The sequence below is a fragment of the Echiichthys vipera genome (genome assembly GCF_963691815.1).
Source record: "Echiichthys vipera genome assembly, chromosome: 4".
In the NCBI taxonomy this organism is placed as follows: Eukaryota; Metazoa; Chordata; class Actinopteri; order Perciformes; family Trachinidae; genus Echiichthys; species Echiichthys vipera.
Window position 1 is genome coordinate 1,630,662 of NC_139829.1, and position 60,948 is coordinate 1,691,609.

A 60,948-nucleotide genomic window follows, 5' to 3' on the forward strand; every position below is an offset into this window, starting at 1 on the left:
GAATCTGGGTGTTATTTTTGATCAGGATATGTCCTTCGATTCTCACATAAAACTAACAACAAGGACTGCACATTTTCACCTGCGTAATATTGCGAACAAACTCCCAAATGTTATTCGGGAGGCAGACACTGTCCCCTTATTTAAAAGTAAACTTAAAACTTTCCTTTTTGATAAAGCTTACAGCTAGGGCTTACGATGAGACTTTATTCTGCTTAATTGTGCTGCTATAGGCCTAGTCTGCCGGGGGATAATACTTTTCCTGATACTCTGAGCTTCTCTCCTCTCTGTCTGTATCATTCATGTCTCATCAATGCATGTTACTAATTCAGCTTCTTCCCCGGAGCTGTTTGTGCTTTGTCGTCTCGCAGGTCTCTGCTGATCGTGGTGGTGCCTGCTGCCGTGGTCCTACATGATACTTCCTGCTGCTATTATCACTGTTACTCATATATACTATCACTAGTTTAATAAACTATAAAATTTGTAGCTGTATCGTAGCTGCTATTGCCACTACTCATCATTGATCATGTTTGCCACCATAATTATTATCATTTTCATATTCTGTCACCTTAGCTGTGCTTGTTTCAACTATTCTGTTGTATTAACTGTCTTAACATATACGTTATATTCACATTACTATAAATATTATAGTTACTGTTAGGCTTTGCTTGCATCTCTGGAAGTGTGTCTGTCTGTCTCTCTCCGTCCATTTGTGTGTCTTTTCTCTCTTTCTCTCTCCTTTTCTTCCTCCCCAACCGGTCAAGACAGATGGCCGTCCTCCACAGAGCTGGGTCTGTCTGACGTTCCCGCCTGTTATAGGGAAGGTTTTCGTTGCCACCGTACTCTACAGAGGAATTGTTGGGTCTATGTAAATCATAAATAAGTCATTGAGTGTGGTCTTTACCTACTCTGTAAAGTGTCCTGAGATAACTTTTGTTATGATTCGACACTATAAATAAAATTGAAATGAAATTGAATTGAATTGTTCCCAGGTGAATGGATGGCGTGGTGTGGCACTTAGCTGTGGCTCCTTTGTTCTCGGACTAGTCGAGGCGTGATGACTTGGTTCTTTTTTGTTGACAAGATGTTGCGGCTTCCTTGACAAAACCCTTTGGCCGCTGAGAGTACGAGGTTGGGTACTCAGGTTCGCGGATTTGTGACGCGCTACGAGGCTATGATTACATATACGCTGAAATCCAAATATGCTTTTGTTGCATTTATTATGAAAGAACAGCACAGAGCTATTACAGCGCAATAAAGATGGATGAATGGAATAAGGAAAACCAGCGGATTAAACAGACAAAAAAGTGATAAATGAATGAGTGGATAGCGGTCAACAAAAATTACGGCTACTACCCAACCCTGTCTCTCTCATCATCTGTGTCACAGGTAAGTGCACACCTTTACACATACACTTCCGGACGTGCACACGCCCACTCCCACGTGAAACACCGCCTCTGCAACACACACTCTCAAGCACACCATGCTCCTCATCTCTAACCTGTATGTCTCCTACATATATATATATATTGAAAACTCACTGTGTTTTTTTTTGTACAAGATCCTCAACTAGCATAAGTCAACAGCTATGGCATTAACTCACCGACAAACTGGGTCTGAACAGCCTTCGCAACAGAACATGGCACGTCGAAAGTGATGTCATGGACTTATGGCTCAACCTTGTTAGATCAGTTTTTTTCTGTTTATCTGCATGTTTTAACTCAGAATCACGTGACAGGAAGTGAAGGCAGAGGAAGGGCGGAGTTAACTACAGGTAACTGAACGGGGGGCGGGGGAGGGGTTAACCACAGGTGACAATTACCTGTGGGCAGGGGGCGGGTTATCTACAGGTGACAGTTACCCTTTGGGCAGGGGGAGGGGTTAACTTGGTGAGCTTTGGTGAGTGAGTTCAGATACTTGGGAGTTATCCTGGACTCGACACTCTCATTTAGGAAACACATCAAAAAAGTGTCTAACTCTGTCAAATACAACCTGGCAAATTTCAAACAGATTAGGAATTCATTACCCACCAGTGCAGCTTTGATGTTTTTACACTGTATGATCCTCTCACATATAGACTACTGCTTCACAAGCTGGTCACTGGCATGTACGACAGCACTTAAACCAATAGACACTCTCTATAAAAGAGCCCTAAAAACTCTGAATAAAAAACCCTTCTCCTACCACATCTGCAAGACTCTTGAAAAACACAATTTTTTAAGTTTCCATAATTTTAAAACATTTAGATTTGCGTGTTGTGTATATAAAAGTCTCCATGGTCTCGCTCCACCACCACTGACTGAATTCATTAAGAAAAGGACTCTGGAAGGTATGAGCACCAGGGCTTGTGTTAGAGGAGACTGTGAGATCCCCCACAGGCGCACTGCATTTGGGAAGAATGTGTTGTCTGTTGTAGGGGGGGATCTGGAATAGTCTTCCCTCCGCAATAAGGGAATGCCCCGCATATTCATCTTTTAAAGGTTAACTCAAAAAGTGGCTTAAATCAAATCAAAAGTGTGACCCCTGACTCGTCTGTATCATATTGCACATGACATTTTATTTCATTGTTTTATCCTGTGTGGGTCTGGTGTCCTCCTGAGTATGTAATGTATTGTGCGGTGTGTCTTGTCTCTTCTATTTGTATTTTATTTATTTATTTAGTAGTATTTGTATTTTTTCTAAAAAAAATTTAGCAGGGACTACGGATGTAAATTAGCATCTTTGCTATAATCCGCCACTTTTACAGTGATATGTTATTGTTGTTCATTAATGTGCACTGTCCCTAACAAATAAAGTATTGATTGATTGATTGATTAATAATATTGCGCATATAACTTTTTCTTTCATATTCTTTACAAAATAAAATTCCCTCAGCAAAATCAAAATTACAGGTGACCGTTACCCTTTGGGCAGGGGGCGGGGTTAACTACAGGTGACAGTTACCCTTGGGCAGGGGGCGGGGTTAACTACAGGTGACAGTTACCCTTGGGCAGGGGGAGGGGTTAACTACAGGTGACAGTTACCTGTGGGCATGGGGCGGGGTTAACCACAGGTGACTGAACAGTATAGTAATGCTTTACAGGACTGTAATTTCCCATTAATTGTCAAGAAGTAACCTGGAAAGAACAACAAAGGGAAAAGGTCACAGTGTTTAGTTGGTAATAAATTCATTTCAGTTACTTGATGATGAATCGTGGGTTTAGACTACTGTACTCTATGGGAAATACTCTCCTCCAATACTAAGAATGCCTTCATCTACTGAAATTTTCATGAACGAAACTGGCAAATCAGGATGTGCCTGCCTAAATATGTGCGGACCCCACAACACATAAGGCAGTATATAAAACTGTGTACTATCTTTCTGTTCAGCAAACAGCCTTTTTCCTACTCATTACTTTCTCCAAGGATGGAGTCGCTGCTTCAGGAACCTTATCAGTGGTGCTGTGTCTCGTCCTCATTGCCAACCGTAGACTGTATAATGAATGGACGGAGCTGCGGTGAAGTCACTCATAGATTTGCGAACCTCCAAAAAGAAACCTACCCGTACGCTGCCATCTTCTTTTTTCTATATATATATATATATATAGAATAAATATATATATATAAGGTAGTATAATAATAAGAAACAACATAAGCAGATACTAGTAACTAATACAATATCATTCTGTCATCCCATAAATATATGTAATAATTTTTGCAGTCATAAATTTCACTAAATGCCAGAAGGTATATCAAATATCTTTTCATAGTTATCTAAAAATTGTATATTATTTTTTATTTTTAACCAGGGCTAGGGATTTATAGAGTAAGTTAAATTCAATCAAAAAATGAGGAAAGGTTGGCTTGGAGGCTGAAAACTTTTGCTTGTGAATAAAATATTTACCTAACAAAATGAAAAGGTTAACCAAATATTGTAGACACTTGTTCTTCTTATTTTCATAATAACATTTAACATCTTTTAAGGAAAAACAATACAACATGTTAACATGGGTGAAAACATGAGAACTCAATTCTGACCAAAATTGCATTGTGACATTACATTCAAAGAACAAATGGATTAAAGTTTCATCAGCATGCCCACAAAAAAAATACAAGCTGTCCACATCCATGAATTTCGAAATGAAGGAGTTAACAGGATATATTTTATGAAGAATTTTGAAATGGGTTTCTTTTACTTTGTTATGAATACAGTATTTGTAAGGTAAAAGCCATGCTTTTTCCCAGTTTATGTCCTCTAAATGAGAGCGCCAATACAGTTTTCCTCTTGGAGAAAACCTCTTTTTATCTTGAAAAATCCTCCTTATATGTTTATTGTTACATTTTTTTCTTGTATATTAATACCATTCAAAAGCAAAACAGATGTGCTCTCTGGTCCAATTCTATCACAGAAGGATAAGTGACTTCTCATCAAAATAATTAAGCCAGAGGGGATGGCTTTCATCACTGAGTTGTAGTCCTTGAAAGGTAATGTATTACTTATAGTTATACACTTGTTATTCCATATAAGAGTTTTGTGAGGAGAAAAATTGTGCACAAAGCATAATTTCCAGGCGAGAAGTGATTGCTGATGAAATTTGGACAGTGTGACAGGAAGCTTGTTGGGTGAGTAGTTGCAGGATAAAATGAAAGCCAGCCCACCAATTTTGTCAAAAATATGATTGGGGATGAAGAACCATAATGATTTTTTATGTGCCAAACATCTTTTTAACCAATTGATTTTAAAAGTATTTATAATATCAATGAAATTAAGCACTTCAAGACCACCGCTCTGCTGTTAGATAGAACTGCATTTTTAAGTTTGTACATTTTATTTCTCCAGATGAAATCCAGAAATAGTTTGTTAATTTCTTTAGCAGTGGCATCGTTCATAAAGAGGGAAAGAGACGGGTAAACAAAGTGAGAGACGCCTTCAGCTTTTGACAAAAGGACCCTGCCGTATAATGTTAAGTCTCTCTGAAGCTAAAGATTAAAAATATCTCTAGTTTTTTTAATTCTTCCAGAAGAGTTTAGTTGCTGCCTTGCTATTAAATTTTTTGTTATATTAATGCCCAAATACTTGACTGTGGTTTTCCCTGGGATATTATCTATGACTGTATCAACACAATTGTGTATGGGCAATAATTCACATTTTTTCACATACATTGGGCGTCATATTTAAATTTTGCGTGAAAACGGGTGCAGATCTGAGCGCAGAATTGGTCGTAGGAAAGGACCCACGTGTGATTTATGAAACATTCGTATCTGACCAATCTCAGCGTACGAATGAGCGGGCCTTGATAAATGCAGCGGCTGAATTCGATCGTCTTTAACATGTTACGCACCTAAATATTCCTGTTTCGGAGGCCTCGCCCACTGAGGTCTAACACGGAGAGGAACGCAGGTTAGAAAAGAAACTTTTCCGACACACAGATCGGCATCCTTTTTGTCAGTCTTAAGAGTGGAATAAAAGGGGCCCATAAAAACGCTGTATGGAAAAGAATAACGGAGGCAGTCAACCCGAAGCAGCACTCCACTGAGTCCCGTGTGCGTGTGTGTGCGCACTGTTGGACAGGTCTTGTGCCGTATTCAGCACCCCTGCCGTGAAATGCACCCCCTCGCATTATAGTTGATATTCTGGATCAGAAGGCTGTTGTTTCCACCTAGAGGAGTAGTTTATATACAGGGAACCCAATTAAAAGCACACACCTTTGAACATATGAATTGCAAGAAAAACTGGGATTATGTTTAGGAAACGCTCAGTCAAATACATTCAACTTGCTCAAAAGATCCATTTCATTCATTTAGTAATTATGGCTGCAGTATATTTCCACAAGGTGTTGTTTTTAGGGATGCTCGATATTGGCTTTTCTGCCGATATCCAACATTCCGATATTGTCCAACCCTTAATTTCCAATACCGATATCACCCGATACCGATATATGCAGCCTTTTTACACCAAAATTCATCACATATCACCTATTATGGAATTAACACATTATGCCTAATTTTATTGTGATGCCCCACTGGACGCATACATTAATGCAACATGGCTTTTCAAATGTAAACACAGTCTGTACAAAATAAGTTGTTGAAAAAAGTGCAAAAAAAGTGCCATTCATTTATTTGTTTGTGTTTTTAGAGAGAATATTTTGCCTCAAACAACACTACAGACATTATCAAAACAAGGAAGATGCATATCTTCAGTCCAGAGTAGTAAACAAACATAGTCCTCTTTTTCCAGACTGAGTAACCGGCCGTAACTTGGCAGATAATACAATCAATAAATCAGTAGTCAAGCTCAACATGCTAACCTGTATTGGATCTAATGGATACAGCACGGGAAATTAGCTTCTCGACGTGACTGTAAACAATGCTATACAATTCGGGTAAGCACTGGTCTGAGAAATACTTGCGACTGGGCATGACATAAAGTGGCTCGAGGAACTCCACAAGTTTGGTGAATCCGGCATCTTGAACGATAGAAAAAGTTTGTTTCTCGGTGTCGGCTGTTGCTTCTTTTCATCACTTTGCTGCAGAGATGTAGCGTATAACTCCGCATGATTCTTCTTGAGGTGGGTAATCAAATTTGATGTATTAAAGGAAGACGCCTTGTTTCCTCCTCTCATAAGTAACGCCTTGCAGTCATTGCAAATCGCAAATTCACTGTTAGTAGGTGACACTTGGAAATACTTCCAAACCACGGACATCTCATGCACCTGGCGAGCAAGCTTGTTAGCCACGGTTAGCAACCTACGAGTCTAGCGTGTTGTTGTTGTTATACGTCATCAAGCACGCGCCTGTAAACATCCCATGTTGCATTCATGTAGACTCGGAAATGCTGAAGCCTACAGAACTAACATCGGTTGTAAAAACCCGATACCGATAATTCCCGATATTACATTTTTAAAAATATTATCGGACATCCCTAGTTGTTTTGTGTTCGCTATTATGCAAGTTTGTGATTTTAAACTCTTTAAAATAGTTGAAAGACTAAGTAACCAATGTTCTGACCGTTGTGGGTTAGCTGTATATAAACTACTCCCATAGATGGAAACAACAGCCTTCTGATCCAGAATATCACCTATAATGCGAGGGGGTGCATTTCACGGCAGGGGTGCTGAATACGGCACAACACCGGCGCTCTTGCTCTGTAGCGGGGTTTGCCAGCGGGGTTATTAGGTATTCCGTAAGAGAATACTTTGTCAACTAGAACCATACCAAGATGTTAATCATCTGATACCTTGTTTGCTTTAATGTAATTTATCGAGGGTAGCCACCAACCGAGGAGATGACTTTGGCTCTGCAGTGCGTCTTGCTGAAGCCGCGCGCCAACACATTCATTCATTAATTCAATGTCGGGGTTGCGGGGGGCTGGAGCCGAGCTATTTTGAAATATAAAAGAATCGTGTGTCCCCACCTGGCCACCACGTTTAAAAGCGATAGCTTGGCATCACAAATCACCTGTACATTTATCGAGTGGTAGTTTTTGCGATTGATGAATGCGTAATCATTCATGGATGGTGCCTTCAGACACACATGAGTTTGACACAATTTTTTTTATCCGTTTTAAGAATCCGTTTTGATCTGTTCTTAATATGTGAACATACAATGACAGCTGAGGTTTGTTCATTATTTTCAGCCAGATTTTTCTGTGCTGCACCACAAATACACAGGCTCAAATGTGCGTACACGATCTCAGACCAGACTTGAGATTTGATCGTAGCTCCCGCTCACGTCAAAATTGATGAATGCCGACGTTTGCCAGGAAATGGTCGTACGCACGTTTTTCTGCCGTACGTTCGTTTGATAAATGAGGGCCATTGAGTTTCAAGCCTGATGCTAGTAAGAACTGTTTCACTAGATCAATAGCTTTGACCAACTGTTCTTTATCTTTCAGGAAAAGAGTTGTGTCGTCTGCCAGTTGAGAAATTCTTATTTCTCTATTAAATATAGAGATGCCTTTGAAATCTGTATCATGTACTATATTTAATGACAGTAATTCAGCAACTAAAATAAATAGAAAAGGTGAAATTGGACATCCTTGCCTAACACCGCGATTTATATCAAATCTATGAGAGGTGCTGTGGTTGATGATCACTGAGCTATTAATTCCTTTATAAAACATTTCGATAGTATCTATAAATTTGTTTCCAAAACCAAACAATTTAAGACATTTTGTAAGAAACTTATGTTCAATGGTGTCGAAAGCTTTGTAAAAGTCTAGAAAGAGAATGAACGCTTCTGAGTGTACTGAATCTGCATAGTCTAATAAATCCAAAATAAGTCTGATGTCATTACTTATGTGTCTATCTTTAATGAAACCTGATTGTGTTTTGGCAACAATATGAGGTAGACCCATTTTTAATCTAGTTGCGTAAACTGATGCTAGAATTTTGTAATCAATTGTAAGGAGAGTGATAGGTCTCCAGTTTTCTATCAATAAGTTGTCTTTATCTGGTATCGGAATTAGCGATGTAACGCCTTGTTTCATAGTTGTAATCATCTCTTCCCGACTCACAAATTCACAATACATACAGATTAAAGGTTCCTGAATTATGTCCCAAAAATGAATATAAAATTCAACTGAAAGCCCATCTATACCTGGGGATTTACCACTTTTCATTGAGAACAGAGCAGTCTTGATTTCCTCTCTGGTCAGGCCAGAGTCACAAGTTTTTTCCAAGTCCTTATCAATTTTCACTGTGTTTTTTAACCTTACCAATAAACATTTCACAAGAGGGATTGTTGAATTCTGATTTGTACAAGTTGCTATAAAAGGAGAAAACAGAATCAGAAATTAATTTTTGATCCATACATTTACTACCATTAATATTAAGCATACTTAGTGATTTTCTTTGACTGTTTCTCTTCTCCAAAGCAAAAAAATAGTTGGAGTTTGTTTCCCCCTCCTCCAACCACTTGGCTCTAGATCTCACAAATGCACCTTTGGCTAACTCAATGTAAATCTGATCGATTTTTAACTGTATCTCCTTTACTTCCAACTCCTCTTCAGAAGACAAGTTGGATTTAGATAAGAGAAAACCAATTCTGCTCAGCAATTCAGCTTCTGTTTTATCTTTGAGGGCTTTTAACTCTTTACTTCTTTTTACAGCAATACTCCTTATCATAAACATGAAGTATTCCCATTTTTGTTTATATTTGTTGTCAGCAATTTCATTAAAACATTTCATTGAATAGACCTTTTATACTATCATTAAAGCAATTGTCTTTAAGAAGGGCATTATTGAGTTTCCAGTATCCTCGTAATTTAGACGTATTCCGTGAACCCTCTATTCTGTGACTTCAGAGTGATTTTCTTATGATCTGACAATGGAGAAAACGAATGGGAGATATCTTTTACATGCTGAAGCGCAGAGGAAGAGACCAAAAAAAGATCAATCCTGGATCTAGATGAAAGGTTATTCTTGGACCATGTAAAATCCTGTATGTCTGGATTAAAAAAACGCCATGTGTCGGTCAGGGAGAGATCTGAGCAAAGTTTCGAAACAAGATTGTTGTTCAAAGAAGATTGACACAGTTTTAGAGGAAATCTATCTATTGCATCATCAGGACACACATTAAAGTCGCCACCTAAAATAACATAAGGGTTAGGATATTTGTGTGATAGATCATTTATCTTTGATGTTATCTAATTAAAGAGTATCTTATTAGATGAATGCATAATATGCCCATAAATATTACATACTATGAAATTTGAATTATCATGCTTGAAAATTATGAGAATCCATCTACCATCATGTGAAGACACCACGTCTGAGATTTCCCCTTTAAATTTATGCAATAAAATAGAGACTCCAGCAGAGCGGTTAGTACCATGACTACAGTAAATCTTATTTCCCCACTGCCCTTTCCAGAATTGTACATCTGACTCACTTGAATGTGTTTCTTGTAAAAATATTAAGTCAGCCCCACTATTTTTACAGAATACAAAGGTTGCTTTTCTTTTCAACAGATCGTGTATACCTCTGACATTCAATGACATAACAGTTAGAGAGTTAAATTGAAAATCCATCCGAAATAAAAGGATAAACTTGTTCTCACAAGTAGATAACAAGAACTTTGAAGTGTGTTTTAGGTCCCTTAAACGAGGAAGTGATAGACAGTCAAAATAATTTGTGACTATACAAAAACATAGTATTGGTACCATACACCGATAGTTTAAATTGATTTAAACAATAACTATCAAGCACATTGGGTTAAACCCAGAATATTGCAGATCAAACAGAACACATTTGCTTTCCGTTTGTAATTGTGCATTTTATAAACTGAATATGATGAATATTTCATTGCTCAAAAATACTGTTGCTCTAATAATTAAGCAACTTGCAATACAAGTCATGAGAGAATAATGAATGAATATAAAGAGAAACCAGAAAGAAGAATACATGAAATCATTTATCTTCTTTATCCCTTGGAACAACTAATATTTGTATAAGGGTGTGGGATTAATCCAAATAATGTGACTAATGGAGTTTTTAACAACGATTTTCCCCAAAATACCAGTTGTCTGTTAATGTAAACAGTTTGGAGGCATAGCAATCCCCACCAGCTACCTCCAGAAGGTAGTAGTTCTTAGGTCTATGAGTATATGTATATTATATCCTCCCTGGAGATATGAACTGTTTTGAGACAGCTTTCTTCATCCGTCATCACCGAAAGGTAGTAGTTCAAAGTCAATAAGCTTATGCATAGTTCTCTATAAGCACCCTCTTAAGTTCAACCGGTTAAACTGAAAACAAACTGCGACCCCTGAAGAACAACATCATGGATGTAGGTTTCCATGGCTGATGTAACGTTAGCTGTGAGAGTAAAGATCTCAGACCTATCAATCACAAATAAGTCACGCCCCCAATGCATCTCCTGCTTTATCATCTATTTCACTCAAACTGGGACCGAATTTGAAAAAAATGAACACCAGTGAGTATTGTAAAAGGCATCAAACTAATGATAGAGACAATCAAGTCAAAAGAGGAATATTACGCCTAGGTTTCACATACACAGGACTGCAAATTGCCACCTTTGCCTGGCCGCCAATGTGAAAGCTTTTATTTCTAAAAACACCAAGTGAACCAGTGAGTGGTGTCGTGTTCTTCTCAAGGAAAACCAGACTACTTCTTAAAGTTCCTTCCATCCATCCTGAAGCTGATACCAGCTGACATCGGGCATGAGGCGGGGTCCACCCTGGACAGGACGCCAGTCTATCACAGGGCACATAGAGACAAACGGAGACAGACAACCATTTATATTCACACTCACACCTACGGGCAATTTAGAGTCATCAATGAACCTAACACATGCATGTTTTTGGACTGTGGGAGGAAGCTGGAGAACCCAGAGAGAACCCACGCAGACACAGGGAGAACATGCAAACTCCACACAGAAGGGCCCCTGCCGGGATTCAAACCAGAACCCTCTTGCTGTGAGGAGACAGTGCTAACCACCACACCACCATGCTCTCAATTCTATATTTGCACAACAAACAATAGTGAACTTTAATCATGTTGTGACAAAAACACACTGGGCCTCATTTATCAATCTTGTGTGAAAACGGGCGCAGATCTGAGCGCAGAATTGGTCGTATGACAGGACCCACGTGTGATTTATGAAACATTCGTATCTGACCAATCTCAGCGTACGAATGAGCGGGCCTTGATAAATGCGGCCACTGAATTCGATCGTCATAAACATGCTACGCCCTTAAATATTCCTGGTTCGGAGGCCTTCCGGCTCGGCTCTCTTTCCGTCACAACAGTGCGGTAGAGCGACTGCAACACCGCCCCCGTTGCTCCAATTCTCTGGCCAAACTCACGCTCCATCGTCCCCTCACTCGTGAACATGATCCCGAGGTACTTGAACTCCTTCACTTGGGGTAAGGACTCATTCCCTACCTGGAGTAAGCAATCAACTGGTTTCCTGCTGAGAGCCATGGCCTCAGATTTAGAGGTGCTGATCCTCATTCCAGCCGTTTCACACTCGGCTGTGAACCGATCCAGTGAGTGCTGAAGGTCACTGACTGTCCTATCAGGACCACATCATCTGCAAAAAGCAGAGACGAGATCCTCAGCCCATCGAACTGCAACCCCTCCCCACCACGACTACGCCACGATATCCTTTCCAAATGACCATTTAGCACACCCTTTTGGAGGTTGAGCAGGTCCGCCCTCTTATTGTCAGGTCAAAACTCTTTCTGTGAAATGTTTGTTTTAGCTCAGGGAACTGCAATCAACTGTGCATGAATATGATAGATACAATTCTGAATGACAGTTATATGTATCATATATATATATACCATAGATGTACACATATACATATACAATATGGCGCGTCGCTAGCTAGTGAAAACATTCAGGGCTGTAGCCCATTTGTCAGAGTCCTTTTCAGACGGGGGTTTGAGTGTTTCTCCCCCGAGAAGGCCTACTGAGTAGGTTAATGTTTCTGTTAAGGAAGGTCAGTACAGCACCAGCAGCAGAATGAGAGAGAAAAGAACAGCCTACAGCCTCAGACACACTGACACGCACCGACCCGATGTCAAGTGGACCGGGTTGAATCCACTGCAGGTCCTGAAACTGTGCAGACTACAAGACATCACTGCTCCGACGGACGTTTTCTCTCCTGACCGGTGTCTGCGGTTGCCATAGTGAAGGCAGATGTTGGTTAATAACAAAAAAATGGTAGTTGTCCTTGTGAATGCCTCTGTGTTTAGTTTTTCATAACAATTTTAAACATAAGGTGACCTCCCTGATCAGCCTTTATAGTTTGGTTTGAGTAAATGTGTCATTGGAGTTCTGTTTGTTGCTTGTTGTTGCAGTAAACAGAAAGAGAGTGAGTTCTTCCTAATAATATCTATCTCTAAGTCATTTTCATACAGTCTATGAGTATCTCTCTTAAAAACACAAAATTCTGTTTTCATCATCTGCAGTCACTACGGCAAGCGCAGAGGCACTCAACTGAAAGTCACCAGGTAACCGGTGGAGTTTGTTAAACCGAAACACCGAGTCAGTATACTCTAAGTTTGATTCTGAAGTTATCAAGTCAGTCTGCTTTAAGTTTGATTTAGAAGATATCACGTCAGTCTGCTTTCAGTGTGATTTAAAGTTATCGAGTCAGTCTGCTTTAAGTTTGACTTAAAGTTATCAAGTCAGTCTGCTTTAAGTTTGACTTAAAGTTATCAAGTCAGTGTGCTTTAAGTTTGATTCTGATCTCTCGTCAGTGTGGACACGTCAGAATTTTGCGGTTTTCACTATTACAATGTTGCATCTGTGGCTGCTGCTAATGCAACCACATAAAAGTCTACTGTACTGGGCTGTTTTCATCATCATTATGGTTTTGTTTTCAGAAATAAGGAGACTTTTAGTAGCAACCGGGCTAGCTTTAATGCAGCTCACATCAACAGTCAATGCATGTCTCTCATCTCTGCTAGAATACCTACATTACTTCCTGAATCACTACAGTGCTTGCCTGGCCTCTAGTGCCATCTGCTGGCTGGATGGAATCGTAACAACTGTGTTTTTCTTTATCAGACGGCACAGAGGTCCGGAGCTATTCCCAAGAGATCCAGGGCTATAGCCCTGAATATCCAGGTCTAACGACACGCCTTTTTAAAACCTCTACACATCCATACTTACAGGAAACTTAGCTGGCTGACTTTGTTATAGTTGTGCTAATTAACCTTGTTACAGTTACTGTAACAAGGTGTTACAATTAGAACCTTGTTACAGTTACTGTAACAAGGTTCTAATCATCGAACTGACTGTGCCCTGGGAGGAGGGAATACCAGCAGCACATGAGTTCAAGCGGGCGAAGTACAGCGACCTGGCGGAGGAGTGCAGAGGTGGAGGCTGGTCTGCGACCATTCACCCGGTGGAGGTCGGATGCAGGGGCTTCATCAGGGGGGTCTGCGATCCGTCTCCTCCGTGCTGCGGGAATGACCGGATGCAGCCTGAAAGAGGCTCAATAAAGGAGTTGGTGGAGGAGGCCGAGAAGGCAAGTTCCTGGATGTCGTTACGGAGGAGGGACAGTACTTGGGGCTCAACACCCCACTGAGGTCAGTTGCAGGGAGTGGCGTGGGGAGACGTCCCCACAGTGCTACTGCCCCCCTACCGCGAGGTGTCCTGGCTTTGGGGGCGAAACATCAGTGAACGGTGGCACCAGCTGACGACCCTGCAGCTGACCTCAAAGTGCACTGGAGGAGGTGCGACAGGCAGAGATGCCAAGCAGCTTAGCTGTATTATCTAATTAAATACGATGTGTAACCAGTAGTTAACGACGGAACTGCAGCCACTCCGTGCAGGCCTCAATGAGGCTCCAGGATTCAGGACCACCGGCAGCCTGTCTGCGATGGTGAGGGCAGAAGACTAGAGAATGGAGTATGAAGAGTAGGATTAAGATAAGGAACAATGAGGATTTTTTGACCTGGGATTAACATCTGTCCGGCAGGTGATCTGATCACAAGTGTTCAGCTCTCAGTTTTTTCTCACCTGGCAGCAGCCTGCCTATCCTCATGCGTCATCAGTGACCATTGATTTGATTCCACTTCCCTGCTCTGTACCAACACATACATGATTTCCGTTTAGGATTTAGATAACCTATATATTTGAATGGATGGATTGTTTTTGTAAATGTTGTGTTGTCTGTGAATTTCAGTTGTTATTCTTATCTGACATAAATCATTATTACAGAAACATGAATAGAATAGAATAGAATAGCCTTTATTGTCATTGCATTTGCATATAACGAAATTGGAGTGCTACTCCCCCTTGGTACATTTTTAGAAAATAATATATAATAAAACAATAAGCAAAGTATAATATAAGCAATAAACTCACAAGATAGTATAAACAATAGAATAATGTGAACGGTATAAACAGATGGGGAACAGGATAAACAGATGGGTGGAGAACAGAAACTATACTAAAATATGTATATCTAGGGTGGAGCATGTTATTATTGCACAAGAATTTTAAAGTGGCTTTTTTTCAGTTTAAAGTGGCTTTGTTTAAGGTTATTTAGATTCTAATTTTTAAATCTGATCAATGTGATCAATACATGTAACATTGAGGTAGTTTGTTTCGTTGTTTTATTTTTTGATATTGACAGCAGTGATAGCTCTAGAAAAGAAGCTATCTCTGAGTCTGTTTGTCCGTGATTTTTGTGACCTGTAGCGACGGCCTGAGGGTAACAGGTCAAACAGGTGGTTGCTGGGGTGAAAGGAGTCCTTGATAATGTTTTCAGCTCTGCTGAGGTAGCGAGAGCTGGCAATGTCCTCCAGGCTGGGCAGAGGGCACCCGGTGATTTTCTGGGCTGTGTTGATGTCCCTCTGCAGCGCCTTCCTGTCTGCGGCTGAGCACCCTGCATACCACACTGTGATGCAGTACGTCAGGATGCTCTCTTTGGCGGCTCTGTAGAACATCACCAGAAGCTTCTCCTCCAGGTTATTTCTCCTGAGCACCCTCAGGAAGTGGAGACACTGCTGGGCTTTCTTAACCACCGCCGTGGTGTTTGCAGTCCAGGAGAGGTCATCGGCCATCTGCACACCCAGGAACCTGATGGAGTGGACCTTTTCCACACAGTCCCCGTGGATGTAAAGGGGGGCTGGGTCCGCTCTGCCCTTTCTGAAGTCCAGTACCAGTTCTTTTGTTTTTGTGGTGTTCAGTTGGAGGTTGTTTACTGAACACCACGTCGTCAGTCTGTTTATCTCGTCCCTGTAGTCGGACTCGTCTCCCCCTGAGATGAGCCCGCCCACTGTGGTGTCGTCGGCAAACTTGATGAAGGTGTTTGAGCGATGGGTCGGGGAGCAGTCGTGTGTGTATAGGGTGAATAGAAGGGGACTTAATACGCATCCCTGTGGAGAGCCTGTGCTGAGGGTGATCGCGGTGGAGATGTGAGGGCCAAGTCTAACAGACTGTGGTCGGTTTGTCAGGAAGTCTTTAATCCAGTGGCAGATGGGGGTGGAGAGGCCCAGGTGAGAGAGTTTCTGCAACAGGATCTCTGGTATGATGTGGTTGAATGCTGAGCTGAAGTCCAGGAAGAGCATCCTCACGTAGCTCCCCCTGTGCTCCAGGTGGCTCAGCGCGGTGTGGAGTGCTGTGGTGATGGCGTCCTTGGTGCATCTGTTTGCCCTGTAGGCAAACTGATGGGCATCCAGAGTGGGAGGCAGACAGGCCCTGATGTGCTGAGAGACCAGTCTTTCAAAGCACTTCATGACTACAGGCGTGAGTGCAATGGGTCTGTAGTCATTGGGGCTGTCCACTGCTGTCTTCTTGGGGACGGGGATGATTGTGGAGGCTTTGCGGCAGGGTGGTATGGTGGCCTGTGCCAGGGACTGGTTAAAAATCCTTGTGAAAACTCCAGTCAGTTGGTCAGCGCACACTCCAGTACTCCGTCGGGGCCGGCCGCCTTCCTGGGGTTCACTGTACTCAGCACTCGTCCCACTTCATGTTCCTGAAATGACAGTGTGGTGGTGCTGGAGGGAGGTGGGAGTGGTGTGGTTGCTGAGGACCTGTCTGTCTCGAAGCGGGCAAAGAAGCGATTGAGCTCCTCTGCCAGCGAGGCGTCAGTCCTAGCAGTCCCCTGGTTGTTGCTTCTGTAATTGGTTATGTGATTTATTCCCTGCCACATCTTTCTGGGGTCATTTACAGCGAAGTGGTCCTCAATCCTCCTCTTAAAAGCCGCCTTGGCCTCCCTGATGCCTCTTTTCAGGTCTGACCTGGCCGCACTGTACAGGGCCCCGTCCCCTTACTTGAAGGCGGTGTTGCGGTTTTTTAGGAGGGACTGGACTTCACTGTTCATCCAGGGCTTCTGGTTCGGAAAGACCCTGACCCTTTTTTCGACGGTGACGTTGTCGACACAGTTTTTGATGTAGGAGAGCACAGTGTCAGTGTGCTCCTGGAGGTTATGGCTATAGAATAAATCCCATACTGTCCTTGAGAAACAGTCCTGCAGCTGAGAGAGGGCTCCCTCAGGCCACGTTTTTATTGTCTTTGTTAGTGGCTTTGTATTCCTCAGCAGGGTGGTGTAGGTGAGGGACATGCTGAGATGGTCAGATCCAGCAAGGTGGGGGAGGGGTGTCGCTCTGTAGGCATGTTTGATGTTAGAGTAAACATGGTCCAAAGTATTTTCCCCTCTGGTGGCAAAATTCACGTATTGTACGAATTTTGGGAGCACAGTCCTTAAACACGCTTGATTGAAGTCACCGGCAACGGTAAAGACCCCATCCGGGTGGGCAAGCTGCTGTTTGTTTATGGTAGCAAGCAGGAGGCTGAGGGCCGATCTAACGTTAGCATCCGGTGGAATGTAAACAGCTATCACAATGGCTACAGTGAACTCCCTCGGTAGATAAAAAGGTCTGCACGAGACTGCCGGAACCTCTAGATCAGGAGAACAGTGTGTGTCAATGATCCTGCTGTCACAGCACCACTCGTTATGTACGTAAACGCAAAGCCCCCCTCCTCTGCTCTTACCCGAGTCTCCGTTTCTGTCCTGCCGGTGTAGCGCGCGGTCTGCTAGCTCAACTGCAGCATCGGGAATCAGCGGGTGAAGCCACGTCTCTGTGATGACAATAACGCTGCAGTTTCGCACAAAACTGGTTGTTGCCATCTGTAGCTCCAGTTCGTCCATTTTATGGGTGATGGATCTGGCGTTGGAGATGAAGAGGCATGGTAATGCTGGCCTGTGCGGTTGTTTACGTAGCCTAGCATCTGGGCCCGACCGGCATCATCGCTTCTGCTTCCTCTCTCTCCGCCGCCTCCTGCGCTTCCTGGGCGGGATGACCATCCACTAAGATCCCGGTGGTCTCACGATGTCCTCCGGGAAGTTGTGTTTTTGCTGATAGTCGCCAGTTACAGACACAGTGTGCCTTAGGCCCAGGTTGATTAGGTTCTGGCGACTATATGTGATGGCTGCAGTGCAAAAGTCCAACATGAGATCCGGGTTCCTAGTTCCTACATGAGATGACTCATCAAAGAGCGATTTCCTATACTTTGTGGGCTCTCTCCCGTCTTAGGGTAAAATGAGGGAATGATGCACAACCATTTAAAAATATGACTGGGTTTGTAATGATACAAATCTTAATGCAAAATGGGTGAAGTATGCCTTTAAAATAGGCACCGTCGGCCATTAAGTTGGAATACTTTTGTTTTCAGACACATTCCTCTTTTATTTTATTTACATGTGGTTTCATTTTCACTGGGATTTGTTTGGAGGAGATTGAGAAATAAAGGTTTGAGAAGATATACACTTAATCTATCAAGAATAAATAACATTGTCACAATCATTTCATAAGAACAGGTAAAAAATATTCAATTCCAACATTATGGGCAACAGTGAAGGCCTTCTCAATTTTTGGAAAAGTGTCACTTAAATAATTGTAATGTAGACCTAATGTAAAAATCTTAAAAGAATTGGAAACAGAGGTGTTGGATGAGAGCGGAGGCAGTGAATACATTGAGAAGCCGGTCAGACTGGCCAGGTGGGTTTCACCATGGTAGGGTTCTTGGATAACGTTTCTTTCTATAGTTAGGCCTAACTGAGGTTTCCAGGTAGCATGTGTAGTGTTTGAGTTTTTGATGATTTATGCTCCCGACCTTTGATTGCCCTTCATAAAAAAAATTATAAAATGAAATAGGCTATTGTATACTAAACAGATAAATTAAATAGACTAAATAGATTAAGAATGTCATGATTTACAAAACATGTAAACCAGATACAGTATTTCATTTAATATAACAAAAAGACAAGATACCAAATGTTGAAACTGGGACGTTTCATCGTTTTTTTGAAAATAAAAGGCCCATTTTGAATTTGATGCCAGCGACATGTTTCAGTTGGGACAGTGGTGACAAAAGACAGGAAAAGAAGCTTTACTGCAAAATACTGGTGGGGGGCTTCCCCCACCCCCGCAGACCTGGGAGGGGGTCAAACGTTGACATCACGAACACACATCAAGTGCACTGTTATCACTTTTTATCGCTGTACACGTGTTTTTACCACTTCAGATGAATTGTAATGGGTTTTAATTCTTAAACATATCTTTTGAACACCTCGAATACTTGTAATGAATTATTTTACTATTTTTAATCTAACTTCACTAGCATATTCATTAGTACTCTACTTTTTCTGTATTTTAACCACACAGTGACAGACACATAAAATCCCACTATCACACATGCGTGTAGCTCAGTGACGTGCAGTGAGGGTTGGGGTTGGGGAGGCACTGACTCACAAGTCAGATTTACAAACATACAGTAGGATGCCAATAGGATAGGATGAGAGAATAGGAGCGAATAGAATGCTGAAAACCATTCTAAAACACCAGTGCAACTGTATATTGCAGTATATCTTACCTTTACTGTAAATGACTATATATTGCAGTATATCTTACCTTTACTGTAAATGACTATATATTGCAGTATATCTTACCTTCACTGTAAATGACTGTATATTGCAGTATATCTTACCTTTACTGACTGAAAGTCCAGCTTTGAAAAATGTCTTCGTTTAGAAATTAAATCCTCCATTTTCAGGGCGAGAAATGACAGCTTGTCGCTAAGCTCTACAGCGTCGCACAGCATACTTCTTGTGTTTACTTTATGCACAGGGGTCAGAGTTCACCGTGACCTGCCTGGCTATTAGGCTGCTCACTATCGCCGCCCTCCTTGAGGTAGAGGTACTGCCTGCCTCAAGGCAGCATTTCCCCTGTGGATTTATGTCACATCAATAAGATGTAAATATTACACACACACACACGTAAAATACATCACTGAACACCATGGAAAAGAAGACGTTTGCTTTTATTACATAAAAGTGTCCTCAACCATCATATTGGAAACATACACAGAAATGGCAACAAGCACGCGCCGCTTGCACGCGCTCAATCCAGTTTGTGAGTGATTGCGCAATCTGGAGGGAGGCTCGGCTGTCCATGCCTCACCTCTCGTCTCCGAAGAGACTCCGTTTATTTAAGCAGGAAATACAGAATTTTCTGTGATTTTTACTATAAAAATGGTCAAAATACATTAAGAACCACACCAAAATCATAGTCCAGAGGACAAATATTAATACTTGTGTTATTTTATTATTTCGTTTCTTTTTCCTCTCATGATGACAGGGGAGGCACAGCCTCACCTGCCTCCCCTGACCGCACGTCACTGGTGTAGCTGTCCTGTGTGGGAGGCGAAGAGCATAATAATAATAATGATGATGATAATAATAATAATAATAACAATAATAATAGCCTATAATAACAAAAACAGTGATAGCCAAAAATAAACCCTACTCTAGGCTGGCTCTCCGAATATCAAGCCAGTGAATTAGCCAATCGTGTGCTGCCTTCACGTGCTACGGAAAAGATGGTCCTTTCCTCTTGGAAATTACCAGTGTGTTGTTTTCAAGTGCGTTTGTTGTCGTAATTAATTAAAACATGGCGGATCCACAGATCCTGACCTGTTACTTGGGGAAACCATTTTAAACTGCCTATATCAGCTCCAGCTAGAAGAGGATTTATTCAAACACACACGGAAAATAATAGGCTGGGTTTTTTATAGATTATGAATGGTAGATTTTCTAAAAGGACAAAAGACATAGCTTATATTTCTGTTTTAGCTACATAAGATTGGTCTACAATCTCCCTTAAAAGCTCAAAAACATTGTTGTTGTAATAAAGTAGACTCTTGTGTTGGGCTTCGCGATGTTGAAAAGCTCAAAGGTTGTCTCATCTCGGCAACTCATGTCTCGCCAAAACTATCCGCTAACAGCAGCAGAAAACGTATAAAAGCGTGTATGCTCACAATTGATGACTCTTGAGATGCGCTTTGCGAGGTTGAAAAGCTCAAAGGTTGTCTCATCTCGGCAACTCATGTCTCAAAATATTCTACGAGCTTCCCAGTGGAAATTACCACGTGAGGGGGTGTTCATGTGCAAATTTCATGTCGTATTTTTGGTATTTACCATATTTCCCATAGGTCATGAAGGCTCCATTATATTAAGGCTCAGAAGTTGCGAAATCGGGTGTAAGTAGAGGCAGTGAACGCATCATTAGGCCGGTCAGACCGGCCAGGTGAGTTTCACCGCGCACGGGATCTGGGATCGGTTTTCTTTCCCGCTAATTGACGTGAGTGAAGCCGTAGTTCAAAGTGTTGACTGAGCTGAGGTCAGTGTGAGAGTGGGGAACAGAAGGTGATGGACAGGATGACGCTGCTCCCTGTTTGACTGAGGAAAACAGACGGAGAAGACGGAACAGGTGAGTCCGCGTCCACATATCCAATCAGTCGTATCATTTCGCTTTAATGACATGAATAGAGATGTTAACTTGAACTATATAGGAAGCCTATTCTCTGTTGTATTTCTCTGCTAACTGGAGTCCTTTGTTCTTCTTGATTTGTATTCAATTCTTAACGTTTACATGGGGGGTGGCTCAACGCAGGGGCGTTTTCTGCTTTCTACCAGTGTTTGTACGGGATTTCTGATTTATTAAATGCATGCTAACATTAACACATAAAACAGTTTGTTTTTTTACAACTTCACTTAATGTTTGGACTAGTTGTTTTGTTTCCAATTGTGTTCGAGTTAGAGTAGGGGGAAACCTAAAACATGCAGGGCAGTAGCCCTACATGAGCAGGACTGGCCAACAGGAGCTTGTTTGGACGGCCTTATCAATTGGCTCAAATGTTATGCTGCCTTCATGTGCTATAGAAAAAATGGTCCTTTAGTTAAAGGAAACATTGCGGACCCACAGATCCAGACCTGCTAGCTAGCATCTGCTCTGGGTAGGTAAACCAAACAATAACGGTATTTTTTTAAAATGACAGGAAGTGTTAACACATGATATTGAAATTGTCTATGCCACAACATTGTATAGGCTCCAAAACTATCCGCTAACAGCAGCAGAAAACGTATAAAAGCGTGTATGCTCACAATTGATGACTCTTGAGATGCGCTTTGCGAGGTTGAAAAGCTCAAAGGTTGTCTCAACCTGGCAACTCGTGTATCAAAATATTCTTCAAGCTCCCCAGTGGAAATTACCACGTGAGGGGGTGTTCATGTGCAATTTTCACGTCAGTTTTTGGTATTTAAAATAATTTCCATAGGATGAGAATTGCACTTCTCTGCAATTTGAAATTCAAACGCATCACGGCAGCCTTAGTTATTACATGACTAATCCATTAACCAATTACTGTCTGTAATGTAATGTAATATGTGAAACACTGTTTGACGGGGGACAAACTTTAAAACAACACAGATAAAGAAAGGTGACACCTCCAGCTCAGAGTGAACTGTCAGTACAGAGAGAAAACACACTGCCATCATAGCTTTCAGCCACTGACAGTTACAAGCTAACAAACAACAGAAACTAAGAAAAGATGCTAACTACATTTAGCATTCTGATACGTCTGTTAGTCCACCATTTTAGTGACAACGGATTCCTCATCTGTGTCTGGGTCTGATTGACAATGCAACTTTAACTTAGTTGCAGATTGTCCATGTGCCGGCAGCTCGGGCTCCGTGTTCGTCCATCCACCTTTGGGGCTCCAGGAGGGCTCCTCCGCCGCCTCCTGTTTGAAGCTGTCCCAATGGCTGATTCTCTCCCATTCTCTCCCTCCCATGTTATTAGTCATCTTGATTAGCCATTTGCGGGGCTTCTCTTTAAACCTTGGGACTGCTCATCAACCTAGAAGCTACAGTAGAACGTAGTTCTAGTAGTTACTGAAGAGTCTCAGCTACTGCAAGTACGTGCGGGAGGGTGGGGTGAGGCAGAATGCAAAATTTTTCAATGAAGGAGAAAGAGTATAGTTTTTGCTTTATATGTGGGAAATACTCATTAAACAAAATATTAATCATAGCTAGGGTTGCAAAGGGGCGGACATTTTCCTGTAAATTAATGGAAACTTTCCAGAAACTCTCCATGGGAAGTTAACTGGGGAATTTTGGAAATATTCCAAATTGATATTAACAGTAATACGATACATCAAATATATTTACCCCATAATATCATCAAAACTTACTTCACTTTATGTAGTCCACGGGCTCAAATGTGTGGCTTCAATCTTGTGCTCTGGGCTCCAAAATGTAGCCTTGAAGTCCAGGGTTCTAGAAATCATCTGTACATTTGATGGAAAAATGCACAGTGCATGTAGGGGACGTGTGCTATGTACATGTGATGGAGGAATAGCATAGAGTTTCTGATGCACTTGCATGAAATCTGGTTGTTTTATTCAAGATTATGCTAAAATATATTTTACATCCATGATCTGCAACCGCTTATCCCAGACCACTACACCACCGTTCTGCCCTAAAATATATTTTCCCCAACTATATTTAAAATCAGTTCAGTTACTTCAGTGGTAGGTCTTTTGGTTTTTGATGAATAACTCAGGGTTGGATCTGAATTTGCATGATCTTTTTTGGCACTAGAAAGAATTCGTCAAGAGCTTCCATTTGATATATCTGATATTAGCCCAAATTGTAACTTTTGCCCCTCTGGTTCTCATGGATGAAATTAAAGAAAATTAGCAATGGAAACCAAAACAAAGCCAATCTCTTGCAAGAAAGATATATTGCTGCTGAGATCTCAGTAATCACGTTTGTGAGTACAATGTTATCATAACCAAAATAAATTAAAGTTTTGAAAAGCTATAACTATAAGACACAAGTTAATATACATAGGAATCATCATTTAAAGCCACTGTAGGTCCATCTGTTGACAGTAGATGGTTTTAATCCACTTTCTTTCTCTCTGCAGCAAACACAGAGTCCTGGTCCCAATGTCTTCAAGAGGAGTTGGTTCCGTCACCAGGTTCAACCGAGTGCGGGAGATCCCACACTATGACCAGGTCCCTGTGGGGTCCTTATGGCCGGAAACAGATCTTCCTTCACCCCCAGAGCATTTGCATGGAACAGTGCCAGCTGTAAGTTTAGACCCCCTTCCCCCTCCCCCTCTACCCGAACAGCCAGCGGTTGGGCCTGAGTCCTTTTACTCCCCCAGCAATGATGAGCCAATGGAGGCTGACAGTGACGTCATGGACATTAAGCCAGTCCACCGCTTCATCCCTGACTCTGTCAAGAACTTCTTTCGTGGCAACAGCAGTAACCGTGGCAGCAAGGGCTGGGCCATTCCCCCTCCTGCACCACCTCTATCTGCACCTTCCTCCCCTACCCTGTCGTCCAGTAAGAGCGGCAACTGCCACACCACAGAAGGAGTCCCCTGCTCACCCCCTCCATCTCCGTCCCTTCTGGGGTCCTACCGTGACACCTATGGCGGCTCTGGGGGCAGCTACACCTCTCAGAAGGAGCGAGACAGGCTGCTTCTGGGTGCTGAAGCCCTTGACTCTGTATCTGCAGTACCCACCAATCTCTCAGCCTTGACCTACCATGAGCGGGTGGAGGAGTACCACCAGCGCTATGCGTATATGAAATCTTGGGCTGGCCTGCTGAGGATCCTGGGCTGTGTGCAGCTGCTGCTAGGAGCTGCTGTATTCGCCTGCGTCTGTGCCTATGTTCATAAGGACAATGAGTGGTTCAATATGTATGGATACTCCCAGCCGCAGCTGTTTGGGGGGCTCGGTGGAGGTGCTGGTGCATATGGACATGGGGGCAGTTACTACACAGGCCCAAAGACACCTTTTGTTCTGGTGGTGGCAGGCCTAGCATGGATAATGACTGTTATTCTGGTCGTTCTTGGTATGTCCATGTACTACAGAGCCATCCTTCTGGACTCTTCATGGTGGCCGCTCACAGAGTGCTCCATCAACCTACTCTTAGCAGTGCTCTTTTTAGCAGCAGGGATAGTGTATGTAAGGGACACCACTAGAGGGGGGCTATGCAACATACCAGTCTTTAATAACGGAATAAATGGGGCGTTTTGTCGGACCGAGGCTGGCCAGACAGCAGCCATCGTCTTTCTCTTCATCACCATGGTACTCTACTTCATTAGTGCAGGAGTGTGTTTGAAGCTGTGGAGGCACGAAGCAGCCAGGATCAGGAAGGAGGGGCTGGCACATGAGGTGTGTGACACACACGCACACGCACACACACACACACACACACACGTGATGTCAAGATACCAAAAATTCAGTAGTTCGTAACAAAACCAGTAAATTCTCTATGCCAATTCACGCATGCACGCACGCACACACGCACACACACCTAATTACTAAGGGCGCACTCACACTGTCCTTCCGCACCGCACCTCGGGCTTTAGGGTACTTGTACCCCCCCCCCCCCCCCTCCCTCTCCCCCCGCTTGCCAGCCCGTTTGTACTCACACTGCCTGGGCCATGGCCAATGCTTCTTGCCTCCCTATACGTCATCACGTCGTAACACGTCACACGCATTGATGACGTCATCGCAATGCGTCGCTTTGTTTACAAATCTTTCCATAAATCTCAGAGTTTTTGTGCGTCTTGTCCGACTGCTTTTCAATATTTTTATCCGACCAAATCTGCAATAAACACTCCACCTCCGCATCACACCAACGTAAACCTTTTGCTGCCACAGGCACATAAATGACATCAGAACTGCCGTAGGCCTCGTGCTCGTGCTCGTGCTTGTGCTCGTACACGTGCGCACGCTCGTGCTCATACATGTGCAAACGCTCTCTACAAAAGCCCACCTCTCTCAGACGGGCCGTGGACTGCCAGCTGGCCGCAGCTATGCGTGGAGCGGTTGCACTCACACTGGTCAAACGCACTAGGCTTTAGCCGAAAAACCTGTTTTGGCCCGGTGCGGAAGGACAGTGTGAGTGCGCCCTAACAGTAGATGCGTAATTTTTTCGGACTGCGTGGTGGTGGCATGTAGTTGATGTTAAAAGATTAAAATAAAAATGTTGGAAAACATTTGCAAAAGTATTTAATTGATAAGACGGACTGAAATGTAAAGAGGCGTGCGTTAAACCTATTGCGCGTACAGTGCCTTGAAAAAGTATTTTTCACATTTTGTCACTTCACAACCACAAACTTGAACTTATTTTATTGAGATTTTCTGTGATAGACCAACACAAAGTAACACATAATTGTTAGATGGAACACATATGATACATGGTTTACAAAAATTTAAGCAAATAAAAATCTGAAAAGTGTGGTGTGCATTTGTATTCAGCCCCCCTGTGTCAATGCTTTGGAGAGCTGCAATTACAGCTGCAAGTCTTTTGGGGTATGTCTCTACCAGCTTTGCACATCTAGAGACTGACATTTTTGCCCATTCTTCTTTGCAAAATAGCTCAAGCTCAGTCAGATTGGATTGAGAGCAACTGTGAACAGAAACTTTCAAGTCTTGACACAGATGCTCAACGGGATTTAGGTCTGGACTTATTTATCCCGAGGGAAATTATTGTGCAACAGTTTCAATACAAAGGTGGGAAAGGATCAGAGTGACAATAAGCTAACATAAATCAAATCAAAAGAAAGCTAACATAAAATAAATCAAACAATTAAGTAGATGTGACAGAGTGCAACGGACATTGTGGTTAAACGTAGGTATATACAACAATACGCACCGTGCAGTTTAGTGGCATATTGAAATAAAATAAATACAAACTAAATAAGTGATAACCGTGTTAAACGTTTAGAAGCATTTCTTACTGAACTAAGTTACAGTAAAGTACAGTAAAGTGTAGCAGCATTTCTTACTGAAATAAGTTACAGTGCAACTAAATAAAGTGATGTAGTGATGGTAAAAAGTGATATAAAGTGACAAAGTGATTTTTTTTCTCAGGACACAGTGGGCCTCATTTATCAAACGAACGTACGGCAGAAAAACGTGCGTACGACCATTTCCTGGCAAACGTCGGCATTTATCAATTTGGACGTGAGCGAGAGCTACGATCAAATCTCACGGCTGGTCTGAGATCGTGAACGCAAATTTGAGCCTGTGTATTTGCGGTGCAGCACAGCAAAATCTGGCTGAAAAAAATGAACGAACCTCAGCTGTTATTAGGCATAAGCAGTCACATATTAAGAACAGATCAAAACGGATTCTTAAAACGAATAAAAAAAAACATAAAAATTGTGGTTGGAGCGATTTATTGTACTCACATGCGCCTGAAGGCACCATCCATGAATGATTACGCATTCATCAATCGCCAAAACTACCACTCGATAAATGTACAGGTGATGTGTGATGCCAAGCTATCGCTTTTAAACGTGGTGGGGAACACACGCAATTCTTTTAAATATCAAAACAGCTCGGCTCCAGCCCCCCGCGACCCCGACATTGAATTAATGAATGAATATGTTGGCGCGCGGCTGCAGCAAGACGCACTGCAGAGCCAAAGTCATCTCCTTGGTAAGTGGCTACCCTCGATAAATTGCATTAAATCAAACAAGGTATCAGATGATTAACATCTTGGTATGGTTCTAGGTGACAAAGGTTATCCTCTTACGGAATACCTAATAACCCACCGGTAACGCCAGTGTTGTGCTGTACTCAGCACCCCGGCCGTGAAATGCACCCCTCGCATTATAGGTGATATTCTGGATCAGAAGGCTGTTGTTTCCACCTATAGGAGTTGTTTATATACAGGTAACCCACAACGGTCAGAACATTGGTTACTTACAGTCTTTAAACTATTTAAAAGAGTTTAAAGTCACAAACTTGGATAAAAGCGAACACAAAACAACACCTTTTTTATATTCTGTGGAAATAAACTGCAGCCATAATTATAAAATGAATTAAATGGATCTTTTGAATATCACCTATAATGCGAGGGGGTGCATTTCACGGCAGGGGTGCTGAATACGGCACACCTGTCCAACAGTGCGCACAGGCGCACTCGCGTCTCAGTGGAGCGCTGCTTCGGTTTGACTCCCTCCATTATTTTTTTCCATACAGCGTTTTTATGGGCCCTTTTATTCCACTCTTAAGACTGACAAAAAGCACATCTTTATTTTGCTCCATCTCGGATGTCAGGATGCCGATCTGTGTGTCGGAAAAGTTTATTTTCTTCCCAGCGTTCCTTCTCTACATGTTTGACCTCAGTGGGCGAGGCCTCCGAACCAGGAATATTTAAGGGCGTAACATGTTAATGACGATCAAATTCAACCGCCGCATTTATCAAGGCCCGCTCATTCATACGCTAAGATTGGTCCGATACGAATGTTTCATAAATCACACGTGGGTCCTGTCATACGACCAATTCTGCGCTCAGATCTGCGCCAGTTTTCACGCAAGTTTGATAAATGAGGCCCAATGTCTTCACTATTCCTTACCAAACTAACACATGAATATTCTTTGATCTAAACCATTCCATTGTGCCTCTGGCTGTATGTTTAGGGTCATTGTCATGCTGGAAGGTGAATCTCCTTCCCAGTCTCAAGTCTTTTGCAGCATCCAACAGGTTTTCTTCCAGGATTGCCCTGTACTTGGCTCCCATCAACTCTGAGCAGCTTCCCTGTCCCTGCTCAAGAAAAGCATCCCCACAGCATGAGGCTGCCACCACCATGTTTCACAGTGGGGATGGTGTGTTCAGGGTGATGAGCAGTGTTACTTTTTCTCCACACATAGCGCTTTGCATTCAGCCCAAAAGTTCAACTTTGGTCTCATCTGACCAGAGCACCCTCTACCAAATGTTTGCTGTGTCCCACACATGGCTTGTGGCAATTTGAAAATGGGACTTCTTTATGTCTGTTTTTCAACAATGGCTTTCTTCTTGCTACTCTTCCATAAAGACCAGATTTGTGGAGTACACAACTTATAGTTGTCCTGTGGACAGATTCTCCCATCTGAGTGGATTTGTGGATTTCTGCAACTCCTCCAGAGTGACCATGGGCCTGTTGGCAGCTTCTCTCACCAGTGCTCTCCTCGCTCGGTCTGTCAGTTTATGTGGATGGCCATGTCTTGGTAGGTTAGCAGTTGAACAGTGCTCCTTAAGATGTCAAAATTTGGATATTCTTTTATAACCTAACCCTGCTTTAAACTTCTCCACAACTTTTTCCCTGACCTGTCTGGAGAGTTCCTTGGTCTTCATGATGCTCTTTGTTGACTTGTGTTCTCTAACAAAGCACTGAGGCCTTCACAGAACAGTTGTATTTATAATGATGCTAAATTACACACAGGTGAACTCTTAACTAATTAGGTGACTTCTGAAGGCAACTGATTGCACTGCATTTTATTTAGGGGTATCAGAGTAGAGGGGGCTGAATACAAATGCACGCCACACTTTTCAGATTTTTATTTGCTTTGTTGGTACTTTAGGATTAATTGAATCAAAAGTGTGACTATCAAATTAAATATTTGAAAAAGAAAATGAATAAAGAAAAATTACAAAAAAATAATAATAATAATTAATAACTTTAATTTATTAAAAACTTCACACAGAGAACCAATTAAATGTAGGGCCTTGACTCACGTTCAGATTATGAGATTAAGTATTCTCAATAAACTTATCGTTAATCAAGTAAATATTAGTTATCACCAATAATTATCAAAGATAATAATAAAATTGACTCTAGTTAAACCAGAGTTCCTCTGGGCACCACTGTCATAGATGGAGTGACAATTAATATAAAAGTCTCATTAAATATATTTAACAGTATATATTTAATCAATTGAAGGATTTAAAAGTTATTTTCTTAGTAGAGGCTGGCTCATTCATCTTTGTGTAATATTAAATAAACAGAGATATGGTAAACACAAACATCTATTAACAAATTAATAAATGCAACAAACAAAACACAATAAACTAACTAAACCGTGTAAAGTGTGTGCGTGCGTAAGTGTGTGCGTGTGTGTGTGTGTGTGTGTATGAGAGACAAAGAGGAGAGGTGTGGGGCTTGGACCCCTGCAGAGATGCTGTGAAGATTTAAGTTACACAAAAGCCAGCAGGCTGAAGACCTCAGAAGTTCTAATTCAGGTAACAACATGATAACAGTTCTATCTAGCCGTTCATACAGTCCTATGACGTGTAGTAATGCCCAGTTGGTGATTCATTTCCAGTTCATGAGATGGGAAAGATAAGTTGCGTTGCTTCGATGCCAGTGCCTGGTCCTTGTGAAGGAGCCTGGTTGAAGAAAGGTTCTTGTCTTGGTTGTTGCTCTTAGACAGAAGAGGACTCAGATCGCTCTTTGTTCTGCTCAGTTGAGTTGGTATCCGGTTGGTTAACCTGGCTGAGTATCCTACTCGATACAGGCCATTTTCAGGGCCGAGGGACAGCGGGCAGCTGGTCCCTGGATCCAGCAGGAGATTGTTGAGTTGAGTGTGGAGATTCCAAGGAAGAGAGGCCAAGGGAGAAGAAAGAGCAGGAAGTGTCCTACAGTTTTATAGACACTGATGATGTCATCACCAGAGGTCAGGTCAGCCAATGAACTGTTTGGGGGTCCCTTGGAGAATTCACACCTGGATGTGACCTGTTGGGGAGAGTGTATGGCAGGCTTTTTCTGTGACCATGCACTCGGGGACAAAGGCTCCCAGGCTTTGGGCCTAGTCTTTCCTTTTGTTTGAGAAGGCAGAGGCCTTCTCATAATCAAACTGAAAGTTCACGTTAATCCAGAAATGAACAATCATCTTTGGGATGCCGGTTGCACCTACAGCCTAAATTTTTGTAAACAATGTATAATTTTAGTTTTACTTCACAATTATGTGTTACTTTTTGTTGGTCTATCACTCTCAAGTCTGACTGGAACACTCTATACTGCCCCCATTAGTTCAGGAAGAGACACAGCACCCAAACTTACGGAGCAAGTATCAGTTCTCGTGACATCCCTAACACTCACACGTCATTGATAATCCTTTCAACTAGACATGTGTGGGCTGTCATGAACGGTGCGGGGAAATAACACTGGGAAACTGGACCCAAATGATGACACAGACACGGGGTAAAAGTACAAAACAAAAAGTTTAATTTAAACGATAAACAAACGTAAAATAACGACAGGGAAGACAGATATACTGAAAACTAGACGGTCGGGGAAAACAGGATGAGGAAACGACGGACAATCAGGGAACAGGACGAGGAAACAGGAATGCGGGAAACTACGGAGAAACAAAGAGAACAACGATTAATACAGCAAACAACGTTTGGATAAATAAAAAACGAGGAGCGCAAAAACCAAAACGACAAATGAAACAAACGAGTAACGGGAGCCAATCCGACAAAGAGTTTACCAAGGGAAGGATAACAATGGGTCTTTATACTCTTCAGATGATCAGCGTAACAGGCTGCAGCTGGGTAAGGCCACGCCTTCCGGACCTGGACAAACCAAAACACCAAGGAGAGACACATGCAGGGAAAAACAGACAGAGGGAGAAAAACTCAAACAAAAGGGAGAGAGGAGGGTAATGACAGAACCAACTCTTGACATGGGCTTTGTTGTGTTCGTGGGCTTACCTTTACTGTCGGCAATGTATGTGATATACTACAGTGGCGGCTGGTGGATTTTCTCCAGGGGGGGCTATAACTCCATAATAGACATACCTTATACCAAAAAGCAAGCGAACATGTACTAAGGTATCACACCAGTGTATTTACATGAATGAAAACAACAAAAGCAACATTATAATTTCATGAAGTGTTCTACTTTTTGTCCATAAATGTTGCCCTTCTGTCCTTGAGAGAAGTGAAATTCTCAATGACTCTGTGGTTAAAGTCAGGGATGGTTTTGGCAAGATGCTTCTCCATAGAGAGCATGGCCAACACATTGAGATGATCCTGTGACATTGTGTTCCTGAGAAGGGTCTTGATTCTCTTCAGTGTTGAAAAGCACCTCTTTGATTCAGCCGTAGTCATTGGAGTTGTGATGAGGATCTTAAGCAGAGCCACAGTCTCTAAGAATGTGTCCTGAAGATTGTTCCCCATGAAGAGCTGGTTCAGAGCCACAGTACCACTGCAGCTCTTCAACTCATCATTGCTGTAGATGAGAGCCAGTTCAGTGTTCCGCTTGCTCTTGTGCAGCAGTGGATAAGCCTCCACGGTGGTGTTCAGTGCTGCTTCAGGGAACTGGCTGTGGTACTGCTGGAATCTGTCTGCCTGTCCTTCAACTAGGCCCAGTGTGCGGCTGAGATAGACTGCCACTGTGTTCTCCACAGAGAGTAAGGAGGGAATCTCTGAACAGAACCAGAAGAGAGAAGTTCATCTTTAGTCACCAGGTAAAATAACAAGAAATGGTTCAAGTATAATAACACAATATCAGTAATATTAAACAGAACATTAATTTACCTGATCTTTTGTATGCTGTCTGTGAACTGCTGCATGATTCCCTGAACTGAGTTCACGGTCCGCTTCTGGAGCTGGCTGTAGAGAATGTCCACATGAGACATGATGATATGGAACAGTTTCAGGAAGAAGCTGAAAGTATCATCCTCCAGCAGTCTCACAAAGCCTCCAGCTTCTCTCACAGTGACTGGATCAAACTCTCCTGTCCCTGATGGTTTCATTGGAGCAGGTCTTCTCCAGGTGTGCTCAAAGATAGTGTTCACAGCTCGGCTGGGGAAGTACCACCTCACTGTGCTTACTCTTGGGAGTCTGTGGGCCACCACTCTATCAAGCACGCTGGTTCTCTTTGGAGATCTTGAAAAAAAAGTCAGAGAATCCAGCCAGGTCTGAGAAGAAATGACTCACTTTTGGGATATGGGAAGTCACTTGCTGCATGATGAGGTTATGTTGGTGAGCATAACAGTGGACATAGTGTGCATTAACATAGACATCCTGGACTTTCTTCTTCACACCACTTGTGGCTCCTCTCATGACACTTGCACCATCACATGCTTGAGCGATGGGCTTGCTCTCCTGGTCATCAGGGCGAAAGAAGCCCAACCTATCCTGAAGTGCTGTTGCGATGGAATCAGCTGTGGCACTTTGGAGAGGTATGAACTCAAAAAAACTCTCTTGGACATGATAGGCTTTGTCGTTGTAGCGGATCACAAGTACCAGCTGACACTGAGTGGAAATGTCCATTGTTTCATCAGTCTAGATGGAGACAAAGTCTGCACTCCTAATTTCTGCAATGATGAACTTTCTCAAAACTGACAGCATGCAGTCAAGGAGTTCATTCTGTACAGTCTTGGATGTACCCTTAAACACAGTGGCAGTCTGCAGGTGCTCATGTAGAACCGCATCCAGTGATGCTACAAAATCCACCAATCCTCTACAAACACCAGGATTTTCTGAGCTTTCACTTTCATCATGGCCGCAGGGCAAGTTCAAATGCACCACAGACCTTAACACAGTATATTATTGGTGATGGAATGTGCGACTTTTTGTCAACCTCCTCATTGTGTTTACTGATCCCTACCCCGTAGCCTTCATCAAGCTCAGATGAAATGTTAATTCTCCCAAACATGGTTAGTCACAGTGCATATTGCATGTGGATCCCAGTTTGCTCATGCTTCTTTGCCTTTTCTGAAAAGTGCTTTAAATCAGTCATACATGTACTAATCCATGCTCTGTCAGCAAAGATTTTTGCGCCCCGGGGCGTAAATACGTCACCAATCAGACAACATCCATGAACGAAAACAACTTTACTCATCATTAAGAACTATAAAATATTTCTCTTGCACTTCTAAAAAAAATCGGACTATTTTTCGAAATATTTTTATTTTAATTACTTTTTTATCTTAAATCCACTGATATACTTCCATATCTTGCTCCGTGCATTTGCTTTTTCAACAAATAGGGCGGTCGGCAGGAGCACTCGAGCCACGGTTAGTAAATTCTACCCTTCATTCCTTTTCAAGAAAATGATCTGTGACCTTGTCGTACCAACTAGGTGTCTTTTCCAGGGACTTGAGCTAGGCTGCTTAAACGGCCTTGGCCCAGCTGGAGCTGCTGCGCCAGGTTACGGGGGGAGAAGCTCCGCAGCTGCTGCTGCTTGTTGGGGAAAGAAACGCAGAGTGACAGAACAGAGTCGCCAAACACAACGCTAGTCGTTTTCAACAAAGACAAAGTCTCTGGGTATCGGTAAAGTCCCTGGATCAGTTCAGAACAACGGAATGAAAAACTTAGAAAATGCCCCGCTGGATGATTATTCTTCAAGATCGCTGATTCGTTCATTTAGCTGTCAATCAAAAAAGGATTCCACCTCAGACAGCTCATCTGATCATCATGCAGAAGCCGAGCGTCCGGGCCAGACCACTGTCCCATTGACCCTCAGAGACGCTGAGCGTCCGATGGGCGGGACAAAGCCCAGCATTTATCCATTGAGCGTCTAGTTTGGCTGCAGTGGAACAACCCGCTCTACGCTTCCCCACTGAAGTCAGTAGAAGCTGAGCGTCCGACTGTGTAAAGCGCTCTGGGGATGAATGAGAAGGAGGTTGCACTGGTTACCTGTGATAAGTAGCTGATTCTGAACAAAAGATGAAGGCTTTCTAGCACGTATTTAGTCAATGAATTCTGAAGTCAATCTGTCTCAATTCAGATTGGCTGTTTTGTCTCCAATCAGCTCGTTAAAAGAAGTATTACAGCTACATCCCGGAAGCATTCAGAAACATCACCAGACCGCAGTGGAGTTGTTCGACTAAAGCTGGATTATTATTTTTTGTTATTTACTGTTGTGACCGTAGGTTATAGTCGCCTGTACTTGGGTAGGGTAAGAAAGGAAAGATACGGAGACTCCATTCACTGAACGGGACGGTGTACTTTATTTCTTCACTCCTCTCAAGTCAGACAAACTCCTATCGCCAACACTTCCAATCTGTCACCTTCAAAATAAAAGCACTCAGGAAACTGGGATACATTATTAATACGGTGTATTACAGCGCTGTTGTGTCACATTGTCTGGATTAACGTTATGTCTCCATGTATCTTGAGACATCAGCTGTTGTAACCAAAATGTCCCATTAGGGCCACATGTAACTAGTATGTATTACTTTGGTTATTTATTATATTTATAAACCTTTTATTAAAGTTTTGTACGTTAGCTACTGTTTTTGACATGAATTAGCAACATTGGCAACATACAAGATAGTTTGCAAGTTAACTAACATACAAACAAACTTTAATAAAAGGTTCATTGGTATGATATATAACCAAAGCATTACATACTAGTTACAAGTGGCCCTGATTGGACATTTTGGTGTTGCTGTTCAAACGACATTATCTGGTTATGTAGGCCAGGACTGCTAGACTGGGGGGTAAACTAACATCACACAACAGCTGATGTCTCAAGATACATGGAGATATTATGTTATTCCAAACAACGTGACAAAACAGCGGTGTAATACACCTTATTAATAATGTACCTCAGTTCCTCTTGGGTGCTTTTATTTTGAAGGGGACAGAGGGGAAGTGTTGGCGATGTGAGTTTGTCTGACTGAAGAAATTAAGTACACCGTCCCGTTCAGTGAATGGAGTCTCCATATCTTTTATTTCTTATTCTAACCCACGGTGACGATAGTAAATAATAAAAATAATAATCCAGCTTTAGTCGAACAACTCCACTGTGGTCTCTTGATGTTTCTGAACACTACTGTCTGCCCGGAATGATCAAGTGTTCGCATGGGCAAAACCAATGTTTACATACAGTAGTTAGTTACAGCAGAGAAAAGGAGCAGGGCAGAGGGACATCGTCTCTGAAAATTGTGGATTTTATCATTGGCTTTGCTCATGCAAACATTTTGTCATGCAAGTCCAAAGTTGAATAATTGGGATCACTATCTATCTTGCTGCATGTTCTCTCTACCCCCCCCCCCCCCCCCCCCCCCACCACCACCACCTCTCTCTCTCTCTCGCGCTCTCTCTCTCTCTCTCCCCACACACACCGTACTGGAGCGGGGTGACAGCCTGTCTGTAACGAACAGAACATGAATACACATTTAACATTAAGCACTGTAAATGCTTCCTGTCTCATCTGCAAGGAGTACGCTGCTGTTCTCTGGGAATACAATCTTCTATTAAGCATGCAGAGCAGTATCTGGGACATTTAGCTGAATTTGTTTAACTCATCAAAAGACTGTTCATGCAGCCCCACTAGGAAAAAGAAGACTATTAACACGTCATTGAACATCTAGTGAATCTTTCCCCATCTCTTCTTCCCCTAAACCTAGATGAAAACTATTGGATCATCACTCCCTCTGTCTGTAGTAAGTACACAAGATTTATTTTTCAATGTTCCAGCAGACACCAGATTGAACACAGTTTACATGAACTGAATGCATATCATGTTTATCTGCTGTAGCTGGGTCCAGCCTCCAGGGCCTCAGAGCAGACTCCTCTCCCCACTCTCCAGCCAGACATCATGGACACTCCTTACAACTCTGCAACCGCTCCTCTGATAGCGCTTGAGCCAGAGATCCTCAGAGGTCACATACCAGCTGGACACATCCCCAAACCTGTCGTCATAGCTGACTATGTGGCGTGAGTATAACTTTGTAGCATTGTGTAGTCCCATCGCAACCTTGAAGGTTCAAAATAAGGGAACAAGTTTTTAATAAAAAAGTATTAATACTTGATTTATTCTGAAACACTTTTTTTTTTTTCTGTTCAGAATTAAATAGAATATCCGCTGTGGCTATACCACTGCTGTACTAGAATGTTTTTTAAATTACCCACTTCAACAAAAAACTTTATTTGGGGGAAAAAAAACAGTGAGCAAAATTAGAGAACACTTTCAGATCCCTCCCAGTTATTGATGTTAATCTGGCTTTTGCTGCAAAACCTGAAATGATAACGCATAAAAAATATATATATTTTCCCAGTTTTTTCTCTCCCCCCACCCTTCTCTCTCTCTCTCTCTCTCTCTCTCTCTCTCTCTCTCTCTCTCTCTCTCTCTCTCTCTCTCTCTCTCTCTCTCTCTCTCTCTCTCTCTCCTCTCTCTCTCTCTCTCTCTCTCTCTCTCTCTCTCTCTCTCTCTCTCTCTCTCCCTCTATTTCAATTCAATTTCAACAAGCTTTATTGGCATGACTGTGGTTCACAATATTGCCAAAGCGTACAGAATTACAGAAAAAAGTAACAATGATGATGATGATAATAATAATAATAACAATAATAATAATAATGATGATGATAACAATAACAACAATAATAATAATAATAATGATGATAACAATAATAAGCAGCATATCAGTGTGCAGGTCAACTCATGTGGAGGAAATCATGTCAGGTGTTGTTGTGCAGGTCGTCTCTTCTCCTGTGGCAGGCGTTCACATATCTCGCTGCATCTACAGCAGTGCCACTTTTTTCTCCCAGTAAATGTTGTAGTTTTTCTTGGTCGGATAGTTTGGGGAAGTCTGGGGTTGAACCTGTGATTTTAGTGTATATCAGGGTTCTGAGATCATGTGTCGCAGTACAACAGGAAGTGTTGCTCTGTCTCCACCTGTCTGTGTGGACAGAAGCGACACAGCCGTTCCTCTCTGGATAGCCAGGTCTGTCTGTGTCTGCCGCTCTCTAAAGCCAGACTGTGGTCGCTGAGTCTGTACATGGTCAACGTTTTCCTCAGTCTGGGCTCAGTTACAGAGCTCAGTTTAGGGCCAAATAGCATTGAAGTTTGCTCTGGGTTTTGGTTGTGGATGTCCAATAGTCGATGTAATTGTCTTTTTCTTTTGCTATAATTTGGTGGGGCTGGATGGTGTGAGGCCGGTCTTGGTGCCCGGTGCTGTTGGAGTTCAGCCTGTGGACCAGCTGGCTGAGGGGACTCCCTCCTTTGCTCTCCTCTTGGCATTGTAGGGCTTTGTAGTGGTAGGAGCTGGGCTCACTGGCTCTGAGGTGTTGGTAGAACTTTATTGCTCTTTTTTGGATCCGAATTAAAAGGGGGAAGCAGTTGTTGTTGGGCTTTTTTTTCAACTGACTGTGACATATTCATTTGTAGTTTGAATGTGTTGTCTCTTGTTCTGTTTCCACAGAAAGTACTCCAGCATCCGCACAGAAGAGGAGAGAGACCAGTACAAGGCTGTGTTCAATGACCAGTACGCTGAGTACAGAGAGTTACATGCTGAAGTTCAGGCCATGGCCAAGAAGTTTGAAGAGATGGACGAGATGATGCACAACCTTCCCTCCCGGCCTTCCAGCCAAATGGTACCACCCTCACTCCTCTTCTCTCCACAAAAGCATGCACGCACGCACATGCACACAGTATGACTGACTATATCCAGTAATATTATAATTTTGTTTCAGGAGAAGGAGCGGATCAGTGGCATATTAATGGAATATCAGAAGAAGAAAGCTGTAAGTATCGTAAAAGCAAATTTTTGATCCAAACACTGTCACTTACTGAGTGACTGTTTCTGTGCCAAGAGTCCAAGCTCTGGATCAGGTTTTAGAAAGTTATTTCTGTTTCTATAAACATTTGATTTACCTTGATGCACCTGTGCAATGAAAAAAATCAGTTAACAAAATATACTGTATATATATATATACAATATATCCCTTCCACTTTGATACCTCCTTCAGTATCAAAGTTATCGTGCTGATTGTTGTCTGTGCATTGCTAACAGGAAATGCTGGTAACCAAAGAAACAGGACTTTCATGATGTAGATGTGCCAAAATCTGAACAAATATATATTTTAAGCTTAAAACAATAGGTGTTGTGTGTGATAGATGCTCTGGTGTTATTTCTACTGCATAATCTGATATTCAGGCCTTGTGGTGCCATTTTATATACTGCTCAAAAAATGAAGTGAACACTTAAAGGTCACAGTATAACACCAAGTGAGTTAAACTGCAGGGATATCAATCTGCGAATCTGTGAATCAATCTCATCTGCTTTGGTGCAAATAGAAGTGACAACAGCTGCAAAAGAGAGGCAAAAGTAAGACAACCCACAAAAAGAGAATGGTTTTGATGTGGTGGCCACAGACACTTGTTCTCTCCTCATCCTTCCTGACGGATTCCTCTCTAGTTTTATGTTCTGCTACTGTTAGTGCTGGGCAATATGGACCAAAAGTCACTTCTCCATATTTTTTAGCTGAATGACAATACTTGATATACAGTATACCTTGATATTTTACCTTGATATATACCTGTGATTTCAAGAAGATTGAAACTTTATAAGGACACAGATTAATTTAAGTCCCTCAAAAGGCCGGTCGTTCACGTAAAACAAGTGCACGAGAACACAGGATTATGAGAAGACTCTCAATGTGGAATCAGTTCAACACTGCAGCTGGAGTTGGTCTCCAGTTCAGTGCTGAATACGGAAAGGATCTGTCTCTGTACACAGTGTCTCATCGTTTAAGACTTTTTAGAGTGAAAGCCCACTCTGCAGTGACCAAACCTCTCATCAGCAGAAAGAATAAAAAGGCTAGACTTTCCTTTGCTAAGGAGCATGTTGTGTGGACAGAGGAGAACTGGTCCAGAGTGACTTCAGTGATGAGAGGACGTTCAGTTTACTTGGGTCTGATGGAAACATTATTTTGGGTGTGGGACTGGGGAAAGACTGAACCCAAAGTGTGTAAAGAAGTCAGTTAACTCTGGAGGAGGAAGTGTCATGGTTTGGGGATGTTTTCTGCAGCAGGAGTTGGGCCTCTTGTGCAGCTACATGGCAGGGTGAATGCAAATGTTTATTTGAACCTACTTCAGCAACATGCAATACCTTCACTGCAATTGTCTCCAAATCAGCTGCAATTTTCATATAAGACAATGCCTCCTGTCACACTGTAAAACAGGTGAAGCAGTTCACTGAAGCTCAGAATAATGAAACAATGAAATGTCCAGAGTCCAGATCTAAACCCCATAGAGAATCTCTGGAAAATCCTTGGTAACAAAGTAATGTCTAAGAAACCCACTCCAGTTAGTGACGTGTGGAAGAGACTGAGTCAGAATGGACCAAGATCAAACCAGAGCAGTGTGAGAAACTAGTGATGTCCTGTGGGTTGGGATGTGCTGAAGTCATTCAAAGCTCTGGCCTCTACACTTCCTGTTCATTTTTGAATCCTATAGAAGAAAACATTGTTGAAATCTCCTCTTCTGACACAATAGTTACTGTTCTCTAATTTTGATTTGATCTATTTCTGTTTTTCTTGCCAGGACCCAACGTATTTGGAGAAAAGGGAGAGGTGTGAATACCTAAAGAACAAGCTCTCTCATATCAAACAGAAGATTCAGGAGTACAACAAGGTCATGGAGTGGAACGATAGCAACTAAACACCACAACACTTTTAGAGACCAGAGAAGTGGGACTGTGGTGGGACCTGAACTGTTGGTCGAAAACTACCCTCATTGCTAATTGTATTCCATTTCCACATTAAAACAGGTGGACCTGCCGTCACTGCTGCTAGTAATGCCATCATAACAAACAGAAAGGAATTTTCATAGGGTGAACAAGATCAGTGGAATTCAGTAGAAAGTCCTTAGAGAGAATAGTGAGAGGCAAAAACAAAAAGTAAGGTCATCAAAATGGGATCGTGGAGAGCTGGAATGGATCATGTGTAACCTCAGTAAATGATCGGCTTTTTTATATACTGTACACACACACACACACACACACACACACACACACACACACACACACACACACACACACACACACACACACACACACACACACACACACACACACACACACACACACACACACACACACACACACACACACACACACACACACACACACACACACACACACACACACACACACACACACACACACACACACACACACACACACACACACACACACAGAAAGGAAACAAACAAAGGGGAAGATTTGGGAAATGAGTTTTGTTGTTTTACCTGGAGATAAGAAGATGAATACCAGTTTCCACTTAGCAACAAAGACTAGAAGCCCAGGGAAAATGCCAAAGCCCCTGTATTAATGTTGCTATGGACATTTTTAGTACACCTCATTTTATGCTTGTGTTTGCTGTCAGCTGCTACGAAGCGATCCACAGTTCTACAAGAAACCAAATGATCTTTTCATTTGAGTGTGGGATAGAGGACAGTCATTCATGTAACACCAGGTGTAAATGGGATCTCCTAATTGGCCAGCTGCCCGGAAAGATGATTAGCTGACTCCATGGTAATGAGTGCTGAATGATTGGAGTAAGTTAGTGCAGTCGACAGTGGGGTCAGCAGAAGTCTGTTGTGGCGGGTTTAACACTTAATTTAAGGCTCGTTTTTAATGTACTGCAAGTATCACTATGGACGTTAAGTTGCTTACCACGATGCTTACTGTATGTTGTTGTTATTGCTTTTTACATCGCATTTCTTCTGTCCAGTAAGGTTGTCAAAAGTATAATTTTCAATAGCATGTGCTTCAAAGGACATATCACATTTGAAAGTACTGAAGCTATAAAAAAAAGCAGATCTACGATTAGGTTTTCAACCCAAGACTGCACAGATTAAAGTGTGTTCACTGACCTTTTTCTGAACCAACAATGTGAGCAGGGTTGTGCATTAATGAAAGAGAAAACAGTATCTTATGTTGTGTGCCAAGGACTTTTTCTTTTTAATGTTTTGCCATGGTATCAAAAGAGGTATTGAGGTTTTTTATATATTACTATTGTATCAAATTATGGTATTATCAACCCTTATTGTTCAGTCTTCTCTCAAAAACTGTGAGGTACAATATGAACATTTACTAAATGTATGAACTCACCCTGTTACAGAAATCACAATGTGGAGTATAACAGATGGGTGTTTACAATTCGTTTTAGCTCTGCTTTTCTGGACTTGTATTTGTTAATTGATATGTTTGATATGTGTGTGTGTATTATTTTGTATCATTTGCTATGTCATACTGCTTTATGCCAGTGAAGAACCTCTTTATAGTTACATCTACCTACACCTGTGTGCTACAGCTGGTCAATGGTTAGTCGAGGCCAGTGGTTATGAATGAGGGTAGCCCATGGTGTTGAAACAACTATAAAAACAGTACAAAAAAGCTCTATTTTCAGAGTCTGTATTTATTCATTGTAAATCCTAGTTTATTTATCCTTGTTTACCATTGGTACAGCTAACAATATGACTAAGTATATAAGAATATAGTCTGAGGAATAGGTGAACAAGTCATTGGTAGACACGGTGAACCATTATTATAGACCATTATGGTTTCTCATCTTTTTCTGGAAAACCAATGTTTTGAGTCTTGTTGTATTTAGAAATTGTGGTTCAAATGATATTTCTCTTAAATTTTTGAATATGAAGAATGAGCAGAACAGCACTATCTAGTGTCTCAAGATCGTAGTCGCAACAACAAAAAATAATCCCAGCATTCGGGTTGCCAGGTTTGTTGCAAAGTGTGTCAGTGATCAGCCTGCTCCATGTCAGTGATGTTTCACACAGGGTAACGACTCGTTTGGACTAATCAGTTAATTTGACAACAGTATTTAACGTTAGCCAGTCTTCAGCTGGAAGTCTTTCTTTGAGTGCTGTGGAATCCATTAGATAGCTCTCAAATCAAAATGATTCTTGTTTCTGTAGCAACAACAGACAACCCTGGCAACCAGCAACGCCCAACGCTATTGGCTGCTACAATGGAAACAGAAGGAGACAGAAAGTCATTGTCAAAAATATTAATTCAGACCAAATGTATTTTTTATGGAAAAGCTATACTTTTATTCTGTACCCCTCAAAATGCCCTGCTGTGGGTGTATTTTTCTTAAAAATAGAGCTTTTTAATGAAGATTCTACATATTCAACCTTTAATCACAATAATTACAGTCAGATTGCAAAATGGACAGAATATCAGTCGTGATTCTTCCTTATTATTAGCAGTGTTTATGGTAGTGTGGAGATAAATTAACTCCTCTGTAGGAGGCTTTCTTTCAAAGGGATGTGTGGGTCCTTTGTGTAATGGTCTAATGAAAGTGTTGAATTCAGGGACACTGCATATCCTTTCAGTCTGGACTCTTTCAAACCCCATTTCTGGCTCCGAGCTAACAAACAAGCGTCCCCCTCCTAAAATGGCTGCTGTCGTGGCTCTGCCAGGAAACAGCCGGAGGACCGGTTTGAGTTGTTTGGTGTCAGGTTCTCCAACACTGGAGACATTTTGCTGTTGGATTAGCATGACAGCCTTTCCACCTCAGCTAGTAACACTTGATAGTTTTTATATCATTTAAAGGTGAATGAGCAGTGAGACTTCGGTAGAATATGTCACTCAAAATCACTATTGAGTTCAAACTATCGGCTCCAGCCCCCCGCGACCCCGACAGGGACAAACGGTTGAAGATCAATTAATTAATTCACATTTTAATTTGTTTTGGTTTAAATGATTTCCAACAGTCAAAAAGGTAACGTTCTGTACAATAATTTTCATTGAATATATATATATATATATATATATATATATATATATATATATATATATATATATATATATATATATATATATATATATATATTTAGACATTGATGATTAAACCAAAATATTCAAATGTCAGCTGCTTTTAGTGAAAACGTGCCCCACAGGTGACACTCCGAGCGTGGGTGTGGAGTCCAGGATGCGGTGTCCGTGACAGAGTCCACGGTTTTCCCGTCTTTGAGAGGAGACAGGTTAGTCCTGTATGACCTGAGGAAGAGCCCACGTGACGAACACACCTATAGGTGCGCGTGTTTCTTTACTCGCACACACAGGGCCGCGCGCACACTGTTGTTTTCGTTCATCACTGCTGTGTTCATCGGGATCAGACGGTTCATTCCATAAGGTGGGTACATTTCCAACTTCTAGTGTAACCACATGTTGAGTGCGGACTGTGATAAGAGACACATTGTGTTGAACAGTTGCTTTGGTGAGAAAACGTCAGGTTTAGTCCACGCCATTTTTTTTTGCCGGGATTAATATCTTTGTGCGTTTGTTTAGCAGTTGTGTTCAAGGTTCCTCGTTACTCTCGCATCTTCACAGTGATGGCAGTGTAACAGGACTTGCGGGCTTACTTTCAGGTGTAAATCGATAGTTAATTGGCAAAAGCTTTCCTCTTGTGTGATATTCCCATCTGTGACTTTAAAGGACTTTGAATGTCCATAGCAACAGTCATATTCCGCCTCTCTGTGAAACAAGCCCATCTCTCACGTATCAGCTTCATGTTTTTGAAAAAGGACAAGTGGATCTCCGCCCACTGAGCCCAGTGCTGCTTTGTTTCACCACAAACAAACCTAAGGTCCAAACAGTATCACTTGCTTCTTCTTTTGGTTGAATTGCTGAACAGCAGCTCAGTGGTGAAGGTCAATATTTGAAGATCTGTTTCAACAACAGCAAAGCTTTCCATCACACTCTGTATTAAGTGAACATAGGCTGGTTTAGCCTACTTCCCACATATCGGGCTGCTAAGTACCGCCCCTGTAATGCAGCTTCCTGTAGACCCCATGGGACCTCAGCTGCAGAAAATTGACATTGGTGTATATTGCAATGGAAAACTTGTTTTCTGGTCCCAGTCATTATCTGTCCTTGAGTACCCATGATTTCATGTTCACAGTTTGACAGTTTACTGTAAGACTGTTCAGTGACCGGCTCTGCAAAAAGCCTCATGAGAACGTCCACCTTTCATGTTCCTATGTGACCTCACGTCCTCACACTTTCCCTCCACTTCTCATCTCTGAGTGCTGCTGCCTCGTCTTCTGCACAGATTGCTCGTCCACATTCCAGCAAGAACAGGTGTTCTTTCTTTGGATTCCCGTCTGACCGTAAGACTAGGAAGAGGAACTCAGAGGAAAGCTGGTGATGCTACCTGAACTAAACCAATTGTATTCTTCCACTCAGTGGTCCCAAATGGTGGCGACATACATTTTAGAAGGGAATTTGCTGGGGTTGTAACATAGGTCTGAAAATTCCCCCGATGCCACTGTATTGAGATTGGTGGTAATCAGTGTCACAATTTATTGCTGCTGCTTTATAGCACAACACCACAGAGGCGTGTGATCAGGCAGTGATATTACTGGTTAATATTACTTTAATGTCACTTTTCTCATGTGTTTTAAAATCAATGGTTATGTGTTGTGTTTAGCAGGGTGGATTCCAGTTGGGCTTTAGTATGCCGGGCAACAAACACAGCCCCCCACCTTACCATCCGAGTGGTAGCAAACAGTAAGTAGACCTACATTTATCCCTCACTCCTACACTCATCCTCATGTCCCAACCACTATATTTCTTTATACTTTTTTACATACCTCTGTGGCCACTGATTGTTCTAACATTAGTAGCATAGTTGTTTAAAGGAGCAGCATGACATTTTGGGAAATATACCTCTCCATAAAACAACCAATCGTCGGGCCTCATTTCTAAAACCGTGCACACTCACGTCCTACGCAATCAACAATCAACTCAGTGTGCTGCAGCTAGCAAAGTCATGTCACGCCCATAGAGGCCTATAAATAGTCAACGAAACACACTCAATTTTCATTCATACCGACATCATGACAAATGCAGAGAGGAAAACAAAACAAAAGACATAGGAATCAATGTGAAGTTGAATTTAGTGTTGGCACGATACCAAAATGATGACTTTGGTACGATACCTGCCTAAATATCTCGATAACGATACCACAATGGAAAACTAAAACATCATCAAAAGTAATGGAATAAAATATTAGACGACACAGCGTGGAACTTTGAAATGATTTATTTATTTTTATTAACTAAAACACTTTACCTTAAAAAGTCAAAATAAAAATGTATTTTTGTAAAGGCTGCTGAACTTTATAGCTACTTAACAGTTCAGTTCATAAAATAAGATGATCCTTTATTCATCCCAAGAAGGGACATTTTTAATTTACATGTCATGCTGATAAAGTTAAAACCCTGCAAACTACATTAGTGGGTCACATGATCAATCACCATTGTTTAACTACAACTTTCATGAAGGCAAACTGCAAACTACGTTTTGCCAGTTCATTGGTGTACTATTTCTTTCCTTTCTTTGACAATAGGTGACGTTCTATTTAGAGCTGTAGTTTCTCTTTCACAGCGCTGTGTCTGTCGGATTCAGAGTCTATAATGAGCATTTATAATATGTAGGTGAAATTCATCCATGATAAGACACAATGTGGTAACAATTGCGCATAATAATTTTAAATGATGCTGATGATTTAACAGTAGCAGACAGTTGTTTTTGCAGGCAATTAAATGACTCAAAATTTCCTTTTCAAACTCCATAACATGCAGGTATTGTTTAATAATTACACAACATATTTATAAGTTATGAGGGTTTTTTTTCCAAAGATATCTTGTTTTTTTCCACTGTAGAGAGAATCCATCAAGGAGCTGTTTGAGTATTATTGTAAAAATGTCTTTGTGAATTCTTCATATGATAAAAGAGAGGGAATATTTTGATTTATTTTAGACAAAGTTCTTCTTTTCACACAGTTTCTCATGTTTCATCCTTCTGCCGTCGGGGTGGGTCAGAGTGATAAAAATATAAATCCCGAAGTTTGCTTAGAAAGAGGTGTGCGCCGTCTTCTGTGTGTACGCCACCTTTAGAAATGAGAGCCCAGGTCCCTGTTGGTCTTGTTTAGAGCAGGTAGATAAGGTACATGAAGCTGCAATGATTTTTTTTACCTCCACCTCAATAATAATTACAGCTGCAATTGTTGTCTTTTTTTCACAGGAAGAACTGCTTGTCATTGTACTTAGATTTTTAACCCTCTCAGTATGAAATTTTCCTTTTGTGTGAGAACGAAGGAAGTAACTTTCTTGACCACATCCTGTCATTTTGGGATGGTTTAAGTGCCATCCCAATGATGAGTTGTTACCCAGAAGTACAGTGAATATTTTGTTCCCAACCTCCCCCTGTAATGTGAATCCCATCCAAATGGAGCTTAAGGCAGAAACAGAATATAACAATGTCTAACTGTTCCTTTTGTTAAACAATCAATTAATAATATATTGAAGTTTTCATTATTAAAACATATAGTGTAAGTTGTGTAAGCTTTATGTCATTTTTGTCCAATGTCACAAGTAGCCTTGGTCTGATTTGGTTTTCGTCACCACTGTTGCTCATGGGGGAACTGTTTGGTCTCTGGAATCTAATTATTACTGACAAAGCTGGTTTCTATTTAGCACACACTCACACTATCCATTGTTTCCGTGCCCAAGTGCTCTTCAAGGCTAAAGTCTAGTTCGTTTGACCAATGTGAGTACAACTGTTCCAGGCTCAGGCACGGTACGCTCACGGCCCGGTCGAGAGAGGTGGGCTTTTGAAAAGCACGATTGCACATTGCACAAACTGTTCCTGCATCGGACATTTAAAAAGATACGGCAAACGGTTCATGGTGGTTTGATGTGGATGTGGAGGTGGAGTGTTTACAGCAGATCTGGTCAGATGAAAATATTCAAAAACAGTCAGACATAACTAAATCTCTGAGGGATGACGATGTAAAAGCAAGAAGCATTTCAAGTAATGTGAGTGCAGGCCAGGCCTGGGCCGAGGGGCAAGAGGGAGGGGAGACAATTACCCTAAAGCACAGGGCACAGATCATCTGGGCCAAGTGTGAGTTCTATTCGGTTTGTGTGTGTGTTTATTATTATTATTATATTATTATTATTATTATTATGCTATATGTGAAATGCAGGGGGTTCCAGATAACTCCAGTCTGTTCTCCCCTGTTCTTTTCTATTGCAGCCACAGCAGCAGACACAGGCACAGTGAGCTCATGACCAACCCAGCTTTCTCCTACTACCCAGGAGAGAAGATGCTTCACTTCTATCGCTGGACTTCACCACCTGGGGTGATGAAGATATTGAGCATAATCATCATCATCATGTGTGTGGCTGTGTTTGCCTGTGTAGCCTCCACACTTGCCTGGGACTACGATATGAGCCTCATGGGTCTGGGAGGCGGAGCTGGCCTGTTGCCAGGTTATGGCGGTGGCTCATATGGCGGCGGCTCATATGGCGGCGGCTCGTATGGTGGCTCATACGGTGGCAATTATGGTAGCTCATATGGAGGCGGTGCTGGCATTGGGGGCTCCTACGGCTATGGAGGAACACAAATGGATCCCAGAGCTGGCAAGGGCTTCATCATCGCCATATCTGCCATTACCTTTATAGCTGTTCTCATCATATTTGTGTTGGTTGTTTCGAGGCAAAATGCTGCCCGCTCATCAAAGTTCTACCTAGCAACCATCATCATCTGTGCCATCTTAGCATTTCTGATGCTCATTGCCACTATTGTGTACCTGGTGGCAGTGAACCCAACAGCCCAGTCCACTGGATCTGTCTACTACAGCCAGGTCCGCCAACTGTGTGCCCAGTACCAGAACCAGAACCAGGCCCAGGGCATCTTCCTCAACCAGTACCTCTACCATTACTGTGTGGTGGAGCCCCAAGAGGTGTGGTACACTTGCTTTTTCGGGGAGATATGTGGTTTTTTATGATTTTTTAGATTTTATGTGGGTTGTGTAGCTCCTTATCCAAGAGGAGTCCAGTAATAAATCCAGTAGCTTGTGTACACAGATATTACAGATATATTGTTCCATTTTAGCCATAGTTACAGTAATTTTCTAGTGATAACTATGTAAATAGAAAGTAGAACACTGTAAAATTGTTGATCTTTATAACCATATTTTTCGGTGTTTAGGAATTTAGATTCTATTAAAGAAAGGTTTAAATTCTGCCTGTAGAAGGACAGTATTTCTCACTTTTTCAATAGAAAATCAACTAGTTTCCAATGCTCAAATTGTTTATCATTGTACTAGAGGTTTTGTAGCAAATATTTGGTTGCTGCCATATTTGTTAATGTTCTGAATGTCTGGTCCAGCTCAACAAACAGACAGCAAGGAAGACTTTGATATTAACTTCTGTGTTAAAACAGATTCAGCCTGAAAACAGTTTCAGGTATAGCAATGCTTCAGATGTTTGACGTGGTGCAGATCACAGACAAATAAGCAGAGCAGTTTTCCATTGTCATTGTCAGAGTTACTAACTAAGCTCTTATCAGATATAATGTAGGTCCTGATTTACAAAAATAATTCATAAAGCAACTTTGGCGATTATGAATTGCTTTCAAGATCATAACAGTGGTTGGGCATGTTTTCACCCCATTTAACATAAATCACTTGATTTTTCATTTTCATTGCTGATCATTTACCAAGGTATTATGCTGTGTTCTACTGTAGTTTTCCAGTGTTTCATTTTATTTTAATTAATTTCAGTATGATTTAAAAAAAATTAACGGCAGGAGGCAGGACAGGTTTACACCATGCTGACCGATCCGGTTCTTTATTTGGTCACAGACAGCATAGGCTCTTGACGTCATTGAATTTGTCTGATGGTTTGGTATTGGTCTATACTGACAGAAGTTCCAAAATTTCGTTGTCTCTCCAGTTAGATGTGTTTGTTGCCTCATTTGTGTAAACTACCCTTCTTTTTCACTGTTGGAGATTTGTTTTCCTCTGCTGTTGGCCCAGATGATATAAACATCATCAACATGCCCCGCATCTCTGTGACTAAGCTTGAGAATAAACGGCTCTATTCACACATGGTTTCACTCTAAGGGCGTGATCACATTATCCTTTTGGCCGCGGCCAAAACCGGTTTTTCAGCTAAAGTCTAGTACCTTTAAGTAGTGTGAGCGCACCCGCTCCGCGCTCAACTGGGGCCAGCTGGGCCGCCACGGCCCGCTTGAAATAGGTGGGCTTTAGCGGAGCCGTTTGCACATGTACGAGCACGAGCGTGCGCACGTGTACGCGCACGAGCACGAGCCCTACGGCAGTAGCGTTATGTCCGCCTGTTCGGACATGTAAATAGAAGGACGGACCATGCGCGGACATTTAACAACAACAACAATGGCGGTGAAAGGTTCATGTTGGTGTGATGCGGAGGTGGAGTGTTTACTGCAGATTTGGTCGGATGAAAATATTCAAAAACAGTCGACAAGACGCACAAAAACTCCGAGGTCTGTGGAAAGATTTGTAAACAAAGCCACACACGCGATCAATGCGTGTGACGTGTTACGGCGTGATGGCGTATGGACAGCAAGAAGCATTGGCCGAGGCCCTGGTAGTGTGAGTACAAACGGGGCTGGGGCGCGGGGGGGAGAGGGAGGGGGGACAAGTACCCTAAAGTCCGGGTCTCGGTCCGGGAGGATAGTGTGAGCGCGCCCTAAGATTTCCTGGTCTTTGTACTCAGGAGCAGGGAGGGCAAACTCTGTTTGAGGTCATGTCTGACTGAATGGACTTTTGTGTTCTTACGCACAGTCCCGTCAAGTAATGTCAGGATCATTTCAGATTTGCTGTGCATGTGTAAAAGGGACTATAATGATCACTGTGATGGACACCTAAGAATATTTGGTTGCTTGCCCCTGCAGGCCATAGCTATCGTCCTGGGCTTCCTGGTGTTTGTTGCCCTCATCATCCTGCTGGTGTTTGCAGTCAAGACTCGCTCCAAGATCAGGCGCTGGGGCAGGGATCGCATTCTCTGGGAGGAAGTGAAGGTCGTCAAAGATGGTCTACACAACAGTGTCGGGGAGTGGGTGAGTGTGTGAGTGTGAGTGTGATTGCTAAATGTGGACAGTAGTTTGAACTACTTTTCTAAGTGGCCACTTTAAATACTCAATTTGGCAATCACCATTTACTACACCAATATTAACATATTAAAACCCACTCAACCACTTCTAAATCAGAAATTACAAGCATCTAGAGATCAAAACAATTCCAAAGATAACAAATATGTAAGGGGAAATTTGGGGGAAATGCGAGTAAATTGTTTATCTACGTAAATATTCATATTTGATGGGATGATGCAGCCATAAAAAAACCTGTGGAATCTTGGGTTTGAATATTTCACTCTGTTAAAGCTGTAGTTGGTGACTTTCTGTAAAAATCTTAGTTTTTCTTAGGGTGCAGTGGAAACTAACATATGCCATTAGAACACAGAGAGGACTCTGGAAGCAGATACGGTAGAGATACATTACTTTTTCACTGCTGTCTGTCTCATTGTAACCCTAACCCAAATATGAAAAAATCCAACATATTTTTCATAGAAAGTTACCTTCAGCTTTGAGCATCATATAGCCCAGAAGAGAAGAGTGAGGGGGAAGTCAAATGGGAACAGTGGATGCTGCAGAGAGGTTAACTTATCTTTTGATTTATTTTTAAATTTTCTTTTTTCAACAAAGGTGTTTGTGTTATATATAAACAGATCTGAAAACGTCATGAAGTCTTGAAATACATGTCTACCATATCTTCTGGTTATCCTAAGTCCCATCCTAGTTTCAGACGAGACGTGAGGAAGGGAGGGATAGTTTAATTTGCAGTTTCTGGGTGTGGTGTGTTAAGCAACACTTAGTGGCAGCGTTATGTGCTGTGTTGTTTGGAGGATGTGTTCTAAAAATAAATACTTTGCCAACTCCTATTAGAACATAAACAGCACTTCTATGACTGGATGTACAAAAGAACATTAATCAAATTAAGTATTCTTACATTTTCCATAATGACATCATCATGGGTTGTGTTCTGAGGACATTGACACAAATTAAAGTGTTGACCTGAAAGCTATTTTCATACCAGCATACCTTTCATATCAGGTGTGTGAACTTTCCCAGGAATGCATTTGGACCTGACATTTCAGCAGTTGGCTGAGAGAAAGTGTCTCACGCTTCCTGTTGATGGTAGTGATGGTATCGATGGTATTGAGCCATGCAGGGAGATGTAGAAAAACCGGTTGGTCCTGGTTCATACAACCAGAATGCTTATCATATGCAGAGAACAGGTCGCTACCGCTAAACTAGGACTAGTATGAGAGGAGCCTAAGGAAAACCTGACTGAAACCTCAGGCAATCAAACTTTTGGAGGAGAAAATAAATTTTAAAATGGGTATCCTTGTAACACAATACCTAAAAATCCAATCAAGTTCCTTCATGTAATACTATACTGTCCCCCTGAAAGTGTGGCAACCTCAATTAGACCGGACTCCATTCACAGAGCCATGAGTCAGGAGGTAGCCTTTATTTTAGAGTGGATACAGAAAGTATTCAGACCCCCTCATATTTCTCTCTATTCATTTGCAGTAATTTGCTAAATATATCGAAGTTTTTTTTTCCCTCATTAATGTACACACAGCACCCCATTTTGACAGAAAAACACAGAATTGTAGAAACAAAAGAAACAAAAGTGACATATGACATGTCTATAAGTTTTCAGAGCCTTTGCTGTGACACTTGTATATTTAACTCAGATACTGTCCATTTCTTCTGAGCGTCCTTGAGATGGTTCTACACCTTTATTGGAGTCCAGCTGGGTTTAATTCAATTGATTGGACTTGATTAGGAAAGGCACACACCTGTCTATATAAGACCTAACAGCTCCAGTGCATGTCAGAGCAAATGAGAATAATGAGGTCCAAGGAACTGCCCAGAGAGCTCAGAGACACAATTGTGGCAAGGATCAGATCAGGCGATGGTTACAAAAGAATTTCCGTCCGGCCAAACTGGGCGATCAGGGAGAAGAGCCTTGGTGAGGGACGTAAAGAAGAACCCAAAGATCACTGTGGATGAGCTCCAGAGGTGCAGTGGGGAGTTGGGAGAAAGTTCTAGAAAGTCAAGCATCACTGCAGCCCTCCACCAATCAGGGCTTTACTGCAGAGTGGCCGGACTGAAGCCTCTCCTCAGTGCACGACACATGAAAGCCAAAAACACACAAAGGACTCTCAGACCAGAGAACTTCCCTTCTGGTCTAATGAGACTAAGAGGCTTCAGTCGGGCCACTCTGCCATAAAGCCTTGATAGGTTGAGGTCAAACATTTTGAAACAGGTCCCTGGTGAAAATGGAGGCTTAATGCTAAATATCAATAACTGACTGCTAAAGAAATTAACATGGATGAATGAAATAAAAGCGCTTCAGCCAGGTGATTTTTTTAATTTGTTTTTTTTAAGTGCTCTTGCGGCCCCCTACATGTCATTAAAAAAGCTAACGGTAGGCTAACAAGACCTGCTGCCAAGGTTATGCTGTTAAATAACGCTAAGCTCACATCACTCCCGTGCGGTGAAGCTTCTGTTGCCTATAATGTCTGTTTTAAAAGCATTTAAGTGGCACCCAAAGGAGGCACCCAAATCTGTGTTGGCATTTGGTCTGGTAGATACCGTTCATTTGAGAACCGGTGCCATATAGGCAACCGGCTGATGTTGTTGCCTGCAACTCTGCTTGCCAAGTCGCTTGCAACTGGTTTTAGAACGTAAGCACGTTGCCTGTTTCACCAGCCAATCAGCTCGTAGCAAAGGCTGCTGGTCAAGTCATTTAAAAACTGTCAGCTGGTTGAAATGGCAGTTTTGGATGGGGGGAGAGTTGCTAACAACAGTTCTCCAGCTGTGACAGAACACAAAGCACTTTGGAAACATCACAGATCTTTAAAAGAGTCCAGGTCACCTGCAGTTTTATAAAAACTCAAATCCACCAGCAGTCTGGCCTTTATCATGTTCACACAGAAAGGGACCGACTCAACCTGCAGGTTTTCCTCCACCTGTCTCTTCCTGGTCACATACACTGCCATCTTAGCCTGCCCTAAAACGAAGCTTAAAAGCTGGCTCTTGTGTTTGTGCTGGCGAGTGTATCTAAAAGTTTCTATGATGAAATTACCTTTCCGTCTTTCATTAAAAACAACTTAAAATCAAGATGGACCAGGCCCTGGCCACCCTCCTCCTTAGGAAGGCAGAGGACACTCTGTGGGACCCAGTGCATCCTGGCCCAAAAGAAATCAACTAAAACCCGGTGTACCTCTGCCATCGACACAGGACAGCCGGTGCCACAGGGCGGACGAGACCAGGTTGTTCAGGATCATGGGGCGACCTCTGTATGACATTTTAGGTAAAAGCCATTTCCACTTGTTGAGGCGCCCCTTCAACTTCACAACAACTTTCTCACAGTTTTTCTTTTTATGGGTCTCGTCCCCCAGAAAGTTTTTTTTGTATATTTTGTGTATCACTCACAGAAGAATTTTCCCCAATGGGACAAATAAATTATCTAACTATCTCTCTAACGCTATGTACGCCACATTTACAGACCGCTGTCCACCTCTGTAACCACCCATAAGTCCCTGTACTGTGACTGTATGAATATGTGTATCCTTACACCCCTAGATAACACTACATATTATACCTTTAATGGTTGATAATGTAGGAAACATCATCTGCAGCTGCAGATTTTCTTTTTTTTTCTTGCTTTAGTGAGGTCAGATGCCGTAAAGTAAAAAATGTTTACTTGATCATTATCTTTATAAGACACAGGGTAAAGTCATTAAGGTACATAGTTTAAAAGTGATAGGTTGTGACAATGACACAGTCCAACAATAACCTATAAAATAACACAGTTGTTTATCACATGACAGATCGGGGTGGGTATTTAGCATTGTACTTTCATAAAGCTGAGGGACTAGAGAGGCAGTTTAAAATGACTGGTCAAAATTGATGCATCTTGAAGACATCTTGACATTTAAAAAACACTGGGTCCAAAAACAATGCAATTCAATTTTTAGAACCCTCTTCATTAGCCACAATTCTAATGACTTTTTCATGCCTGGTAGCCTACCAGCATTTACCATGCCTGGTTAATCCTCCCCCTTTCATTCCCAGAATTTGTAACAAAAGCTCACTACAGTAGCATGTTTTCTCTCAAACACTTTTCTTTATTGAACCTGAATGACGAAAAACGTCTGACCCTGCATCTTGCTTTCAGGTGAACAATGTGTCTGGTGAGCCAGATGTGCTGGTGAATGACCATAACCCCAAAGTTAGGGGGTCTCGAGACTATCTGGATCAGCTTGACCACAACAAGCCTCTTTACCTGCCCGGGTAAGTTATGCATCATGCAGTGCTCCTCATCAGGGCCTGACATTTTCTGGGGTCCCTGAATCTGAGTTCATTGTAGATATATGGCACTGAGTTGAAGCTCGTCTAAGGTAGTCCAGGTATACAGGATGATCCTCGCCCCAGGGTGTCACTAACAACACAGGAAGTCAAGATAGGTGAATAACTTTCACTCTTTAGTGTAAATTCAATAACGTACAGCACAGCAAAGCAAGCCCATAGACATGGGCACACTAGAGCACATTAGAGATTAGAGATGGTCTACTAATGCCTAATGGAAGTAAATGTTTTTACATATGGAAAATGGGACCTTCAAGTGAATATGCAGTACCTTGCACAGATATAAAATCAACCTTACAACACACATAACTATTCACTAAAATTGTCAGGCCCTTAATATTGTCTGACAGCACTAAAGTGGACAGAATCAAATATAAGAACACATAAGACTGGTCTAAAGAGATGTTAGCAGCCACATGAGGCTCAAATAACTCATTACATAGAAATCCAAATTGTTGGAATGAATGAAATATGAAAAGGTCTACCTAGACTTTTATTTATAGTGTTGCTTTATCTGCTTTAATCCACACTCTAGCTATAGTTAGGTCTCATTTGTCATTTGTATTTTCACTGCTTATCCTTCAATTAGCTTTGTAATAAAACTGCTTTAAATGACAAACAAAAAAATTATATAAGAAATAAATGTAAAGTTTTAAAAAGGCATTAAAATGTGCCATGTATTGATCCTTGTTTTTAATTAGCTTCTTTATTTATAGACCTTTTGTATTGATTCCCCAATTTATTCTGTATTTCTGAATGATTTATTTATACATTTCTTCATGCATATATTATATTCTTTCTTCCGCATTATACAAACAAGGGGCCTGTCATTGTGTGTAATGGGTCCATCAACTTTTGCGTATTGGTTGATTGATATCACAGTGACTACTACACTCCTACACTGCTCCCACACTGGCAAGCTAACTACATGCTACCTCCAGTCAGGAGATCATTATAGAGAGAACTGAGATGCTTAGCACTGCGGTCAAGCTAGCCACAGCTTGCATCTCTGTGGTCAGATCAGCTGACACACACAACACTGTTGTGCACCCACACACTGATGGTAAATGTCATCAAATGGCCCAGATCAAGTTAACGGGAGAGCTAGAGATGAACTAGGGGGAGCTAGCACAAGGATACATGTGGCTTCATCCGGTAGTGTTGATATACAAAATACATATTGGAAATAAGGTCAATTGGGCACTACAGAGGCACTATAAAACATGTTACCAGTGTGTCTCTGATGACCAGTAAAGGTGCGCAGTAATAGGCTACAAGTTCCTTAAATATTCAGGATTAGCCTAACTGCCGACAGCTGCTGATCAAATATCAAACTTTTTACCCAGTCAAACCCTGGTGCTTGTGTGTTTTGAAATAACAAATCATATGTTAGGTTCACACTTCAAAAGTGGGTTGTCCAAACCCAGTGTGGGAAAGATTGAGCCAACGTATATTTTTAATGTTTATTCATAGTAATTTATTAAATTATGCATTCTTTTTTTTTTTGACAGGTTCAGTCTTCCTAGTGCAACTGTTTCCCTAAAAGTCTATAAAGGCCTAGTTTAGTCCGATAAATCAATGTCACTCTATGTTCACAAAACTAACCACACAAATGTACATACTCTTCTGCAGAGGGTTAATGGAGCCAACATTCACTGGAATGGAGAGTCAATATTTGAACCATATGTCAGCTCTTCAAAACTAACTAAATAAACGTTGAGATTAAAGATCTCATCATACAAAACAGCAAACCCTTCAATGTAGCCAATATTGATTATTGAGCAAATGGTGGAGATGGTTCATGATTTTAAATACCTCAGCACATACTGTACATTGACAGCAGTCTCACCTTCCAAAAAAATACTGACCGCATCACGCTGCATAACGCTGCATCACGCTGCACCACGCTGCATCATACTGTATGTATAACTCAATCATTGTATTTGCAGAGACTCAGACATTAGCAGTTCTGTGGGAGGCCTAAAGCCCAGGCTGAAGGACTATGACACTGGTGTGGAGTCTGGAGATGACCTAGAGGAGGAGGACTTCTCTGTGTGAGTGGATGAAAAGGGATCTGATAGCCACTTCTGATTTAGTCATGATAAATGACTGCATTTGACAGGGGTTGATGTGCATTTTTTCACCGTAAATCCATCTTGTGTGTGTTCTTTGCAAATGTTTAGAACCTATTATTAAACATGACTAGTTGTCACATAATAAATTGCTGAGATTTCCGTATTTTCTCATCTGCAGTTTGTTTCCTGCCATTGTGGATGAGCAAGAGCGTCTGATCTACAAACGGGAATTTGACCGGGAACACCAGGAGTACAAGAGCCTGCAGGCTGAGCTGGACAGCATAAACCAGAACCTGGCTGACCTGGACAGAGAGCTGCACCTACACCTTGAGGGCACTCCACAGTTCCTGGTGAGTGTGGAAGTGGCAGTTTGAGTTTCGGCTCCTTGGAGTGTGGATGAACAGTCCACCCTTCTTCAAAGGACTTGTCTATGATGTGTGGTTATGGTTATAGGTAGATTGAGGTTAATATAAAAAGAATATTTATGAATTCTCACTACCCTGACAGCAACAACTAAATTCGACACTTTAACAACAGGAAGAAAAACAAATATTACTTCAAATAAAATCCCCATCTAAAATAACAAACCATCTCTGGGATATCTCTGGGTTGATATAGCCGGGGATAATTCAGAGTACTTCACATTTTATGACTTAGCAAGAGGAGCTGAGGGAGCAGAAGAGAGAAATAAACCGGTCCCAAATAAAACTAAATGTACCAGCCTTGCCTTGTCGTGTATACCTAATAATGTCAAGATGTAAGCAACTCATTAAATCTCTCCTCCAGTGTTTATGAGAAGGAGCTGAGTAGCCTTCCAGCTAATGAGAAGCAATTGTTTGGCGATTAGGGTGGAGAAGGTCAGCATCTTGCTGGGTATTCAAGGAACATTTCTGGGTGAAAGGCCAAGGAGAGCAATGGGTGGAGAGGTGGGGAAAGGTTCATTTTAAATGCTGTAGAGATAGAATTGAAAATTGACTGCCAGAAAGTAAATAATTTGGGACAAAGCCAAAACATGTGCATTAATGTTACTGGAGCCTGTTTGCATCTATGGCACAGGAGGGCAATATAATGAAAAAATATCCTGGACATGGGTGCTGCCATCTTGCAATTTTGGAGCCAGAGACTTTGAAGTAGGGATGAAGCAGTGGAGCCGCAGCATGGATGTAGTATATTATGCAAGCCCCCACCAGAGCGACTTCCTGGTTGATCCAATCAGGAAGTGTCAAAAACTGCAGTTCTCAGAGTGTCCAGTAGGAGCAGGTTTCACACTAGAGCAGTTTCTCATTGACCCCCCATGTTAAACAGGCCGTTTTTCACAGATTAATTAAACCTATTTAAGGCCTGGGACAAAAACATTCTAGTCTGTTGTTGGAGATATGTTTAGGTAATATCTCCATGACAACACTTAGGAGAGTGAATTTTGGCTAGTTTTTATTATATTGGAGGTTAAAGTTTATGAATAATTAGGGGCGTGGCCTCTTGAGTGACAGTTAGCCTCTGACCCTCACTTCTCCTCGGAGGCTAGTTGTCAGGATTAGCATGCTAACTCCGTCATCTGAATACAGCCTGCTATCTATGACACATACACTAGATGCTAATCTGGAGCACCGGGAGGATTCGGGCTGTGAGGGTCGGTGTTTCACAGTCTTTAAGCATGGTACTGTGTTGAATATCAGTTTAAATCATAGATTAGAAATCCTGGCTGCACTTTACTCCCAGAGCCGGTGTAAACTCCGCTACAGAGTGCCGTGTCAGTCTCTGCCCTCTAAAAAAAATCCTGTTCCTGTTGACCCCCGTTCCCTCCCGGTCCTGGAAAATAATCTCAACACTGACTCCCACTCCCATTTATCTAGCAGCGTGTTCTGTCAGCCTAGCTCCTGGGTGGTGGAGCTAATGTGGCTAATTCTGTAAATGTCAGCTAGACGGCCATCTCTCCCGCCCCCCAACAACACATACATGCCCTTTTTTGGTAAGAGGAAATGTCTGACAAGATGGCAGCTCCCAGAGGTGAATATGATTGGATCAAGTTGAGAGAACAGGGCCCGGCGGAGAGGCTGCATCCATTTTTTTATAGTCTTTGGTTGATCCAAAACTGCAATTCTCTGAGTGTCCACTAGGGGCACGTTTTATAATAGAGCAGCTTCTCATTGACCCCCATGTTAAATAGGCCGTTTTCACATCATTATTAAACCTACTTAAGGCCTGGTACAAAAGAACATTCTAGTCTGTATGTTTAGGTCATATCTCCATGACAACACTGATGGGGGTGAATATTTTTGTACCAGGCTAGTTCAAAACAACTAACTTAAAGACAGAAACCAAATGTTTCTACCAAATGTACCATGGAAGGAGCAGGCACCAGGTGTTGATCCAGATGTTTTGGCTTTACTTTAACAACACTTCGCAAGTCAGCTAATATTATTGCTAGTCTCAACAGAGTCAAATTTGAGTGCAACTCTGGGATCTGGGATGGTGCTCTGAGATGCTCTGGTTACTGTGATTGCTCGCTTCAGATCATAGACCACTATCTTTCTAATCTCAGGACGCCCTGGAGGAATACACCAGACTGAAGAATCTCAAGAAGGTAAGGCATATGCAGGGATTTCCAACAGGTTGTTCCTAACAGTGAAATACAGTTCTCTGAATAGATGTTTGTTGAATAAAGTCCAATTTGAATTATTTTCCATCCTTCACAGTCCCCAGATTACCACATTAAGAAGAACAGGTGTAAATATCTCAAGTCCAAACTGTCACACATCAAGAGGAAGATCAGTGAATACGACCGTCGACCTTGAACCTTCGCCTCTGACCCACTCGTGCAGGAAAAGAGACACATTTGCAATTTTCCACACCATTGTGTTTAATCTTATCCCAAACCTCTGTGTGATTACTATAGTCAAAGCCTGTTGCCTTTTTATATTACATCTGTATCAAATCAAGCCAATGAACTGTGATTCTATTTTCCAGAGAAGAAGTGGGAAAGGAAGTGTAGTTTTTTTGTTTTTTACTGTTTTCTTTGATCAAGTTTTCAACCTCTGAGTTTCATGAAGGACTATTTCGGTGAATAAATGTATTTTGTTTTTAAATTAGAAAGTGAGAGTTTTTGATAATTTTGTTTCAGTACTTGCTACTTTTGAGGCGGTTATTGTGCATCTTTCATAGCCTTTTTAAAACAGTTTCATGTACAATGAGACATTATTTGCTTAGCATCATTAAATCCCATCCCTTGTAAATGTTTATTTTTCGACTTAAGAAACCATTTGAAATGGTCTCTAGGAAACTGGGATGGTAAGTTCTTACTATAGACCGGAATTATAATAACCTCAGTCAGGGTTTTTTATTCATTTTTAGGCATGCACAATCATTTTTTTCACTTGAGTTTTCAACTCAAGAAAGCTGTATTTAGCCAAAAATTGAATAAAATAACAGATTTAATAATTTGTGAAAAGTCTAAAATAATAGTTTCAGTAACTTTAATACTAATATTCCTGAGCTACTCTGCATTTCTAGCCATCTGCAGGCTATCTTGGTTTTGAGAGATTTGTATTACACTTATGATGGCTGGCCAGTGGGTGGCAGTGTTTGATGATGCACTAGGGTCCACTGTGGCTGATGTGTACGAGGAAACTGCTTTTGAGTAGCTTTCTACTGTAAGAGAGGGTTTAAAGGAAAAGCCAAAGTGTAACAAAATGACTGATGGCTCTATTCCCTTAAGTGGTGCCATTAGTCTACGATTATTTTACCGTAATCATTTTTAATTTGTTGTGATCAAATCCTCCCACCTTGTCTATATATTTTGATACCAGATTTCCCATTATTGTAAATCATGCGTGTTTGTCTGAACTGATGTATGCAAAGGGTATGTTTTTATGTACAAACGCAGTGATGTAAGCTTTCAATAAAAAAGGGCTCAAGCTTTTTTTGTGAACTGTGTTGTGAAATAACATCTTAATGGACCAACATTATAGTGTAATTCATGGCACGATTGAAACTGGATCAAAACATTAACATGGATTCCCTCCAAATAAGATGTCCTGATGGTGCTGTTAAAAAGTGTAAATTGTTGCGCAATAACAGTTATGCCCAAAGCACACCAAGCAATTTCTATGATTGGGCAGCGAGATAATTAAGCCAATTAGTAAATAGTCCTTAACCCCTGTGACATGCTGACGTAAGTTGAAGAGTAGTTTATTACCGCCTAGAACACATGACCACGCCTACAGGCCGCAGAATT

At 41.8% G+C, this 60,948-nt stretch overlaps 2 protein-coding genes across 3 annotated transcripts; both read left to right on the forward strand.

Moving 5' to 3' along the window:
* The first annotated feature begins 21,162 nt into the window (after positions 1-21,162).
* marveld2b (MARVEL domain containing 2b) lies at positions 21,163-40,408 on the forward strand. The gene is made up of 7 exons (XM_083912570.1): positions 21,163-21,232; positions 23,732-24,992; positions 35,961-35,996; positions 36,092-36,270; positions 37,755-37,926; positions 38,026-38,076; positions 39,878-40,408. Exons 2-7 carry the CDS (start codon positions 23,754-23,756, stop codon positions 39,992-39,994), a joined length of 1,794 nt encoding a protein of 597 aa, XP_083768696.1. The 5' UTR covers positions 21,163-21,232; positions 23,732-23,753; the 3' UTR covers positions 39,995-40,408.
* Positions 40,409-43,434: 3,026 nt separating this feature from the next.
* On the forward strand, positions 43,435-60,676 carry oclnb (occludin b). 2 transcript variants are annotated; one of them, XM_083912571.1, is made up of 9 exons: positions 43,435-43,494; positions 44,791-44,870; positions 47,404-48,112; positions 50,089-50,253; positions 54,449-54,564; positions 56,589-56,693; positions 56,893-57,064; positions 59,257-59,298; positions 59,411-60,676. In XM_083912571.1, exons 2-9 carry the CDS (start codon positions 44,818-44,820, stop codon positions 59,507-59,509), a joined length of 1,461 nt encoding a protein of 486 aa, XP_083768697.1. In that variant the 5' UTR covers positions 43,435-43,494; positions 44,791-44,817; the 3' UTR covers positions 59,510-60,676. The 2 variants fall into 2 exon arrangements, with proteins under 2 accessions (XP_083768697.1, XP_083768698.1); XM_083912572.1 differs by having other exon boundaries at positions 43,453-43,494; positions 44,794-44,870.
* The last annotated feature ends 272 nt before the right edge of the window (positions 60,677-60,948 follow it).

Coding starts and splice junctions, on each gene's coding strand:
- marveld2b (XM_083912570.1), top strand. CDS start 23,754: ATGTCTTCAAGAGGAGTTGGTTCCGTCACCAGGTTCAACCGAGTGCGG. Junction 35,997..36,091: donor CATCACTCCCTCTGTCTGTA/GTAAGTACACAA, acceptor TATCTGCTGTAG/CTGGGTCCAGCCTCCAGGGC. Junction 36,271..37,754: donor GTCATAGCTGACTATGTGGC/GTGAGTATAACT, acceptor CTGTTTCCACAG/AAAGTACTCCAGCATCCGCA.
- oclnb (XM_083912571.1), top strand. CDS start 44,818: ATGCCGGGCAACAAACACAGCCCCCCACCTTACCATCCGAGTGGTAGC. Junction 48,113..50,088: donor GTGTGGTGGAGCCCCAAGAG/GTGTGGTACACT, acceptor TTGCCCCTGCAG/GCCATAGCTATCGTCCTGGG. Junction 57,065..59,256: donor AGGGCACTCCACAGTTCCTG/GTGAGTGTGGAA, acceptor TTCTAATCTCAG/GACGCCCTGGAGGAATACAC.